A 70,994-nucleotide genomic window follows, 5' to 3' on the forward strand; every position below is an offset into this window, starting at 1 on the left:
GCCATGGCAGGTAAGCACAGACCTGAAGCTCTCCCCTTCCAGGGCAGAAGATGTCTTGCTCACAAGGGTCATAACTCCTGCAAAGCCCTTTTGCCATGGCCACTGACCCCATGGAGCATGGCAGCTGAAGAGGTACCCACCTGGCCTGTTCCCCTCCTTGGAGACTTCTGTGTCCCCTGTGGATAGAGCCAGGCCTGCCCTCGCTGTCCCCATGCAGACCCTGTGCAGCACAAGCAGTATGCTGACCTCTCCTTGCACAAGGCTGGGCGCAGCCTGTGCTCTGGGACCTGCTGACTCATGTATCTGACTCACTCCAAGGCTGAATTTCCATTGCCATGAGTTAGGCTGTTCTGCCAACTCAAAAGACCCCCACCCATGGGGATCCTCTCCGTGGGGCAAGGACACTCAACCCTGCACAGGTGATCAGCAGGTGCACCAAGGATCACAAAAGTGTCTGACAAACTACAAATGGGTTCATGGTTTGGCTGCTGTGTGCTCTGCACACAGGTATAGCCTCTACTACCTGTTCCCTGGGCAGGGCAGGGGAGCTCAAGAATCCCACTTCAGCCTCCAATGATATCTTCCAGGAGGAAGCTGCCTGGGACAGGTGCTGTCTGACTGTTCCCACTTGCAGCTGCCCAGCCTCAGCCCAGGGCTCCAGTCTGAGGTGTGCTCTGCTCCAGGCTGGCCACACACATCACCAGTGGAGCACCTGGCTGGTTCTGCCTGGTGCTGCAGACCAGCCTTTCTGCTCTCCCCTCTGGAATGGGACATGTGGGGACACACAGAGCAACTTGCCTTCCTCCTCAGAGCCTTGCCCAGGTGGCAAAAGGAGCTCAGGAATAAAGGAGTGACCAGGATAGGTGTGTGCCAGCCCGGAACTTGCTCTGGCTGCCTGGTAAGTGCGGCTCACCTTGCCTTAGGATTTCCAGTGCACCCTGTGCTCCAAAGTGCATCTCTCGAGAGATCTCTCACCACTTAAGAAATGCACAGTTATCCAGGAAGGTGTCCTTCCAACAGATCCCTGTGCTTGTTGTGAGAAACAGTTCTTCCTTTGGGATGAAAGAAAAGGATCCACTCCAAGTCAAGAGAATGCAGGATTGGCCTTTCATTTGTCCCTACTGGTCTCAGGAATAGGGTCTCTTCAGCCTATCTGTGTTCCCAGCATTGTTGGAGCAGTAAACCCACTATGCTGAGGAGGGAGGACAGGCTGGCTCATACCGAGCTGATATGAGTTCAGCAGTGGAATCTCTGGGATGCATGTAGTCCCCTGAGCCCCTTGTGCTGTCCTGGCACCAGCCAGCCCATACTGCCTGTCCTGGATTGCCAAGCAAATTGTATTCTATTTGCCATCTGTATAGCAGTTGTCTTCTGTTCAGTGGACAAATTTCCTTATCTCTTCCACAACCACTCCTCTCTCAGGGGAGACATCTGCTGATAACAGGCTATTGAATGTCACTGCGTGACTGATAAGAACTACAGTATCCCATTGGGTGCTCCACCCAGAAGGAGGAGCCAAGCATTCTTACCCAGATATAATCTTGAGGTTCTGAAACACTAACAGGGCTTTCTCCACTGGATTTCCCAGAGGAACAGCTGCCTCTTCCCCTGGATCTTCAGAGGAAGATGACACCTTTCTCCAGGATCCCTGCTCCAGCAGAACCACACCTGACACTGCAGGAGGGCTGCAGCCACAATTCCAATGGGACTGCTACCAACACCCTGACCCACAGGGTGTCAGGTTGTATTCTGACTCTGTCACTGTTGTTTTGGTTTACTGTATTGTTCATTTTATCTTTTTATTTTCTTCCCTAATAAAGAACTGTTATTTTCTGCTCCCATATTTTTGCCTGAGAGCCCCTTAATTTCAAATTTATAACAATTCAGAGGGGGGGGGGTTTACATTTTTCCATTTCAGGGGAGGCTCCTGCCTTCCTTAGCAGACACCTGTCTTTCCAAACCAAGACACTGCCTGACACTTTACTGCTCAAAATCCTCACCAGACTGCAGTAACATTGAGAAACTTGGCACTGCTCCTGGGACCTGGCTAGGCTGGAGGCTCTCCTGGGAGGGTGATCAAATGCTCACCATCCATCTGGTCTGTTGTCCCTATGCCTGTCCTCTCCTATAGGTCAGTCCCAGGAAGAAATATCCTCAGCTGCTAGGTCAGGGCAAACATCAAAACGTCTCTGAACATCTGTAGAGAGGATGACCTCTGGTTCACAGCACCCTCCCAAGCTGGCAAGATAAATGAGCACAGGTTTGGTTTCTTCTTCTGACCCATTATGGTTATCTCTCTGATCTCTACTGTATCCCCAGAAAGAGGAGTATTACCCACATATTTAAGCAATCGATGCTAGAGAGATGTCCACCACTGCTTGCTGAGGGATTACATTAATCTGAAATCTTGAAATTGAGTTGAATTTGAAACCATTTTTCCATGACTGAACCACTTTCTCTTTCTGGAGGTTCCCATCCCAGGAGATCAAGCTAAATCTAGGTCTCTGCTTTTCACCTGTCACATCCAAGAGCAGTATTCCAGCCCACCAAAACATGTGTCATTCTTCATTCTGGAGTAAAAGACCTGCAGAGGTTGATCCACAGGCTTTATAAGAAATGCTTAATCCACATAACCTGAAGCCTTGCAAGCTTGCTGGAAACCTTTCACCGCCCTATTTCTGAGTCTCCCCTCCATTTTTCCTGGTGCAGGTGCCTGTGAGGTACAGAGGAGGTGCCAATGGAATTTTTCCCAGAGGATGACTGTTGCTGGGTCTCACATATTAGAAGACAGCACAGCATACAGCTGGCACATTGTTAGCACTGCCCTGGGCCAGATGTGCGGGGGTGGGTGGTCATGCACAACCCATCCCCAGTGCATGGGGACAGAGCTAAAACAGCCAGAGGCCTATAAAACTTCCCTTGCAAAGAGCTCTGTGACAGACAGACCTTTTCCACGTCTGCCCTGCTGGGAGAGATCCCAAAATAAATAACTCCGAGGCCTGAAGGCCCAAGGGAGACAAGCAGGAGTAGGGAGTGGGCCCAGGCCAGAGCACTAAGCCCCACACACAGGGCAGCCATACAAATCTATGCTGTTGACAGAGCCAAGAATAATTCCAGCATCTCTATTTAATGCTATTTAGAAAAACCTCCCGCTCCAAAATGGTGAACCTCCCCAAAGACAGGATCAATATTTATAAATGTTGCAACTTCCATACCCTGGTGATCTATCTCGGACCCAGCTTGGGTAGGGTTGCTGCAGCCCTGACTGGGCCTGTGGGCAGGGACAGTGTCCATCATTTTGGCTGTTCCCAGGGCAGCAGGATGCACTGGGGCAGCCTGAGGAGGAGGTCTGGACTGTTGAGAGGTAGCTGGGCAGTGGTAGCTCACAGAATTTCCCACATGAAAACATAATGAACTTTTGAGGGAATTCGGTGCCAACCCAGTCAGGATAAAGTTGCCCTGTGAGACTGGCTGGTTTCCCACATCAGAAGGAGCTGGGGGTCCTCTGTGATAGCAGAAGGAGTGGGTGGTAACCGTGGACACAAGGGACTGACTTCATCCTCCCACGTCCAGATTTCAGGTCAGCTTTCCCCTTAACAGGAGCATGTTTTCTTGGGGGACAAAGATGATTTTACTAATTTCTCTCTTCTCTCTCATGCCTTGCCATCCCTGGCACTGCTCCAATCCAGCTGACAGTGACTGCTGTAGAAAGCAGACGGGGGTTATATTTACTCCTTCCGTGCCCTTAAGTCATCTCTAGGACTCAATCTTTAGCCCAAACAAAGGAGTCATTAGATGGCAGGGACAGCACACTGTGGTTGAGGATGGAGAGATGATCATCAGCAACCCCATAAACTGATTTTTAAATAAAGCTTCCTCTGCAACACCACTTCCCAAAATGTCCAGCCTGGCATTCGGACTGGGATAGGCAAGGGACCATATATGGGGTGCATGTTGCTCTCCCTGCGTCAGTTAGGGATGGATCTCACTTTGCTAGATGCCACCCATCAGGACCTCTCCCCCTTGGCCTCCATTCATCCTATAACAGGACAGTTCCTGGTCCACAAGAAAGGACCCTTGTGAAGTGTTTGAGGCACTACTCCTCTGTGAGGGAGACCTGGAGGCTTAATCTCTCCAGGCAGGTGCACAGGGCACAGATTCACCTGTGTGGCTGAGTGATGGAGAACATCCCCCTTGACAGAACAAGAGGCAATGACTTTAAGCTGAAGGAGCCTAGATTGAGGTTGGATAATAGGAAGAGATTCTTCACTGTGAGGGTGGTGAGGCCCTGGCACTGGGTGCCCAGAGAAGCTGTGGCTGTCCCATCCCTAGAAGTGCCCAAGGCAAGGCTAGACAGAGCCTGGAGCAATGTGGGATAGTTCCTACCCATGGAAAGAGGGTGGAACAGAATGAGCTTTAAGGTCCCTTCCAACCCAAACCATTCTGTGATTCCATGATCAAGCCCTTCTGTGTTCTGCAGCTCAACACTGCTGCCCAGAGAGGAGCTTCTGATCCAAATCACGGCACTATCTTGGAACCATCAGGAGACTGCAGATGATTCCATCCTCTGCTCCTCCAGCAGAAAAAGCAAAGCATGGTCACAGGCAAGCTGAGCATGCTCTCCACTCCCAGCCAGCAGCCGGCACTGGTGTGCAGTTGCCTCCCTATGCTGAGGGCCAAAAAGGGGTTGGCAGTGCTCTGTCCCAGTAGGAATATGGTCCATGCAACAACTAGGTTGGGACGTGCAGAGGGACATGTGCCATGGGGGGTAGTTTGGAGGGAGAGCAACTAAATCAGCAAGGGAATGCATGGCTGGAGCCCTGCCAGCACCTGCCACCTCTGGAAATAGCTCTTACAGAGTCCCAGGGTGCAGGCATGAAGTCCCCTTCCCTTGGGTTATTACGCAGGCACAGGATACATGAAATATGTTGGCAGTAGTCAGTCTAGGGAGAGCTAAGCAAGGGAGGGAGGGAGATTAATAGGAAAACAAATCAGCACCTAGAAACAAAGCAAATGAACAACACACAGGGACCCAGACCACCAGGGATGCTGGATCACAGACAAACCCAGGCACATGCATGGAAGGAAACACAGGCTGCGAGAAGAGCTGGCCACCCAGAGCAAAGGCAGGAAAATGAAAACACTTTATTATCTAAATGGGGATATGATTTCTGGAAGAACAGACTCTTCAGTCCAGGAATGGTGTTTGAAGCACTAGAACAGCTGAGAGAGGTGTTGATGGGGGCTGTCACCAGAAAAAATGAGTGCACGGAGATACTGTTTTTTACCTAAAGCCAAGGCACGGGAGAAGAAATAGATACTTGGTTCTGAAGCAGGGAGTTCTGCAGCAGCAAGGGCCTGCAAAGGGAATAAAGCAGTGGAAGAAGTGCACATGCTCAATGCCCAGGGCAGTCTGCAGCTTGCAGATCTTGGAGCAGGGATCCTGCCAAGCTAGGAGTCTGCTGCTCTACTAACAGCAGCGACAGAGAGGAGGGAGGTTGTGCTCACATAGAACAGGAGCTGTTGACTGCAGCCTCTGGCAGGGGAGAACTGCCTAGCTCATTGTAGCACAGATGCTGAGCCATCCCTGCTCACCATGAAGCCCCTTGTGAGGAGTCTTGGAAAGAGGAAAGAGTTCAAGTTGAGCTGGGCATCCCTTTCACCACACACAGATGGATCTTCAGTCTGTTAGCTTGTGATAGTACTGGTGTGGCTGGCAGGAGAGGCCCAAGGGATGTTTCAAATATCCCAACAGACACGGGTACTGAGGCAGGACAATAATTTGTACAGCAAGGTTGGGAAGATCACAAAAAAATCCATGTGACAGGTATCAACAGCTGCCAGTAGCAGGTAAGAGGTGAACTCAGTGCCACATTTAAGGTGGGATTTTGCTTAAAAGAGGCCAGGCACTAATAGCAGGGAACTAGAGAGCTGACATCATGGACGGATGTCTAAGCATGCTGAGTGGAGGATGAAGGCATGCCTGGAGTGGTGCCAGGGCTGGATATTGATGCTTAGCTGAAGACAAGTGCTGTGCCCTATCCTGAAAGAAATCTCTGCAACCTCCTGAAACTCCAACCTGTCTGTGGAAAGACTGGAAGAAACCTGATCACATTTAGTAATGGACCACTGATATGTGCTGGCTGCAATAGCAACCACAGAGCTTGGGAACTAGACTTTCTAGAGGCCACAGAAGTCAGAATCTGGTGGAGAAGCAGATGATGGCCTTTAGAAAGCCTGATCTCAACATGTTCTGCTTAAACTGGACCACCACACTCAGCAACAGAGTGAACACAGTTCAGCCTCCTGTGGGAAGCTGGACATAAGACTTCTTTCCCCACAGAAAGAAGCAGGAATGGCAAATGCCATGGAGATGGTCTCTCCTGGGAAGCACTGCAATAAAAAGTAATCAAATCAAAAGCCAAGGTAGTTGATGGACCAGGAACAAGAAGGCATTACAAAGTCAGTCTGGGTGCCAGCAGTCCATCTCTTCAGGGAAACTTCACTTTGGCTGGAGAAACACTGAAGTGAAATATTTCAAACCCATTTACAGTCTCTGCTTCTTAATGGGAGCAGGGACTTGCCTTCCCTAAGACACCATCCGACTCAGTTTTGAGGGCAATTTAGATAGAATAACAGGGCAACTTACAGTCTCTGAGTGCAAACCTGGAATGTGCTGGCAAAGGCAAGAGGATGCTGCAAAGGGGGGCAGAAACTCCTCTGCCGTGAACCAGCTGCTCCAGTGGCAGGAAGGAGGAGGACTGTGGTGGAAGGAAATCTGGTTTGGTACTTGGAGAGTGTGCTTTGCTTGGTAACTCCAAGTGTGTCCTCTGGGACAACTCGAAGGGGTCGAGCATGGTGTTCCGCTCCATTAGCAATTCCTTTATGCCAGCACATGTAAATAATTATTCTGGCACAGGCTCCCAGCAGAGAGCTGTATGAAACCCTTCAGAGCCAGTGCAGCCCTGACCCCCAGCACAGCCTGTGCTGCTGCCTTTCATGGAGACTGGCACCAGGAGAGAGGAGATTTGTGTTCACACATGGACAGGCGGCATGTCCTTGTATCAACAGTGCTTTTGAAAATCAAACCTTCTGTGCAGGTGAAGTATAATTCCATGTGATCAAACTCTCTGCTTCCCCTCAAGAACTCATTGTGCAGCCCAGCCTTTTCCCTGAGATCTGACCCTCATGAGAGAAAGCTTAGGGTTAAAAAGATGGGAGAAATATGTACAGAAAAAAAAAAGAAGATAAAAGAAGTCCACATGACTTGATATTTTCTGTGAAAGGTTTTGCTACAAATCCCTGAGAACAGAAGTCACAAAACTGATGTGCCTCTGCATGGTACATCACGAAACAAATCTTTCACCCCAGGAATCTGCCTCTTTCCAAACTCCAACAGTGCCCTCAAGTGCTCAAAGGAGAAGCCGCAAGCCAGGGATGGAGCTTGCTACCACCGACGCAGAGGAGACTAATGAACGTGGAGGGGAGAGATGTGGTTGCATGACCTCAAGTGTGGCTCACTGCTGTCCCTGCCTGAGCTACGGTGAAATGTCTGTGTCTTTTCCTACTTCTTTTCCTCAAATGGGTAGATCTGTGCTGATAGCCCATCTGTCACCAAGAGATGCTCCAAGAGCATGAGAAACAGATTTAATGTCTGTGTTGCCTGGAAAAGATGCACATATCACAAGCTTGTGGAAATAGCAGAGTTTGAATTTGGCCACTGGAGTGATCCCACCCAGCCAGACCTTCTGGACCAATTCCTTCAGAAGACACGACCTCTACAGAGGAGAGGAAGGCATCTCAGTGTCCCAGCTCCAGAGGGGAGGTTTGGTTTCACCCCATCTGACTCCCTGCCGTGAGCTTTCCAAGCTGTGTGGAGGGTGTTTTGGCAGAGCTATGCAGGGCTGTTCTCACTTTTTCAGTGAGTTGGGTGTCTCAGCAAGAGGGGCTCTTTCAAGGAACAGGAGATAAGGTCTGTTTGGATCTGTGGGACTTCTGCCTTTGAGAATGGTAGCTGGAGACATGGTACATGGTCACCTGCATTCCTTTGTGGGACACACATGTGATTCCTGGCAGGATGCTGAACTCAAAACCAGCTCACCTTGCTCAGGTCTTTCCCTGCGGGTTCCTTGGAGAGTTACCTGGTAGAGCGTTATCCTGCAGCCCTACACTTTGGGGAAAGGAAGCACTCAATGGTACAGGTCCACTCACCAGGACTTGCTGCACAAGAACTAAGATGTTTTCAAGGGACAACTGAATGTTACTGTGCTGGGAATTGACAAAGCTACACTGGGAACCTCTTCAGGTCCCCTGCTTCCTCACCCTTTTTCATATTTGGGGAGACTTCTGGATCATGGCATAAGTTTGATTTACATGGCATGGACACAAATCCCATTGAGTTAAGCAGTAGAGGGCACAGAAACAGGGAGATGCGGACAGGAACTTCGGAGTCTGTTTCTGTCCCTGTAGCCAGAGTGTCATGGTGCCTCTGACCACCTTACCCCAGTCTTTGGAGAAAAGTCTGTGTGGCTTCTGAGAAGGCATGTGTGTTCTCTTCCATTGCTGCTCATCATGCCACTGTCCTGTCACCCTCACACATCACCATCCATCCCCTCCAAGGTAGAAGACCACAGGTGCTCTTCCAGCAGACTACTGTCATCCCATTAGGCCCCTGTGAATCACAGACATCAACCAACAAACACCAATTTCAGTTCCAGAGCTGGTTTGAGCAAAGAGCCACCTCTTTATGACCTTTTGCTGCATTGCCTTGATCTGAGCAGGGACTCTCATCTTTTCTCTAATTTGAGCAACAAGCTGTTCCCACACATGCCTGCTCCAGGTGCTTGTAGGAAGTAGTATCACAATGCCAGACAGGCAGGCTCACAAACCTCTAGTGAAAACCTCACCCATTTCAGTGCCAGAGCTGCAAGTTGCTAGCATAAGAAACAATTCTCAAGGTATCAGAGACATCTGACATCAAGGATGGCCTTGCAGGAAAAGTTTTGCTTCTGCAGAGAAAGCACCTACTGCAACACAGAGTTCCTGATCTGCTGTGGCTCAGTGTGCCTCAGACAGCATGAGATGGCCCTGCAGCAAGTGTAGATCTGACAGTGATGCGGATGCTGCTTCTAGTGTAGCAGCCACTGCTCTTCATCTCATCAATACTCTTTGGCAAATGCCAGCCTCTCCCCCAGCAGCCTGGAGCAAGTCATTCTCACAGCTGGGGTGTCATCTCCATGTCAGCTGCTTTCAGCAGCCATAGAACAAGAGCCACTGGTGACTTCTCAAGCTATCACCTTGCTGGTGATATCACTGGTGACTTCAAGGTATCACCTTGCTTTGATCACCAGCCTGGGGATAAAAAAAAAACAGATCTGGGTCCAGATCTCTCACAGGGATCTCTTCAATACATAGAATAGGAGCACTCAGGAGAAAACTCGTGGAGCAGCAATTGACAGCTGTAGTAAAGACAACTCAGTGCAGGAGACTGGCAAAGGACCATAATCTGAGCAGGTCCCCATGAACCTCTCTCCACACCTCCACAAGAAAACAGCCTGCCCTGCTTTTGTTGCATTCACCAAAAGTGACCTTGAAACCTGCTGCTGTGATGTCATTTCTATTGTAACAGCAGAATAGCTGCCATGCCACTCTCGGCTGACAGGCTCACCAAGAGGCATTTCCCTGGAAGAGCATATGGGCCCCAGAGCAGAACAGGTTTCATCATGAAATTGTGGGTTTCTAATTAATACCCATTTGTCTGCAAGCTGGCCTGCTTCACTACATGCCAGCCTCGGGATTTCATCTTCTTCCCTGAGGACAGGGCTTGGCAATTGCCAGGACCCAGAGTCCTAGGCCCTACTGCCTGCCTGCTGCTGGTCACAAGGTCACACACAGACCAGGATATCACTCTTCACACCTCTGCACACTTATCTTGCAATTAACTCTTATTTATGCAAATGAGTCCATTCATTTGCTCTCCTCTGCAATCTATCAATAGATAGAGCAGATAACGCCCTTTCAGGCCTGGGAATGTGAATGGAAACTACCTTGCTTCTCCATGGACTGCCTGGTGAGATAGCATGGGTTGTTTTTTTTTTTTATTTTTCACATAAATTTCAGCCAAAATCTTTCTGCTTCTCCAATGACACGAGTCAGATAAAACTTCCCCAGAGCTCTGTTAGAGCTGAGCAGACAGGGACCAGCGGCTTTCAGGTGTGCAACCATACAGAGAGCAGAGAATGCCTGCTCGACTTTAGCACGTGGGAGAGGGAGTCTCTCTGAGCCGGCCAGGGCACGGTCCCCATGCAGTTGTGGCTTAGTAAGGCCACCGAGGACACTCGGCGACCTTTGCTGCACTGGCTGCTGGTAGCAAAGCCAGTCCCACTCACTGGGGCCATCTGGAAGCTCTCAGAGCTGCTGAAAAAAATGCCGTCGGAGGCCCTTTGTGAGTCACGGGCTGGGTCAGGTTACCGACAGAGGGACAGGGAACAGAAACACAGCAGGTCTCCGGGAGGAGCAAGAAGCTCTCCTGCAACGGCAGAAATACAGATAGGGGTCTCAGAGAGGAACAAGGAGTACCTCTGTCATGGCAGAAATACAGATAGGGGTCTCGGGGAGGAACAAGGAGCACCCCTGCTATGGCAGAAATATAGACTGGGGTCTTGGGAAGGAAAAAGGAGGATCCCTGCTATGACAGAAATATGGATCAGGGTCTTGTCACTCCTGCCCCAAGAGCAGGATGCCGGCACATGGGCTATGAGAACAGCCTGGTCCTACCCTGCATCCTGTTGCACACAGACTGACACATGGCTGACATGCACAAAACATGGGCAAGCATTCAACATCGGGGAGCTTCTTAGCTATCTGCATATCCTAGGGGCAGCCACACATGCCAGGGTCCCTGCCTGTGACACACACACCCTTCAGCACCCCAATTCTAGACCTGCTGCCCCCGGTGACCCTGGTGCCTCAGGTATCCTCCCCAGCACACCATGGTGAGATGCTGCCAGGAAGGTACAGGGAGCTGTGCCTGCAACATGCAGAGGGAGCCAAAGGCTGGAAACTGGGCAAGCAGGTAATAAAGCAGCAGATCAGGACCAACAGCCAGGGCTGTGTCCACCTTCCCGATGTCCTACAGCCAGCACCCCAAAGTACACCCAGAGTATGGGCTGGAAGGTCCAGCACTGCCCAAGCATTCCCTTGGCCCAGGCCAAGGGCAGGTGACCCTGAGGTAGACATGTCTCCTGCCACCTCAGCCCCACACGCCCCTCACTGCTGGCTGCTTGCCCACAGCCTGCACCCGGCCACGACTACCACCTCCCTCAGGGAATGAACCTCCACTCTAACACAGGAAGGTGATGTTTTATTACAGAATCACATGCTTTAGAGAACGAGTCCAACCTATGATCTAACACTGCCTTGTCAACTAGACCATGATACTAAACACGATGTCCAGTGTTTCCTTAAATAGCTCCAGAAACAGAGACTCCACCACCTCCTTGGGCAGCCCCTTCCAGAGTCCGACAGCGGCAGAGTCGTGCGGGCACGAGGTGGGGGTGGACAGCAGTCACCTTAGCCAGTGGGTCCCTCAGGGCTGCCCGGGGACGGGGGGTAGTGTTACCGGGTTAAAGAGCTCCCAAAACACAGACACCACGTCTAGTTCAGAAAGGAGACATCGTTTAATCTGCACATGGTGTAAGGTAGAGTTTCCACAAATCACGTACACCAAGGGGTGAAAAGCCGTATCTTTTATGCAGTAACATTCAGACGAAACTGCCTAACATATATTCTCCGCCTACCTAATGCATATTTAATTTCGGTGATGTGACCTTGCGCAGTGCTCGAAACAAAGAGTTATATTCTTCATTAAGCAACTTCTGTTGTAGAAGCTATCTGACTACATCAGTTACGTTTACAAAAGATGAGAAAATTCAGCCAGGGGACATAAAATTCGACTGGAAGACAGCAGGACGGAGGCGGCGAGAGGCGCTGCCGCGGCCCTAAGATGGCGGCGCCGTGAGGGGGGAGCGGGCTGGACAGGGACGGCTGTTGAAGCTTTATTGTTCCCGCTGCCGCCGCCGCCCGCCGTGTCCGCCGCGCCGTGCCCGCCGCGCCGTACCCAGTAAAGGTAAAACCATGGCGGAGCCGGCCAGGCCCGCTCGGCACCGGGGGGTCGGGGCGGCTTGGCTCCCCCCTGACGCCGCCTGGCTGTCCCGGCTCCAGCCACCCCTCGCTACCCCGCCTCGGAGGGGATGGGGCGCTTCGCCTCGTGCCGGGGAGCCGGGGGACGGGACGGGTGGTGGCTCCCCCACCCAGCAGAGAGGGACCAGCCCCTGCGAAGCCTCTCAGGAGGTTGAGGGGAGCCGAAGGATGCCTCTGTCTTCAACCTGGCCGGGTGCGGGGACCCCCACACTCTACCCATGTTAAATCGAAGTCAGTCTTGTAGGAGCTCCTCGAGTGCCCATGAAACGCCGTCCTTCTCATTTTAAACACTGCCCATGTCCCGTCTGCCATCGTTGCCTTGTGGCAGGGGCCTTTCCTTTTGAAACCTACACATAAAAGATGTTTCCTCTGAAATTTTGTCTCTACCAGTGAGCCAAAGCCTGTCTGCTGGGTTCCATTACCCTCCAAACCTGTTATATTACCTGTGCATTAGGGTTGTGCCCCTGCTTAGGCAGGTGTGACCCTCCAGGAAGTTTTTTAAAGGTGTGCATGGAAGGAGTTTTATTTTGTCCTTTGGTCACAGTAGATTCCTCTCCTTGCTTTGGACCACTGATCACATCTGTTTTTTGAGATTATCCATCAAGACTGACCTGTCAAGAGACAAAGGAACATTTTTTTTTTCACTAGACCAAAAAAATGAGGAGTCTCATTTGGTTTCCTCTGTGATCTCCAGCTCAATTGAGCTGCTGCAGGGGAGCAGGGAGAAGAGAGCCTCGGGGCTGTCCCTGTCCCCAGGGCAAGTGAGATATGTTACAGAGAGGTGCTGTGGGGGGTCCTGACCAGGACCCACGTCCTCCATGCAGAGGGAGAAGCTGCAGTGAGGTGAGGCTTGGGGGCAGTTTCCTCTACTGTGCTGGTCAGGAAGGCTGACACACCTGATTTATGGGCTATACATAGCATAAGGCAGAAGGGTTCTGCAGGGTTCTGGTTAAGATATGCCAAGTGCCTTGTGTTGGAAGAGGAATTTGAGTTTACATCCTGGTTCAAAGGCAGAATGGTGCAGGAACAACCTGTTGAAATATGGACCAGAACAGAGAGGTCCTTTCCCAGCCTCCGTGCCCTACTTATTCACTCTTGTTTTCTCTCTTTCCACTGTATTGTAACTTCCTGGACATACCACTTAAAGAAGGTGCCCAAAGTGTCCATGTTGTCCCTCAAAAATCAGCTCAGCAGTTATAAAATTATTCCAGGAGATGGAGGAGGCATGTTGGCTTTGTGGGCAAACCCTACTTGGCTTTCACAATCTTCCTCTGCTGTTTTGGAGCATCTGCACTCATGTTCGAAGAGTTGTTGAAAGTCCTTTTGTCTTAGTGGAGTTTTGGGGCTGAGGAGGTGCCTCTCTTGACAGCCTGATGCAGGAGGTGGCAGTGGTGGAAGTCCAGATATCTTGATAGACTCAGCTCCCAGTAATCCTGTGTACTTAAAAAGAAGTCTGGGGGAATCAGATCCATTTTAGGGTAACCATGCCTGAGAAGTATAATTTTAAAGGCCTTTGCATCATGGCACCTTAGGGGTGGCAAAGAGCCATGTCAGCCCTTGGCTGTGGGAACAAATGGCTCCTGTACTTCTGCTGATGCAAAATGGGTCACAAAAAACTGGTCAAAAACTTTGTTTTTCTTAATAAGTCACTAAGCAATTGCAACACACCATCATCTGTGATGTAAACCTACCTTACAAAAAGCAGTTCAGATGCCCAGCTTTTGTTTTTTGAGGATGTTAAGGGAACCTGCAAAATATAATTAGGACTTTTGGTGTTCTTGGGCACGGTGATCCATGGCTGAGCAGTGACTGGAGCAAACTGGCTGTTTCTTTGGGTTTGTGCAGGTTTCCCACTGCATGATTTTGCTTGCTTTTTGGGGCAGTGCTTGGTTTGAAGAAAATTTGCCTTTAAGAGTTGTAGAAGAGCTGTTTGTTTTTTGATCTATTGTATTTCTATTCAGAGCATCAGTGCAGACAGCCAAAATGTGTGGGGTTTGAGTGGTATATTCTGCTGCCTTTAGAGACTGTGGAGTGCTGAATTTAGTCAAAGTGTTGCTTATTTTCCTCTGTTACTAGTCTGCACTGATGCTCTGAACTGCATCAAAATAGATTGAAAAACAAATTGGTGTGTCCTGGTTCCTTGTGCTGGATTTCACATTATCCTCTGGGTGAGCTGCCTGCTCTGCCCCTTTGGAGCACCCCAGAGACAATTAATGACCCCTCAGCCTCTTTCAGCACTTCAAAGGCTGAATTACTTTTTGTGGGAGAGGTAAGAAAATTGAATTGCAGTCCTTGATTTTCTGGCTTTCTAATAACCCTCAGTGTAAGATCATCATCTTGGTAACAAGAAAACAGGAAACTGGTAAACAGCCGCAGAAAGTATTCAGATCGTGATTTAAGGCTGTCTCTGCTCTTAACTCCCCAGAGCTAAAAATAGAACATTGCCCCCTCACTCCGAGGCCACTGTCATGCCCAAGGGACTGCAGGCCTGAGCAACACAAGAGATGTATCCCAGCTTTCTATCCTACTTCGTTCACTGATTTCCGTGAGGATTGTGAAATGAGCCTTTGATTGAGTGCAAATGGGCTGGGATATGGTGAGCTCTTCTCATCGGGCAGGGAGCCTTCCTGGGCTGGCAACCACTCTCCTGCAATGACCACTTCGGATTTTAGCTCCCCAAGCAGAGAGCTGAGTGTGGGGAACAGGAGGGTTGTGGGAGTGCTCCTGTGAGCCCCTCTGATCAGCTCCAACAGAAGTGGCATTAAGTGGGGACAGAAAAGCTGGATACTTCCATTTTGCTTATCTCTTTCTGTCCACTTTTTTTCCCTGCCTTCTTAGTTTTAGCTTTTTAGATCTTGCATAGGACTCCCTGTCTTATAGTTTTGCACTGGGTGTGCAGGATGATTTTATATAGCTCTATTATCCATGTGAGCACTGCAGGTTCCCTGTCTCTGCATGGCTGCAGCAGAGCAGTAGGCTGTGGGTCTGTGCCACACAGAACTAGTATGCTTGGACAGCTTCATCATTTGGCAGTGAGGCAATAGGTGTTGGATTTTTAACTTTTTTTTTTTTTTTTTTTCTTTTTTTTTAAAGGTACAAAAAGCCTACTCCATGTGCATCTCTGGTGAGAATTTCAGGCATGGAATACATCCCCAAGCTAGTCACTGAGATGGATACAGGAAGAGCTTTTGTTATATTACTAATGACAGCAGCTGTGTTGACCACACCTTGTAAAAGTCCTTAATTATATAGCAAGGGATATACAGAATCCTTTTGCTTAAACTTTAGAGGCATTACAATTCTTTCTGTGCCTTGTGATGGATGTTCTGAAGGTGCGGGTAAAGTGGCAGCAGAAACTGTGAGGGTGGGATGGTGTCGTCCGTGCACCTTTGGAGCCCCTGTCTCTGTAGAGTCTGATTGCTAAAGTGCTTGGTCCTAAATTTCAGTTATCTTTTGATGAACCTGGTGATGTGCATGGCTTTTGAGTCTGTTGGATCTAGATGCAAGTAATTATATGAATAATGAAGAGAAGTGATTTAATTTGGGCACACTTTTCAGTTGTGGATAGAATTTCCTCTTTCATTCTTCCTTCAACTTCCCCCAAAAAAGAAAGGTCATTGCTATTGAGAGATCTTTTTCCTGTTCTAATGTAGTTTAAAGAAAACAACATGATAGCCTCAAACTGTGGAGGTGTGGGAGGACAGAAATAAGTGGAAAAAAAGCATAAAGAGCTGAAACTGCACAGTAGAGGGTGATGTTTTCTGCAGACACGTTCTGGACCTCCAGTACTTCTGCGGTTCAGAAGGAAAAGTCATCTTTGCTGAAGTGGGCATCCTGAGAGCAGTCGCAGATGACAACTGTTGCTTAAGGGTGACAAAGAGATATTTATCAAAAAGTTGTCAAGTAGAGCCTTAGAAATTGTAGGCACTGTTGAAATTTTGGCTTAAATGGATTGATCTTGCAGTTTCATTGGAAGTCAGTGGAAGGAAAACTCCTAAGCCACCTTGGTGCTTCCCCTGGAAAACTGACAGGAATGAGGCTTAAGATGTCCCCTCAAAGGATTAATTTTGCAAGGCCTGTTGTGCAGCTCTATTGGGCAAATGCCCTGTCTCCTTTGTCCCCTTTCTGACTCCAGTGAGTGGTATTTTGGAAGAGGGCAGTTCTCATGTGGCTAATGTGTGAGACAACCCAGGAACAGTCTGCTTAAGCCATGTTTTACCTTAAGTTTGAAGTCCCCATTGGGGCTGACTCCCAAGGGGAGTCAGAGAAGCCGCTTTAAGCTGAAGAAGTGACAATTGGCTTTTTCCTACCAGTGGTGTTGGCAGAGGAAGACAGTGCAGGTTCTGTCAGCACTCATTGCTGCTGAAGTACCAGTTACCTGCTCTCAGAGAGAGATTCCCAGTTCTGCCCAGTTCCCCAGCCAAATCTCCCAAAAGTAATCTAGTGGATGGCTAGGAGACATAGTCACACAAAATTTAACTGTGTGATGGTGGAGGATACTCCACTTAAAAACCAGTTATCATGACTGAGCTTCTTACTAGAAGAGAGACATTAGTCAAACCCAAGTTACTGAGCCTGGAAATCTGTGAGGCAATGATGGATGAGCAATCAGATTGCTGATGGTGGTCCCCTCTGGCTCTTGGGTCCTCTGAATAGGGTGCAAATGCCTTAGGGCTGGTCTTGGCCAACACCCCTTGTTATAAATGCCTGTTCTCTTTGACGGTACTGGATGGTTTGGGTTCCTATAAATAAAGAAATAAAATGTATTTAAACAAATATGTCTGTGCTAATTACTCAGGACACATTTTCCAATACTCCGAGTTGCTGTAATGAAGAAGGGGACATGCTGGTAGGCTGCTTAGAGCTTCACTGTTTTGAGCTCTCATGAGCAAATATGTCTTCTATATTCCTGCCAGGAATAGAGGGAGCAGACAGTGCTGCTGCTTCCTCCAGCTTGCCACGGTGCAAGCAATAAGTTTCATGCAGGAGGCTGTTCATAGCAAAGTGAGCAGACGTCTCTTCCAGGACATCGATTTCTCCTGCTTATCATTTTGTAGGAAGAGCCGTAGCTATTATTATTTAACCAGCAGACTCAGTTTCAACTCAGCTGAAGGACTTCCAGTTGAAATCCTCTGAGGAAGGAGTGGGTGGACTAAAACCGCTATTACATGGAGTCTGGCAAAAGAATCGGGTTTGTCTCTTCTCCCACGACCAGCAGCAACTCTGCTGATGGCAGCTTGGTTCCTTGTGGTTTAAAATGGTGTGGGAGGAGAGCAGAGCCTGCATGTTGGATCGACTGGAAGTACAGGTGGTTGGCCCTGTACATGGGGGAGGGGGTGGATCTGGTACTTGGAAAGATGAGCTGCAGATCAGCCAGACTTTGATAGTGATGTGCCTGAAGAAGCTCTGGCTTGTTGGGGCCGGGGCAGGAGGGTGGGCTATCAACCCACACGTTTTTTTCTGCCTTACAGAGAAGGACTCACCAGCCCTGTGCTCTTGCTTCAGAAGTACTGAGGAGCATAACACCTCTGCATTGAGGTGATGTCAAAACCATCTATGATCTTCTCCCAGTGCTGGAAAAACAAGTTTCATAGCACTTCATCTTTAAAGCCTGAGGGAGCTCTTGGCTGCACAGGAGAGCCCTCCTGCATTTCTGGTATCTACCAACATTGTTGTTCAGCCTTCTGTAGGTCTGGGATGAGGTGATGTCTCTACTCTCTTCTATTCTTCTATTCTCTGTCTTTCTACAGCCACCAAAAGCAGTGCCATGCAGAAGGACAGCTGGGGTCCTGCCTGCCTGTGGACAGGAAGTCCTGCTTCCCACAAAAGCTGAGCTCCAGAGGAGTTGGTGCCTTCAAGAAGTGAGATGTCAGCTCAGCCTGCACCCAGCATCTGCTTATGATGTGATTTGGTACAAGGTGGGAGATCCTCTGAGCCTGATTTCATGCGAGGCAGAGCTTTGAGATTGGTGTATGTACAGTGGCTGTTAAAGCTCGTACCCTGGTGATAGACTATACTAGTCCTGTTACCTACAAGAAAGCAGGAAGCTGAGTGCAAAGATGTTAAACGTTGAAGATCATGTCATTCGTGTCCATCCACGGGCTCTTTCTCTAATGCTTATACTGTTCCCTTTTGCCTAACATGCCACTGTTAGGCATCCTAGTGTGTGGACAAGGCAGTAAGGCAGTAATAACTTTATCTTGTCTATCTTAGATAAAAACTCCAGATGACCCAATGATAAAAATTCTATTAGCAGATGTCCTATCTCTCCTCCCTCCTGCAGTGGGTTGGGGAGGCATAGAGGTTAAAGAGGGGCTCTGGTAGATGGGATTAGGTTTATGGACTTCTCCCAGAAATTACATTTTAGGGGAAACAACTCATAAATCAATGAGCTGAGACCATGGTGTGCTGAAGGCCCTGGGATGCAAGCAGAGTCCTGTCTCTAATGTTCACATGGCCCTGCTCATCTTACCAGTGATTTGGGGGAGAAAATGAACTGGTCCCAAATCACTTAGTGCTTTGCAGCTTCAAACTAACACCTCAGATTCTCCTCTGTAGTCTGAACAGGTCTTCATGCCCTACTTCCTATTGCGGCACGTGTCCGACTGCCAGTGATCTCTCTGACCCGGCTAGCAGTGGAGTGGCTGGAGATGGGCTGCAACACCTGGTGGAGGATGCGGGCACCCGACATGGGGCACTGAAGAGTGCTGCCCCCCAGTGAACATGGGGTATTGAGGACAGCTCAGAGAGACTCCCAATGTGAGGCCCTAGAACACCGCGGGCTTTGGTACTCGGGAGCGAGGTTTCGTGAGGATCAGCAGAGGAGAGAGGGGATGTAACCTTTCAATTTTAAGTCTTGCTTTCCTTTTAAAAGCTGCCAAAGAAGACCCTAAAACCATTACATCAACACTTTAAGATCAAAATAATCAACCCCACTCCCCTCTAGAATTTTTCTTAAATTTAATTGATTTCTTTTGAGATGCATTTATTGTGTTGTTGTTTTGTTACATGGTCGGGATGCTAAGAGATTATTTTTCATTTCAATAAGGTAATAATTTAAATTTTAGTTTTGATTTTGCAATATTTAACAGACTTCCTTTCCCAGTTTTTGCATTATGCCCCCCATGTCCCTGAACCCACTGACCCTGAGAATGGAATGGGAGATAGAATCTGCCATCCCTAATCTGCCATTAGGGAAGATTGGCCATTCTTCCCTAACTGCTTTCTGTCAGCCCTCAACCCTACCCCCACTTTCCTATTATATTTAATTGGCAGTTCCTGATTTTTGTTATAATTCAGGAATATAATAATAATTATATATATATATATATATGTATATTTATACTTATAATTTTGTTATAATTATATATATATAAAATTATAATTTGTTGCCGAGATTGCTGTTATTTCCTGTTTAGTTATGTGGGTGACCCTCGGAGTTAGGCCAGTTGACCCATTTGTTTATTTATTTAACTTTGCAGCATGAACCCAGCTGTTTAGTTGTAAACTTTATTTACAGTATTCAATGTATTTTTGTTCTCAAGTTTAGTTAAATGGATTATAAAGTCCATTAAGTAGAGTGTCATTTTAGTTAAAATAAGACTGTTATACTTTTTATTTTAAATGAAAGAAGAGGGAGGAGTTGTGCAAGTTTGTCCTGGAAGGGATGGGCTAGGGACTGGCCACACAGCCACACCCCACCATCAGGCCTCAAGAAAGAAGAAGCCACAACTGATGACATCCAAGCAGCTTATGGTGAGGAGAAAAGGACTTGCAAAGGACTCTGGGACCAGTTGGGAGTGGCCATGCAGATCAACAGCCCATGATTAGCCAGAAGGCTTCTAGAACATTCTGAGAGTCTACATTCTATGAGAGACTATATATATGCATGTTGGCCTCACTTCGATGTCTTCTGAAGTAGCCTTTTTATGTTTTGTTTTGCACCCATGTTTACGCCCTTTTATTTATTTAATAAATATCTTCCGTTTTGGCATTTCAGGTGTACCTGTCCCTTCTTTGTTGCTGTGCCACTTGACCACACCATCGTCGAGCTCCCGAGACCAGAGGGTTTCCCCATGTGCCCCACAGATCCCTGGCGGTGTTGTTGCTGACCCGTCTCCAGACGCTCCACTGCTAGCTGGGTCAGAAAACACTGGCAGTCTGACACGCACCGCAACAGCTTCCCTGCCTGCCCTTTCAGAAACCAGCTGCTGAATTCAGCATCAGCTCCAGCCCCTGGCTGCAGGCACAGCCTGGCACTGCGGTGCCTGATCTGATGGGCACTCACACCTCCAGGAGACGTATGGCACATCAGGGAGGCTCTACTCCTTTTTTATAGCTCCTGGGACTCAGTACCCAGTCCATATCTGCTCATTTAGGTTTGAACACTATCTAGACTCTTCAGGTGTCAGAGTAAGTTGCTGAATTTGAGGAGTGTGAGTTCAGAATGAGGATCTTGCTGTTACCAAAGAATTGAAGCATCGTAAACAACTAAAACGTGTAAACTGAAAAGTCATTTTCTTACTCTTTCTTTCTGTCTTGTAGAGAGAAGTGCTACCGGGATCCATTTCCTTTTCATTATTTGAGCTTTGTAAAAGCAGTGTGAGACCAAGGCAAAAGGAGGCCAGTAGGAGCTTCCCAGTTATGGCTGGAGTTGCTGCCCTGGTTGTACACTCTCTGCAAGGAGCAGTCCTTCTGTGACTGCACCATCTTCATTGGGAATGTGCATTTTAGAATGCACAAGGTGGTTTTGGCTCCTGCCAGCCTGCTGTTTAAATCCGTGTTGGACAGCACAGACACCATCTCCAATTGTTGCTTCTGTGGTAACACCTTAGGAGTTTCCACTCTTACTTGAGATTACGTACAATGGCAAACTCCCACTGAGGAAACACAATTTCACCAAAGTAATCTCTGTGGCAGATAGTCTGCAGATGTTTGATGTGGCTGTTAGTTGCAAAAACCTCCTCAGGGATCTCATAAGTTATTCTGCTCAGGACCAGGTAGTAAAAGGAATCTTCAGCCAGGAAGCAGATTCATCTGGAAACCAAGCTGAAGCTAATTACCTGCCCCAGTCTGGAAGACCTGATGAAGAAAGAACATTTATTATCCTCATTCAGAGAGTTTCTTCTTTACCCTGTAGAAGCAGAAATGGAAGCAGGTGTTTCTCCTCCTGGCTAGGAACTTACCGTGAATCATACCTGGGTTCATCAGGACACAATGTCAAGTGAGTGCAGGTCCCTCCGGAAGGATTCAGGCTCTGGCCCTGACCAGCCTGCCCATGCTGAGTGGAGTGGCTGTATGGAAGAGGAGCTTGCTGAGCTGCCAGAGGGGAAAAGGCGATCAAGGGATTTAGGTGAGATGTCATGGGTCTGGACACACCATTACCTCTTATTTGCAACACGTTGGCTCACATTTGCCTGTTTTGGGGTAATTTTTACTCTCTGTTTAATCTTTTTAGTTTGTCCTGGGTTGGGAGAAACCGCAACGTATCCTCCTGTTCTGCAGAGATTTTCTTCCTTTGGCTTTTGTAGTTGCTTCATGCTCATTGCTTTGCCAGAGCTGTAGTGAGCAAAACTTTTATTGGCCGGGCATGTGATTGCCACGCAGTGGGATCTGTGTTACTGCAGGACATAGGGCTGATTAGACAATCTGTCTAAAAGCAAGTGAACAGAGTTGCTTGCTAATGCTACCTTATCCTTTAAACTCCTATTCAGGATGGGAGGAAAACAGAGACTGTACTGGGTTTAAAATAAATGTTCCATTTATAACTGGTGTTAAATAAACTGTTGGTTTTCCCTCCAGGCTGTGTCATGTCTTCAGAAGGGATTTATAAGTCACAGTTTTCCTTTTATAGCCAATGTGCTGGTTACAAACTGATGCCTTTCAATCACATCATGCTTTCTGCGAATCCATTCAATTAGCAAATAACTAACCTTGTTTCTCTCGCACAGCAGCAGAGAGCAAAAGCTATAAAATGGATTTCTTTGTTTGATCTGAAAATGTTTTCTCTGAGACTCTTTCTGATGCCCAGGCTGTGCTGAAAAGACTCAAAGAGTGCAGAGAAATTGATGCCTCTCAAAAGGAGGTAGGTGTGTTTACGTCCATAAATCATGAAAGTTTTTTCTTCACCCTGTGAAGGGCTGTAATATTTTGTGCCTTGTTTAGGAAATTGTTTCATGGGAAACTGCTGCCTGGTTGTTTGAAGGGCAACATGTGCTCACCTGAGAGAAGCGTCTGTAAATGCAGGTTGCTCAGGCATGCAGGTAAAGAAGTATGTCCTGCCCTGAAGACATCCTTGTGTTGTAGGAGAGCTCCAGCACAGATTTCTCTTCTCCTGTTTTTGGCATTTGCTTCAGGAATTGTATCGACTTGTAGATGGCTGACATATGAGATCCTAAAATAGATATCCTGAGCCCTCGACACTGTCTTGCTGTGAAGCATCTGCTGCTCTCTGTACGGCAGAGCTGCTGAGGGAGGAGTGGGACAGGGTGTGACAGGGGGAGCTGGGAGCTGCCCCCTGGTGCTTCTCCTGCCAGTGTGCTGATTTAAGAGCAGTCAGAGTTGGTAAACTATGCTTGATTCCTGTTGGAGGGGTTAACTGAGCTGGACGTATGCTGAGTGGTTCTCTGGGCTCTGAGCTGTGGTAGCCAGATGCCACTCATTGTCCCAGCTCGAGGGCAACACAGAAGCCGAATGTGATGTCTGATGTCTGTACTGGTGTGACAGTGGAGCAGGAGGACACAGAGCTTGTGAATGATTGTGGTGAGTCTAGGTGGGCACTCGTGCTGGCTGCACACTGCTGTGCAGTGGCAGGGTCTGCAGAAAAGCTGTAGCCAGTGTAGAGCAAGGATGGGACTGTGCTTGCTGTTCTCAGCCCAGCCATTTCTGGTAGAGCATTTTTCTACCAAGCTGCATGAACTGTCCTGCATGCCTTTCTGAAGGGGAAAAAGTATTACTGTTTCACTTTACCATGGTTCCCTGGTTATTCAACCTTTGGAGCAGTGCTGTTCTGTAGGCTGGGGGTTGCCATGCTCTCTAAGTTCCCATGTGGTTGCTGGCTGGAAGCTGTCTGGATTAAAGTCCCTCCAGTAGCAGTGTGTGATCACAGGACATGATATGCTTTTACGATTGTGGCATTCTGCTTATAAAAGCCCAAGACCACATCTTTATTAGAAAAAAAAACCCAAACTTGTGACAGCAGAGAGGAGAATTCCCTTAAGTTGGGGAGTGCAGGATTGTTTTCTGCTGAGCCCTTAAATGTTCATGAAGGGAAGCTCGTGTTCCTTAAGCAGCTGGTTCTCCTGATGTTGTGGAATATAACATATTAGGTGTTTTAGGAGGGAGGTGTGGGTCCTAATCCATATTTGTAGTAGCAAGCACAAGCCCAGCTGGGCAGACAAGCACCTCCGAGTGCCTTCTCAGAGAAGGATTAGATTTTTGTATGTTTGTTTTTCACCGTGATCAGATAAGTGTGTCAGGTTTAGGGTTTTACCTGTTGTGCACTTTGACGAATGGAGCCGCACTGGGGTGGGTGCTGTGCAGTGTGGATCGGTGCTGCCAGAAGGGATCTGGCAGCTTCATGCCCCCATGCCAGCCGGCCCTGTCCCTGTTCCTGCCTCCCCTTACTGCTGGTGGCTGGGCAGAGCTGTGCTGGCGGAGTGCCCAGGCAGGTGTGCTGCAGCATCAGCACTGCACAACAGCCCTGTTTGCTATTGCTTTGCTGTCGCTGCCGTTTCGTGTTCCTTCGACACTTCAGACCCATTAGGGAAGGTTTACAGATTCATTCCTGGCCTTTTGTGCTCCCAAATGAGCTGTTACAGCAGGAGCCAAGGGAGAAGTTGTGGAGCTCAGAGCCAGTTTGGGTGTCTGACCGCAGAGTGGTAGCTGGACAATTTTTCTGCAGCTATAAATAAGTGCTGAATAAATGAAAAATGGATTTTCTTTAAGGCTTCCTGAAAAATCACTTTTCAACTGTGACAAGCATGAAGTGTCAGCCCCAGGGCAGTGGAAGAACAGGCTGCAGCCTGTTATAAGCAAGGGCTCAGACAGACCTGTCCCTCTCCAAGCTCCCCTCTGGGACCAGCAGGACCTGTGGACCTTAGCACTGAGTCTGTTTTCAGCACACAGAGCAGCTTTTCCCCACAAGAGCCTGGTGTTTCCTTTAGGGGGAACCACAGCAGTGTATTTTTAAAGTCATGCTTGAAGTGCAAGTTCAGCTCCAAAGAGCTGAACTGGGATGTGTAACTCAGGCTGAGGTTGTGCCAGTGGTAGATGTCAGTGGATTTTTCTTCTCTCATTTTTTCCCCCCTCCCTTTCTTTGTGTTCTTTTGCTAGTCATTTGTTTGAAGTCTGAGTGCCTTGGGGCAAGTAAAAGCATGTCTTCTGTTTAAAAGTCATTCTTGCTGGGTGTGCTTGCCCTCCTGCAGGGGAGATCTCCCATTCAGCGGGAGTATTCTCTCGGGAGCCTTTTGGAAGCAGCTGATCTCTAGGAAAGCACCAGTCATTTTGGGAGGTAAAGCCTGGGCAGCATAGAAGTTTAGGGGAGTTTTGTCAGACTGCCTATTGGCACCAAGGCTGTCCTGGTGTTCAGGCTCCTGTGGTTTTAGTGGAATTTGGCCTTGGATGCCTCTCTATTTATTTTCCTTTGCTGGTGAACTCATCCCTGCATGGTATCTTGTTCTGTGCAGCACTCTGTTCCTGCCTATTTCCTCCTACCTCCAGTGGAGACTCATTTGGTTGTGAGGTTTTTCCCCAACAAAGTTTGTGGTGCGGGGCTGGCTTTTGTGAGAACTGTTGCTTCTCTCTGAGTTTGATATTCTGTTCTGCTCCCCAGACTGAAAAATGCAGATGAATTGCTTTTCACTTTAAGGAGATGTGATTTTTGGGGTTGATTCTGTTTTTTACTTTCTCTGTATATTTCACATAAACTATTCCTATCTAATTTGGTTTTGGCTTGGATGAAACCTGCTTGGAAACGAGAACAAGACTGAAATTGCAGTAATTTAGGGAAGCGTAGAAGAGCTTTGCTGATGTCAAGTCTTATCTTCCTGTGCTCTCTTAGAGAAACTCAATTCAAATTATTGCACAGCTCATTTGTTCCCTCTACTACCAGGTTTAGATGAAGAGGGGGAGCGTTGATTCTCCCAGGTAGAATAAATGTCACTGTGTTTGTGGTTCATTTCCATTGCCTGTGGGCCTGTCCAGTCATTGTCGCCCTTCATTTGCAGATGCAGAGATTTCTGGATGAGGCAGAAGAAAGAAGTTTCCTGTTACCTTCTGCATCCTGATTAGGGGAGAGAGCTTGTGAGGATTTGGTGGTTTTTTTCATGGTGGCAGAGCTAGAGAACTTTTTTTTCCTCTGTTCTGGTATATTTTTGTAGAAGTTTGGGCTGAGTTTTTGTTCTTGTTGTGTGGATCAAGCAGGGGGTCAGTGTTTTCCACAGAGCCTTCCTGGGATCTCCCGCATGAGTCATTTACAGATGCAGGCTTGAAAAAAAATCCCTTTAGGTTTCTGAAGGAAAAACATGAACATAGTTTTTCTCTGATTATTGTATGCACAATACAATAGTTGATTGATGGTTGACTGACTTAATGGTGGAGTCACAGCCAGGGGGCCTCTCTGAGGGTGAGATGTGTGGAGCCAGTCCTGAGGTTGTCCATGCTACTGACCCTGTGAGCAGCAGCAGCCTATGGAACAGTGCTGCTCAACTTCCAAAGGTTGGATAACCATGGAGCCACAGAAGAGCCAGCAGTGAAACAGTCCCTAACCCTGCAGATTTCCAATCACTTTTTTATATTTTCATCACCACCTGTACATCAAAACCGAAAGCAGTGTGCATTTACAGAGGACTGATGATTATGGCTATGGAAGTTTCCTCACAGTGCCTGACGTCCTGCAGTGTACCTGAGTGTCCCTCAGGTCTGAAGGGAGTCAGCTTTTTCTGCCACCCTGAGCTGGTGCTTCCCAGTCTGTCTCTGATCTAGGCAGATCCCTACCCACCATCCTCTGGATGCTTGCATTCACTCTAAAGCTGATGTTTGAAGGAGATCACTCAGAAATAGTCAATAAAGTGGCTTTTTGCTGGGATGTGCTCTCATGGTGGGAGCAGGAGCATGGATAAGGCATGAAAAGCCATAACCGTGCTCACCCACCTGCAGAGAAGAGTTAATGGCCACCTGGGCTAATGACTGTGCTGCATGCCCTCCCTCTCTCCTCACATCCCTCTTTAGTCTCAGTTATGGGCCACTGCACATTGCTCAGGGGAGGTGTACTTTATTTGCACATGTGGTTGAGATCTCTGGAAAAACATGGAAGATGTGGAGATGCTATGGAGACAGGAGACCTATCTCCTAGATCCTTAACCTGCAGAGGTTAACCTGTTCAGAGCTTGCCATGGGGCTGCTGTGGACATGGGCATGTTTGAGATAAGCTGGGAAGGCTGTTCCATGGTGTGTGATGTGTTCCATGGTGCTGAGGTGGGAGTGTTTTGGCCACCAGAACTGATATTCTCAATGGGGACCAAACCTCTGGAGTGCCATGGAATCTGTTTGGTGGCTCAGCTCTGACCACGCTTAAGCCAGGTCTTGGTGATGCATTTTCCTGGTGCAGAAGGCAGTCTCTTCCTCCCAAGTGGAAGCTGGGTGTTTGCTAATTTGTGCCAACTTGGCCATGAAGAGTTTTGCAGTGTCCCAGGCAGTGAAAGCCTGGTGGATCAGGCTGTAATGTGGAAGCACATTACAGACTAAGTGGAAGCTGGGATTCCTGCTGGTATCAGTATTTCTCCATTTTTTCCCAGGATCTTTGGGAATTGTTAGTGCTTCGATGTAAGTCTGAAGTATACTGTGTGCTCTTTCACAACAATGCTAAAAGGCTGTTGTTCCCACTGAGCAACTTGTCTAAGGAAATGTCTTCTGGAAAGAGCCTATAAACAGCAGAATATTTCAGTTACTGAAAACTTATTTCTATTAACCAAATCCATGTGCTGAGGAAGGGATGTTACCTGGGGCAGGTAACAATGCTGAGGTAGCAATGCTGTGCTGATTTTAATTAAAAATCCCTAAAATTGAAAAATATATTGCAACAATGCAAGTTACTTTTCATCCATATTAGTGCAAACATGGATTTGGCAGGATATGAACACCTTTAAGGTGGTGAGAGTGGAGATACTTTGTGTTTTACATGCTCATTTTGATCTGGAAGGGGCCAGGCACGCAAACCTGGAGAACAAACATGATCTGGTTATCAAGTCTCATTACAAATTAATGTTGCATTTAAAAAATACCTTTACGTTTGTTCTTCAGCACATGTGTGTTTTCTTTACACCAGAGCCCTTCACGTCCACACTCTCTGTTTGGCAGGCAGGCAAGCTGCTGTGAGTGGGAAGACCTGGGACTGCTGCAGTTTCCCCTCTGTGGAGTCGTTGCAATAGGTCATTGCACTGCCACACTGCCCTAATGTGTGACCATTTACACCTGCTAGGAAAAGCCAGCCCACCGGCCCTGGTGCAGCCACAAGCAGTTGCATACAGGCTTTTTATCATCAGAATAAAAATGACAATGACAGCAGAAAATGGCCATTCTCCCTGGAGCTGAGCTGAACTTCCCATTTCAAAGGTACCTTTATCGAATCCCTGGAGTCTCCAATAAAGGCTGCCTGCTCTGAAAGGCTGGCATCTCTCCTGGAGAGTTGGGGAGCATGAGTCTTCAGGGGCAATATTTACAGCATTAAAGGACTCTGGGGAAATGAGAGTAAGAGTTCCAGCTTATTTCTTTGCCTTTTATTTCCATAGCTGTACAAGCATGTCTGCCTCTGATTGCTGTTTCAGGTCACTGAAGTAGATTTTGGAGCTCTGGGTTTGATTGCCAGGTATGCTGAGAGCCCACAGCACTCAGAGTTTATGTGCCTCCTCTCCAGAGTTTTCTCTAGGAGACAGAATTCCATTGTGGTTGAGAATGGAGATTCCTGAAAGTTCTGCTTGAAATGGTCTCTGCTTTCTGTGCAAGTGATCCCTTCTTGTTCTGCAGTGAGATCCAGTATCTCTTGTCCTAGCTTTGCCTTCCAAAGTAGCAGTGTTAAATTCACGCTTTATCAGGTCTTTTTCACTTAGTGGTCTTTGGCTAGTTGGACATGAAGAAATGTTTGGTGCTGGAACCAGCTCCAGTTCATGGGATTTCCTATATGGATAAGGGCTGGCAGCAGGGCTTGTTGCCCTGCTTCCAAGGGCGAGTGGCCACAGGCCAGAGTTTGCATTCAGTGGTATGTGTGTGTGGTTATTTTTTTGTTCTGTTTAATTTTTTGTCCCCTGACCTAAACGCCAGGGTTCAGCCTGTTGTGTCTGTCTGTATAGGGCAGTTGACTGCTCTCTAAATCTTCCTGCATTTCTGTTCTGCTGTAGGGTCTGGCTGCTCTGGCCAAGGCAGAGGATCATTCAGTGTTCAGGAAGCTGCTGGGCAAAGTTAAGGATGCTCACACCCAGGATAGTGACACTTGGGATGCTCAGCCCCTGGACACTCAGACCCTTGTGTCTTTTCTGAAGCTGTTTCAAGACACAAATCCTGAGCTGAGGGTGGCTTTGCTGGAGAGGGAACAGGGCAGTGGAGAAGCCCCACAGTAAGCAGGTAGGAAATTGGGTGCAGGTAACACCCAAGCAGGTAGGAAATTGTGAAAGTGTGGAGGTAACATTACAGAGAAACCCTGTATCTGGATGTGGGAGGTTTATTATGTGCTGGCCAAGATCCTGGAGCATTTCTGCCTGTAGCAGGAGGTGTAGCTGCGCAGGGCTCCCCCCACTGCTGCCTGGAGGGCTGGATTAATGGCTGGCAGCCAGTGTGAGTACAGCTGAGGCTTGGGGTTGAAAACTTCTTTTTACTCGAGTTTGACACAAAACAGTGGCCTTGCAAACCTGGTGTTAACTTCCAGCTTGCTTTATGGCTTTGTGCTCTGTTAGATAAATGAGACATTTTCCTTTCACAGAGTTTAAAGAGAATAGTAAAGTGATTTTCCTCTGCTGCTTGTGCTTGGGATGAGCTTTGCTATTCACTTAGATCTTTCAGAAAGTCTCCCTTGCTTCAGGAACCTGTCAGTTTCTTCAGACAGACTTATTTCTTCTCTTGTGTTTCTGAATCATTTTCCCCCCAGAGAGCATAGCTGATGAAGAGATGCTGACCGCTCGCTTGCTGTGCTGCAGGGAGGAGCTGATCTGGAGCATGATGCAGCTGAGCCCCATCAGAGAGTTTTGGAGACAGTAGAAGAGGGATTCCTGACTGCCTCAGAGAAGTGGGTAAAAAAATCTGAAATAGGCAAACTGTGTGGACAGGGTGGGCTGTGTGTGTCTTCAAGGTAGCATCATACACATAGTTTACCAGATGATGGGCAAGCCTCACCTGGCCCTTCTCCCTGCCTTCTGCACAGCATCGACTGCACGTGTGTGGTCTCAGGTCCTTCTGTGCTGGACTGTGGGAATAGTGAAAACTGAGCAGTGAAGGAAACCTGGAGACCAGGATCAGTGTCAGACTACCCCTGCAAGGGGAGCCTGGACCAGAGGAGGTACCTAGTTCTCCTCATACCCTGAAAAAGCCTTTTTGGGAGCAAGGACAAGGTTCTATAGGGGAGTTTGAACAGAACCACTAACCACCTCTCTGCTACCTGCTTGTCAGTTCCTGGTCATCAGCTTCCCTTTCGGCTGTCTCCCACTTTTCTGTCATTTTTGCAACTCTTACCACACAGTTGCCTGTAACATCTACTAGAGCATCTACTAAATAATTTGGTTTTATTTCTTATGTGTTGCAGGCAGCAGTTGGTGGGGAGGACTGTTGCTTTCCTTTTCTGTAAGCAACTGCACTCTGTATGCTGATTTGCAGAAGTCATAAAGGACAAAACGCTGTTTATAACCTGCTTTCCTTTGTCTTTGAGGGGAGCTAGCTGTACCCTATGCAGCTGGAAATTACAGGGTGACCTCACAAGCTGTGATCAGGATGCAGCTTGACCTCCTGTCCTAGTTTGTCACATCACTGAGCTCCCCTGACACAGGATTATAGTAAGTGGAAAGTTTTGCTCAGTGGCACGAATGATCTCTGCTTTCTGTCTGAGTAAGCCTGACCAGAGCCACAACAGGTGGGCCTGAGAACTTCGGCCCAGCTCATAAGCCCCTCAATTAAGGTCTCATGGTCCCTCACCACATCCAGCATGGAGAATCCCTGAGAACAGGCACAGATTGGAATAGGGTACCTAAAGAGGTACTGCCAACAGAGGCATCTGTCCTATCTTTGTGGGCTGGGGTATGACTGGTGTGACTGGGGTGTGACTGGTGTCTGATGAAGTTTTGCCTCTGAAAGCACACAGCTGAGTCTGGAATGGAGATGTTAGAAGAGAGAGCAGGGTGTAAGTATAGCAAAGGAGTTGGCATCTGCTGGGGGCATTGTGGCTGTCAGCAGAGACCCATGTTGGGGGCCTGGAGCTGAAGCTTCATCGGCAGTGGGGAGATTAGGATCTTCATATATGCCTGTTCCTGTTGCAGTGCAGCCTTTCTTTTAAAGGCTTCACTTTTTCCCTGCTCACTTCTCTTTGTCTTCATAGAATTAGATGGTTAAAATTCAGCAATTCTTTTTCTCCCTTCACATTGAAAAAACCAAACACAACACCCCAATAGTAAACCAAAACCATTCTGCAATCATAATTCTGCTTCTTGGGAACAGGATACAGCCTGTAACTGCATCATCATGTACTGCCGAGCTCCTGCTTCGTTTGGTGGAGGAGCAGTGTTTCTTTTCATTCTCACCAGTCACTGTCTGCTCCGTTTGCTACAAAGCCCCCAAACCCTGCTCCGAATATGAAATCCTGCTCCTCTCTATGGGATCCCTTCATGCTCTTGTTTCAGCCCACAGTTTCCATCAAATGACAGATCTGTTTGGGGAGCACTCCAGTGAGGCTGTGGGCAGAGCTCTGTCCTGCTGCAGCACAAGAAAACAAGACAGAAATTGCCAAGCGTAGACTGACCTTGGGGGGTTTATTTGTTTAATTGCACTCCTTCTTCCCCAGACAAGTGGGAAAGCGTTTAATTATTCCAGAAGTTAAACTGATAAAAATAATGGGTCCATGGCATGTATGTGGGTGGAATCCCCAGTGTCTCAGGTGTAGGACTGGGAAAGCAAACCTGGAACTAACAGCCATCTCTGAAGGTTTTGTCTTACCTGGTTCATCCAGTGTTGCACTGGAGATCTGGGCTGGCAGGGATGGGGTCTAGTTCTCCAGAGGTTCATAAAGATGAGGCTTTCCTTTTTCTTCTCACTATCACTGTGTCATTAGCTACACACTTATTCAGCAAGACAAGTAGAGTTTCTCACAGAACAGCCTTTTTTCATGGCAACAGGGTTCTTTCTGTACCTGGTCCGAGCTGTGCAATGGAGCAAGTTTGAATTTCTTTGCTAGAAAACCAGTACATGATATTTTGTAAATAGCATCTTTGTAAATCTCTGTTTTTTCTGGATAACTTTTGAATATAGCCTTTCTCTTTTTTGAGTGCTTAATTTCTGTGGCTTTTTTGGTGTTTCTGTAATTGGGAAGGGACAGAGGATTTGGATACAAGTTATCACTTAAGAGAAATGAAGGGGATACAGAGTGGGTAACTTCTGCATGGTGCACCACACCACTTAGTTTGTTTCAGAGCTCCGTGATCATTCCACAATACAGCATTGAACCCAGAAAATCAGAGTAGGTAGTAGAAACATCAGCCTTTTCCTTCTGTTTAGGCTCTCTTTTAGAAGGCACCTGGGTATTCTGAGCTATGTGGTTTCTCTCCCTTTTGACTCCAGTGCCTGCAGACCTTGATGCTCAAACCAAGCTGCTTCAGAGCTCAGACAGATATTAGGGATAGTGCAAGCAGGTTGTTGGCCACTGCAGGAATTTTAACTAGTTACACTGGTGATGGAAAAATCCTACTGCAAGCAGAATTGGGGGATGTTTTCTAATTGTCTCACCTGGTGGTGTCAAAATAAGTCTTAAAATGTCACTGCTGCATCGCCCACTGCCAGGGACATTTCTTCTGCTTGGGAGCAGTGGTAGGTTACTGCAGGAGCTCCCTGAAGAATGCTGCTCTTGTATATCTTCTTGTGTTTTCTCAGAAGAGGACTTCAGACTAAGGGATCTAGAGGCAGGTCAGTGTGAATTAAAGAGGAAAATACATCAGCAGGTTCACTAGCAGAGTTTGGTCTATAAAAGGACAGATCTTTAGAAATGAGAGAAACTAATTAAGGAGTTCAGGTGCTCATTAGAGCGCAGGAGGAGCTGTTGGATTAGTTTCTTTTATGTTTAAGGTAGGGGAACTGTCTGAAGTTTGCGTCCTGAATGAGAGAGAAGATCTTATATGAGCGGTTATATACCTGAGTGAGTGAATAACTTGAGGAAGAGCTTTAGGAAGTTCAGGGAATGGCTGAAATGTCTGACAGGCAAACAAATGTACTGTGGAACTATGGAGAGGCTTGTGGCACATCAGGCTACTGGACATCACAGCAGATATTGTCTGACCAAGAAAAAAATAGAAGAGAGGAGATGACCTTGGAAATTCATGGTTTAGCTTGGAGCCTGATCTAGGAGAAACACAGAAACACAAATTTCCTGCAGGTAAAGGAAAATCACAACTCAAATGACATCCCTCAACAATCCATTAGGACCAATCTGAAAGCCTTCTATGATGGCAAGGCAGGATGGGTTGACGAGGGGAGAGCAGTGGATGGTGTCTACCTCAGCTTCATCAAGGCTTTTGATACGGTCTCCTGCAACATGCTCATAGGTATGCTCTGACAATGTGGGTTAGATAAAGGGACTGTGAGATGGATCAAGAACTGGCTGAATGGCAGAGAGTTGTGAACAGTGGAATAGAATCCAGCTGGGGGTCTGTAGTGAGTGGCATTCCCCAGGGATCAATACTTATTCAACTTATTTATCAATGCCCTGGATGGAGGGATAGCCTGAGCAGGTTTGGTGATGATACAGAACTGGAGGGAGTGACTGATATACCTGTAGGCTGAGCTGCCATTCGGCAGGACCTTGATAGGCTGGAGAACTGGGTGGAGAGAAACTGAATGAGGTTCAGTAAGGGCAAGTGTAGGGTCCTGCACCTGGGGAGGGATAATCCCTAGCACCAGAACAGCCTGAGGGCTGAATAACTGGAGAGCATCTCTGCTGAAAAGGCCCTGGGAATCTTGGTGCGTGACAAGCTGTCCATGAGCTGGTAGTGTGTTCTCTCAGCCAGGAGGGTCAGTTGGATCCTGGGGGGGCATTGGGAAGACTGTGACCAGGTCAAGGGAGGTCATCCTCCCCTTCCACTTGTCCCTGGTGAGGAGCACCTGGAGTGCTGTGTCTGGTTCTGCCCAAGAAGGACAAGGGGCTACTGGAGAGGGTCCAGCAGAAGCTACAAAGGTGATGAGTGGCCTGCAGCATTTCTCTTTTGAGGAGAGACTGTAGGAGCTGGACCTGGATAGTCTGGAGAAGACTGAGAATGGATCATTAATGCATACAAATATCTCAAGGAAGATGCCAAGAGGATGGTGCCAGACTGTTCGGTGCTGCTAGGTGACAGAACAAGTAGCTGTGGCCAGAAAATAAAACATAAGAAGCTCCACCTCAACATGAGGAAGAACTTATTTTCATTGAGGGTGGCAGACAATTCTAACTGGCTGCCCAGGGAGGGTCTGGAGTCTCCCTCTCTCTGGAGACAGTCCAAATCCCCCTGGACGAGTTCCTGTGTCACCTGCTCTGGGTTGAACATGGGGAGTTGAACTAAATGATCTCCAGAGGTTGCTTCCAACAATAACTATTCTGTGATTCTGTGAACAGATGGGAAGAACTGAGACCTGTGCTATGCAAGTGACAGAAGGCTTCTTATTGTTCTCCAAGCTCAGAGTGGTCCCAACAGTTGATGAGCAGGACATTTTGGAGAGAAAGGCAGTGATCTGAGCTCTTTGGGACAGGCAGGAGAGCACATATAGGTGAAACTTGTAAGGAAAAAAAAAAAAAAAGGGGGGGGAGAAAATGCAGTAAAGGATATCGTCCTGTTCTGCTATAAAAGGGGGAGGATTCTTCTGATAGATTTCTTGGACTAAAATAAAGTACAAATGCAACAGTATATCTGAGAACTGTTTATTGATAAAAAAAGGTTAAGTGTTACTCCTAAGGGGGATAGGAAAAGGAGCAGAGAGAGGAAAAGAGAGAAGGAGAAAGAAACAGAAGACAGGGACAGCATTACCTCAAGAACCCAGGTGGTCTGTCGGCATCAGCTTAGCAGGCAGAGCGTGTGTGCTGTGAACCGCGTTGCGTCTCCGTAGCTCCTCTGGTGGGCCAGGCACGATTTCCAAACAGTAGCAGACTGCGTGTTCCTTCCTATCTCGGGGAGAGCGGGCTGCCGTGGCCACGGGCGCGTCCCTGGAGCAGCCGCGGGTTTTGGGGGTCGGGGCGCGGCGGCTGTGGGCGATGGTTGCGGCTGGGTGCAGGCGGCGGCGACAGGCCGGGCACCGGGCACTAGCACAGCCGGGCTAGCGCTGCGGCAGGTCCGTGCGGCGGCAGCGCCCCAAACACAGCGGCAAGCAGGCTGGGGCTGCGGGCGCGGCTGGGTCAGGCTGGCGGCGGCCGTGCCTGGGACGCATGAGGGCCAGCTGGCTGCAGCAGCGCCTGCTTCACTGGGGAGGCAGCAGAGCACCAGGTCGTCGCGATGGCGAGCTGGTTTTTCGGGAACGGTGAAGCAGGGAAGCAGGACCACAGGGAAGAAAAGGCGAGAAGGAGGGAGGAGGGCTGAGCGGACCCTACAGGCAAACCCCCCTCTCTCCAAGGTACCCAAAGCAAATGGGGGCTGAATAACTGGAGAGCATTTCCAGTTGTGTCTGGGGGAGGTCCTGTTGTGTTGCATTTAGCTGCTTTTGTGTGCTAACGTTGCTCCCATAGTCTCATTTCCTGGGCATTGGTCGCCGGCACCCGGGCATTTGCCCCACTGTCAAAATGGCGGAGTGTGTGTGTGCGTGTGTGGGTGTGAGTGTGCATGTGTGCATGTGTGGTTGTGGGTGTGGGTGTGCATGTGTGTGTGTGCATGTGTGTGTCTGTGGGTGTGTGCAGGCGTGCATGTGAGTGTGTCTGTGTGGGTCTGTGTGTCTGTGTATGGGTGTGTGTGGGTGTGTATGTGTGCGTGCGTGTGTGTGGGTGTGTGGTTGTCTGTGGGTGTGGGTGTGCGTGTGTGTCTGTGTGCGCATGTGTCTGTGTGTCTGTTGTGTGTGTGTGCACGTGTATGTGTATGTGTGCATGTGTGTGTCTGTGTGTGCATGTGTCTGTGTGTGGGTGTGTGTGGTTGTGGGTGTGTCTGTGGGTGTGTCTGTGTGCGTGTGCGTGTGCGTGTGTGTGGTTATGGGTGTGTCTGTGTGCGTGTGCATGTGGGTGTGTGTGTGTGTGCGTGTGGGTGTGTGTGTGTGTGTGTGACTCACAGTCCTATCGTGGAGGCCTTCTCTGCCTTGATTGGCTGCCAGGCGAAGCCTTCCTGGGGACAGGGTTGCTAGCACATGTACAGCGCCTATAAGAACAAAATATATGTTGCAGCATAAATAAAAATCAGATTGGTCCCTCTCAGGTGTTAACTAAATTGCTTCTGCTTGACCTGGGTTCTTTATTTCATGAGATGAAAATGGGGTTTTTTTTCCTGCCTTGGTCTAGATCTAGAGCAAAGCATTTGAATTTCACGTAAGGAAGTTGTTAAACTAGGAGAAACTGTGATATTGAAAAGGATGCATTTCTTTGGGAGACAACCACAGATTGTGCTGAAGGCAGGACTCACAACTTGTAGCAGGCACTAGTGGGATTCTTGGTACTTACTTAATATTAATTAATATTTATTACTTACTTCATATTAACATTATGATGTTATGGACACAAAAATACCAAGGCATGTTTATCAAATCTTGATGATGAGCACAATCAAAATCTTTTGTCCACACAGAGGAGGATCTGCAAGAGAGAGAAGAATGAATGGTGTTCAGTTTTGAGCCCCTTATGACAAAAAAGTCACTGAAGAGCTGAAGTGTCCAGAGAAAGAGCACAAGGAGTGGCTGAGGGAGCTGGGACAGCTCAGCCTGGAGAAAAGGAGGCTCAGGAGGGACCTTCTCACTCTCTATAACTCCCTGAAACAAGGTCCAAGCCAGGTGCAAGTTGGTTTTTTCTCCTATGTAACAACTAACAGGATAAGATGAAATATCCTCAAGTTGTGCCAGGAGAGGTTTACATTGGATATTAGGAAAAATTTCTTCACTGTGAAGGTTACTAAGTGCTGGCATAGGCTGCCCAAGGCAGGGATGGTGGAGTCACCATCCCTGGAGAAGTTTAAAAGATATGTGGATGTGGTACTTGAGGACATGGGTTAGTGGTGAACATGGTGGTGGTGCTAGTTGATGGGTGATCTTGATGATCCTAGAGGGCTTTTCCAGCCTAAATGATTCTCTGATTCTGTATTCCATGAATTCAGTTCTCCAGTTCCATGGCGGGAGAACTGAGTACTGAGAACTGACTGATGTGGCAGTATGAAGTGAAGGGTGGGCGTTGGGTGTGGTAATGAGAACTAAGAGTTAAGACCTCATCCAAAATTTCTCTTCCAGTCTGGTTCAACAAAGGTGAATTCATACTGGAACTTGACAGATATGCAGTGGGAAGTCTAGGGGAGTGTAGAAGCTGTTTTATAAGAGGACTTGCCTTATTTAGACAAGGGGAATGAAGACTGAGAGGGAATATGATCATGCTCTTATAATGAAATCAAAGAGGAAGGGTAGGGTAAACGCCTCAGAGAGTTTAAAAGGCTTTTAAAACTAAAAGATAGTATTGGCACATGAACAAACAGGCATACACTGGCCATGAATAAATTTCAGCTGAAAATTAGAAAAATCAGTGGGGGAATGAGGCTGTGGAAGATCTTACCAACCAGGAAAAAGGGAGCAAAAATGTTTTAGGACAGATATTAATAATTTTATAATTTAATTGATAGGACTCTATAGTGCTTATTGACATCAGGGAACTGGGCTGGTGCCCTGCAAAGGTTCTGCTCAGGAGCACAGTGCTGGTGGAAAGGAGGTCACTTGTATTTGCCAAGTGCCTCTCCCTTGTAGGAGCCTTAGAGGTATTTTACTGGCATCCTAGAGCTTTTCCAAACTACTGCGGTTGCATCTCACATAAGAGATGTTTCACATGGCCTTGTCAGAGAAATAATAATTCAGTTAATAGCTAGCTACTTATTTAAATAATAAGAGTATTTTCTTCAGACCATCAATTTTTTGATGGCAAGCAGAACAATTGCGGAGACAAGCGAAATGAGACTGACAGTTTTAAAAAGTATTCACTAAAAATATTACATGAAATGTTGCTTTTAACACTCTCTTTAAGTCTACTTTTGTTTTTTTTAAAAAGTGGTTTTTTTGCTCATCAGCCACTTCCAAGAGCTGGACTTGGTGGAAGAACCCACCAGGTTTGTTTTCAAGGTGACATGTCTATTACACCTCGGCCATGTTTGGGTGTTCCTGTAACTGCCACCCTATAACCCCTTTCAGTTAAATTGTGTAAGCAGTGGGTAGGGATCTAGAGCAGTATTGTGGTACTATTGCTGTTTTTCTGATCTCTGTTCAGATGCAGGAGGTTGTAGGAAGTTGTCACAGTTTTGTGGCTGTTTCTTTGTTACAGGTAGCTTTGGATTGCTGTGAAGGCAGCTCTCAGAGGGAAGCCATGGACAATCTGATCAGGAAGGTGGATGAAGAGAAAACCCTGAAAGTGGAAACTTCTGGAGGCTGTGAAAGCATCCTTCCCTGGACTCCAGCCTCTGCCAGACAACTTGGTGGCAAGAGCAAACATCTCTGATGGTAAAGGTATGAGTAAACTAAACTTCCCTTGGTGACTTTACTCTATGGTAGTGACTGCCTTTGAAAACAAATACCTAAAACTTCCCCTAAGCTGGAGTTGTCTTTACATTAAATACAGTGTCTTATTTGGAATTCCTTGTGATTGGGGAAGATGGGGGGGGGGGGGGGGGGGAATTTATTTGGGCTGTGCTTCTTTCCTTGATCCAGGTAGCATTTCTGCTTATATTGGTCACTGACTCGTGGTCTCCTGTGTGGAGCAGAGTGTGCTGATGGGAATCCTACACTTAGTGTCCCCATTACACATCATTCTGTTGGATGGCCAGGCCACTCCTCTTACTCGTTTTGGTGGGATTTTATTGTTTGCTGCCTGCCTGTGATGGTTCAGGGATTCAGGAGCCCCCATCTTTTGCCTGGTGGGACAACCTTCCAAGTTTAGATGGGTTTAGGCACACTCTGAACAATTCAAATCAAGAGACTCTGAAGTCATATAAAATTTAAATCTAAATTAACATGCAGTGAAATGTAAATGAAGATTTAATAGAAAGCAAAACTGCACTCATAATGCTGATAATTTCCTCTGTAGCAAACATTCCCAACAGGCACTTGGCTTTGTCATTTGTTAAGCACGATTGCTTTCTCAAAACACCAGATTCCCAGCATAGTTAATTATCTTGTGGTAATACCCATTCCAAGGAGGGGCATTACTTAATTACACAGAACTGAATTTCATCAAATTGCAGCTTGAACAAACAGAAGCACAGATATTTCTTATGATGAAAATGAAGAGGGAGGGGATGATTTGAGTCTGCTGGCAAGTGATGAATTAACTGGTGGTATCTTTGGTGTCCCATGCTGTACAGCTAATAGGGAGCAGGAGGTCCTGCACTGTGGCACATGGCATGTGCTGGTTGTCGAGATCACCTTGGCATGGTGGCAGAGCAGTGAGTGCATTCATAACAACTCAATTTTATGTCATAAAATCAGAAACATTCTGATGGGAGCAGAAGGAAAATATTGCATCTGTGAATTTCCCTTGTCTTTCCTGGGGATCAGATTGATGTGTCCAAGAAGTCTTTTTCAGGGAGCTGTTCATAGTAGCTCAGAATCTTCCACTGCATATCCCCCCAGCCTGCTATTGCTTCCTTCTTATCCCAGAGAGTTTTCTCTTCTTACACGGCACTGTGTATTTTCTGGGTCCCAGAGATTTTACCTTTTTTTCCCAAGCTATTTCTGCTTTTCTCCCAGGTAGTGCTGTGGGAATGATGGATTGTTCTTATTGATACTGAACCAGAATGATTAAAAGACACAAGCACAAAAATCATGCATGGATGTCTGGGATGAACTACAGGTTTTGGGTTTGATTTCTCCCACTGAGGTACAACTGTGCCTCTTCTTCAACATAGTAACTGCAATGGTGGTGAAAAAATCCTTTCCAGATTAATATATTTGCCAATTTCCAGTTTTATTTATCAAGTGACAAGTACAATCCTAGATTACTTTTGGGACACAGTAGATTTTGCCCAAGTCTCTTCATTATCCTGAATAAACACTGTTCCTCTTCCTGACTTAGTCTATCATGTCCTGATGCTGGGGTGTCTTTAAAGGGTTGGGGTTTTACTCTGGAGTCATCATTTTTCTGATTCATCAAGGCAAACTCAGCAGATCCAGCTTAGAATTAGACAGGAGAAAGGAATGAGGTTAAAGTTACATTTCTTTTGATGTAAGAGGGAGAAGAAGGTGCTGCAGCTGCTCTGCAATTGCAAGTCTGGTTTGTGTGCCTTTAACATTTTCACCAAGGGCAACTCAGTCCACTGGGTTCTTGATTACCTTGGACCACCTGAATGTGAAATGTTGGTGTGTTTGATAGTCAAACAAGGGCATGAGAGGGACATGAACCAGGGTATTTCCAAGCTCCTTCTTGGTGGAGTGGATCAAACACTGACTTACAGACCTCTTACAACAAAGCTCTAGTTAAGAGTCAGTAATGGGGTCTTTGTGATTCCACGGTATCAGAAGAGGCTTGAAAACATCTTGAGGTGTTGGCGGTGTTGCCTTCACAGACAAGGCCATGTGTTCATCTGCTGAACACTGAGATTTTCTTCCTCTGGGCTCAGACTGGGACTGATACTCAGGAGACATTTGGGTGTCAAAGACGCATTTCTTTGCACCCAAATTTCTGTTTGCACATGGGGGTAGAAGATAGTCTATATTGTCTCCGCATTGGAGAAGTTCTGATTTGTCATGTCCATCCTCTGCTGGAATGTGAATCCGAGTGTGCTGAGCATAAGGCCCTGAGCATTAGTGACCTAGGGAGGACTGGGTGCCTGGGCCTTTCCTGTCTCCCCTACCTTTGAAGCCCTTTGGGAAAATGCTGCAAGCTGAGCTGTTTGTTTTTCCATTCATTGAATTCAGGCAAATGGGGCCCAGAGGATTATAGGGCCCAACTGTTGAGACAATACCGAGAGAACACTGTGGAGCTCCTGACAGACACCCAGGTGCTGCTGCAGGACATCTCTGCTGCTTGGAGCCTGGCTCCTGCAGAGAAAGATATGAACAGGCTCCTACACTTGTGCAAGCAGATACAGAGTTTTCATCCCCATCTAGGGGGAAATACTGGAATTCCTAAGGACTTGATTTACTACCTGCCATTCTGGGTTTCAGGCAGTCTTCCAGCAGGACTTGGTTTAATGATTCCTTAGTATTCTGTAGTGAGAGTGAGGCAGGCTAATGTATATGAAGCTGAAGATTAGCAACTAAGAGTGGCTGATTTGGGCTCTGAGGAGAGATGCTTGTTCACAGCAAGCTGAGGGAATGGCTGATGTGTTTAGGTTCTAAGTGGTCCCCACTTCAGTTGCACTGTGAGCCAGGTTGGCAGCAGGTAGGACCAAGGACAGGCTGGGTCTGGGTGAGCTTCAGTCATGCCCATGTTCCTTTCAAGTCAGAATATTCTCTTCTAGGGGATTCTGTGTCTGAGTGTGATGCAGGAGGCAGGTGGAAGGGGTCCCTGTTAATGCCTCCCTAAGGGTCTCTCCAAGGTGATGGAGCAGGTTGTGAGTAGGAGGCGGTGGTTTCACCTGCCTTGTGTTGGCAGTGCTGGAGCAGCAGTCCTTGTCTGTCTCTGCTGTTTGGCAACTGCTGATGACTGTGCAGGAATCTGCATCCCCGAAACTGTTCATGAAGGATATCTAGAAACAACCCAGCTCAGAATTTTTCTTCCTCACAAGTGTCCTCCTACTCTTTCCCTGAGTTTCTCCTGCTGCTGGCAGCAGCCGCTTTCTAATTCCTCATCCCTCCCTGGCCAGTAACCTCTTTTCTTCTAGTGGCTCTCAACACCCATGTCCCTGGTGAAACAGTTATAGCTGGAAAAGCACTTTGGAAAACACAGCTGCTTTGCTTGTGGCTCTGTGCATGCAGGTTTTATAATGAGCAAACCTTTGAGAGCTGGCCACCATTCTGTGGTAATGGTCAGCTGGAGGCACATCAGTCTGAGAGCCCAGGGCTCATTGGAGGTCTCTGTGCAGCCACCATCCTGTCCTCCCCATAGCCTTGGCTTTCAGTTTTCCTGCTTTAAAACCTAAACCGTACTTGTACCTCTAAATTGTTGTCAAACTCTTACACAAGTGTGAGGAGTCCTCAGTTTTGTGGTGTCAGCAGCAGAGCCTGACTCTGTGTGCTGGCCCTGTGGGCACAGAGATGGGGCTCACCTGCAGCCAGGTGCCTCCATCTGATCTCCCCCATCCCCTCTGTGTTCTGAATGGCAAAACCAGTGCCTCTGATCCCTGGTGCATCCAGCCAATTTTCATGTGGCTGTCCTGAGATGAGTCAAATTGTGCCTAGGAATGCCTGTTCTCTGCAGAAGTTAGAATCCCTGTAACTAGGGAGAGAAGAAATCCTGACTCTTGGGAGAACCATGCCTTGCCTTTTGAAGTTGTCACTGTCTCTTTCAGCAACATACCTTAGAAAATCTGATCTTTTTGCCCGAAGTTGCACACGCAGTGAGAAGGGAGGTCTGCAAGGACCTCATGCTGGATGTCAGTGCTGCGATTAGTACAACCAAAGCTTGAATGTGGTAGTTTGGTGTTTTCTGTGCCATGAAGAAGTCACTTCTGTTAACAGCTCAGGTTCAGGTTCTTCTTGGGTTTGTGTTCTTAATACCTTTGCTTTTTATTTTCACCTTCAGTGGCTATCAGTGAGAACACAGCCTTGAGATCATCCTGTGGCATGGCAAGCTGATTTTCAAGCCATCCAGCAAAGAGAAGACCTGAAGGGCTTGGCTTTGGGGTAGGCAGGGCTCAGGGAAGCAGTGAAAGAGGTATGATGGGATGTTCTCATAGCAGGCATGATTTGAGGCTCAAAGCGTGGGCAGGTCCCAATGTGCCCACAATGTGCCCTTGAGATCAAGGGTCATTGCTTAAGTTGGGAAGCCATCCAAAGTTGGAAGTGCCTCTTTGCGGAAGTGAGAGTGTGCCGGATATTTTATTGGGTGTTTTATAAAAATGAGGGCCTACAGGAAGGCTGGAGAGGGACTTTTTGTAGGGGCAAGCAGTGACAAGACCAGGCCAAATGGCCTTAAGCTGACGGAAGGCAGATTCAGATTAGATATGTGGAGGAAAGGTCATGACAGAGCACACTTGTCTAGTGCAAAGATGACCATAACAATGCAGTTTGTAGTCCCAGGCTATTTTCTGAGTTAATTTTCTTAGAATGTTTTAATTTAGTCTTGCTCTGTATGCACTTTACAGATAAATACCTCCCTGTGAGGGTCTGACAGCAGTAGGACAATGTTACCTGCTATACTAGTTTGGCAAAGTTGTGGACAATACACATGCAGATAGCAATTTGTTAACTCCAGAACAAATGCAGAGCAATAACCACATGTGAGTCCTGCCCTGAGCTGTGGGAGGCTTTCCAGCTGAACCCAATTGTAACTTTGCATCCATCATTTGAAAGAAAAATGCTTAACTGAATTTGGTGCTTTAATGACAAGGATACCAGAGGGTCATGAAGATAATTGCAGGTGTGTATTCTCCTGGAAAGGATGCAAATGTGACTTGCTTATTCTGTTTGCTTACATATATTTTCATCTGTTTCCCAGCATATCGAGATTATTTGGACTGCAAAGTCCTCTGGGATGTGCACAGTGTGGGTTTTAGCCAAGTACAGGCCCAGTCCATTCCTATTTTCTTACAGTGCCAGAGCTGCTTAGCTGACAAGCAGTGTGGAAATACCATCAGATTGCTGAGGAGTTAGAGGAAAAGCAGTTTGCTGTTAATATGTCGGGGTTTTTTAGGGATAGAAGGTTTGATTACTTCATATGCAAATTTGGGTCAAGGCTGTCGGTCTTTATGAATGAACACAAGCCTCATGGCTTTGACACTTGCCATCGTTTCATGTGTGGCAGGGACAGGCAAAGCCTGTCCCCCATGTGCTGGGGGCAGGTCAGCCTCTGAACCCTGGGCTTGTTGGCCTGCCTATGGTCTTGAGCAGTGAGGAAATGCTGCTGGGTTGGAAGGTGGGAGTGGGTGACTGGGAGCAGGGCACAGGCAGAAGAAACCAAGGATCTCGATTATACAAGCAACATGATGCACAGTCCCCAGGCAGGTGCAAAGGAGAGCTGCTTCATTGCAAAAAGCAAGCCTTTTTAAGCAGTTAGGACATTATCAGTTACATTCCATTGAAGTATAACAAATATAATTCAACCAACCACCATAAACCACAATGTTGGCACATAATGGTTATATGCTTGTTTTTCTACCTCCAATTCAGCTGAGTCACTTTCCCATAGCCCCCTTCTGCTTAGCCAAAGTAGCAGGCCTGAGCCATGATTCTACAAGGGTAACAAAACCCTTATTTTATAAGGTTTTACCTATATTCAACACATGATGACTGCTATAGTTGTAGGGTTTGGAGGATGACAGCACATGCTCCACTCCCATTCCTTGCCTCAGTGGTCTCCTGAGAGAGGTCCTATGCTGCAAATCCAATATTCATTCCCGGTTCAGATCTACATTATCTCTTATAGCTGTAGCAAGAGCTGCCACCAATCCAGCTGGCATTTTTACCTGGTCATGGCTTTGATTTCTAGAGAAAGGGTGATTCTTTCTTATCTGCCATTGATTCTGTCACCTTCTGATGCTGCCGGCACTTGTCCCACTCCCCCTGACTCTGTGTGTCCGTGGGATGGGCCAGGGCTGATGCCTTGATGACTCTGGAGCAGATGAGCCAAAAATTCGTGTGTCTGTGAATGTGGAGCCTGAGTGAACTCCTGGACACCTCGGCGTGTGTAGCAGAGGGGCCTGGGGAGTCAGTGTGACTGCTCTGGCAGCTGCTGCCTCTCTGGCAGCAATATCAAAGAGAGCAGACTGCTGCCACTGAGTGGCTTTTCAGGGCTTCAAGCCAAGGTTGAGATGAAATCAAGCAAAAAGCATCATCAAAAGCAAAAGCCTTGGAAAATGTTATTTACTTGGCAAAAACATCTATTCTAGATGAAGTGTCCAGAGGAGGATTGCCAGATAGCAGCTTCTTTCTGGCATCCTACAGATCTTTGCGCTGAATTTCCATATCTTAATTTTGAGGCCAGGCCAGTCTACTCAGCTCTGACATCACTGCTTACCAGGCCCATATATTGCAAGTGACTTTATGGACCTTGTAGCTTTTGGCATGAGATATGAGTGATAACTTCAGGCCTCATGTCAGGGAGGTGTGAGCTTCCTGTTATAAAACTGAGGAGACCTTACATTTCTGGGAATGTATGTGCTGCATGGAGAGCCATTCCATTTGCACATCCACAGGAAAACAACAGTTTTTGCATCTCTACTGCAAAAAAACTCAAAAAATTCTAGTGATTAAGTTAGGTGAACCAAAGCACTTGGAAGGCACAGAGCATCCCTGTGGAAGAAACTGCATCCATCTCCAACCACGCTCAGCACTGCAAGTAATGGATTGGTTTCTTTGGTGGAGGTACAACATGGAATCTCTTGGCTTCTCCTTTGAACCCTGCTGTAGTCAGAGCACTGTCATTCTTGGCAGCTGGTGCATGCAAGGGCAGGGTTTGGCTCTTTCAGCCAACTCCATAACCTCCTCCCTAGCCTTCTGCTTTCCAGGGCTCTCTACAGTCATTTAGGAGATCATATTTGTCAAGATTGGTCTTACTCTCAAATATCAGAAATGTGTCAAGAGCTCTATAAAAAAGGCTTTTGCTCTTGTGGTCTTGTTTAAATAAAAAGACATTTGCCATCTCACTGGTAGATTGAAAAATCATTTTTCACTTAGGTCAGAAAAACTGACAGGATTGGTTGAAGGGATGTGGAAAGAAATCTTAGAGGTCACAAGTCAAAGTGACTTTGATAGAACAGGACAGACTGGAAACCAGTTTTCCAGTCTGCTGTTCTCCCTTTATGTGTTTGCAGATTATGGATCACCACTTGGTGTCTTAAGATTTCCAGGTCCATTGAAATATGTCGTCTGGTCTTTAGTTGGTTGGAAATCTGGGGCAGTGGTGCTGTGCGAGGGGACACTGTGCTGAGCTCTTCCCATAGTGAGGAAGGCAAAGATGAAGTTTTTCTAGCACAGGCTGAGTTTTCCTGTACAGTGGCAAAAGGAGAAGTCTGTGCCAGTTTCCACGGCGACACAGTTCCGGGTTCTCATTATAGTAAAGAAGACAAATGTATCTGTTTGTATTTTGATTTCTCCCATACATAGATTTCCTGTGGGTCTTTTCAGTAGATTGAGATCCTGGGTGAATTTTCCAGCTTGTGCTTTTTGAGGTGATGGTGTTAGAGGGACTCGGGAAGGCATTTGTGCTTTCTAAGAAATGAACATAATGAGTGGTTTAAAATACCTCAGAGCCCTGAGCAGAGGACTCAAAAGGGTCATAGCAAGATTATCTGTTCCTTTTCAAAGGGATTGTGTTTGTGAAGTGTTTCTGAGATTTCTTGTAATTAAGGGCTGGATATCCACTCTTAGTGGCAGATTTTGACAGTATCATACCTGAGGCTCAGGTCTGCAAACGTGACTGTAACTTCATGTGTCTGAGCAGAAGGCAAATGCTTGGAAGCAAGAGTTTGAGAAACAAGCTTTTAGGAGAATCTGGCCCTGGTTCTTGGCATCTCATGCAGACCCTTGCATGTGTAGTGGAGAAATTCAAGGATCAGTCTTTATGTTTCTAACCATGCATTGCCAGAACCACTTCTAGGCAGAGCTGTGTGTCACCATTGTGATGGGACAACATGTCTGATGTGTGTCTGCTGCGTCTGAGCGGGGAAAACTATGTAGGAGCATTCAGGAGATGGGAGACTGAGGGGCAGATACTCAGTCCTACTGGTCACCACCAAAACAGTAATTGCATAGGTCTCTTGATTGAGGGAAGAGGGCAGAAACCTGGGATCAGGAGGTGGAAAGTGAACAGTGAATCCCAATTTGAAGTTCTGGACAAAGATAAGGACAAGGCAGGAGGTGCCAGTGCCAAAGAAGCACAGGAATCCCAGGACAAAGCTTCTTCCAAGAAGAGTTTTGTCTGCAAAACCTGTTGCAAAGCCTGTGATAAGGTCTTTCACTTCTACTGCCGCCTGAAGGTGCACATGAAATGCTGTCAGGTTGCCAGAGGAAAGCAGATCCAGCATAAAGAGTGTGGCGAGGTCAAGTCGACAAAGAATGAGCTGGAGAAGCATCAGCTGGAGGTCTATGGGATGGTGGGGATGGCCAAGAAGAAAAAGAAGAAGAGGCTCCCCATGGCATGTGACATCTGGAAGAGAGTTTGCTCTTGCCTCAGGTAGGGTTGCTGGGAGCAGGGGTGTTTAGATGGAAGTTTGGACAATATAGTAAAGTAATAGTCTGAAATCTTGTCCTCTTCTTCCCTTCAGCTCTTAGTGACTGAAACGTGTGAGAAACATGTGCTCCATATGTGAGAAACACAGCTCAGCTCATTTTTCCTGCCCCACTGAGCACAACCACTTTCTGATTAGTTCTTCCCTAATTGGTTTTCCACATAGCTCATCAAGGAAAAGTAGGGCTACTGGCAAATTTGAAAGTCTCCAAAAATAACCAAGCTGTTCTAGTTCCTGGCTGCTTTAGCAGGATGTGTGTGAGGAACCAAATCTCTTTGCCCTTTCTGGTGCAGTTCACAATGTTGTGGCAGACCTCCGCATTGCTGCAAGGGAACAAGAATTCACACCAAAAGGAGATCTGCAGTGAATGAGACAAGGATCAGGGATTCAGCTGTATTCAGCTCATCAGGGACAATGGAGAAACAGAGTGAGGTGTTAGTACTTGTCCAGTGGGAAGACAAGCAGGTCTTGTACCTGCTGAGCACAATTCCCCTGTTCTGTTGCTTTCCACATGGCTTCTGGCTGTCATTCTGTCCCTGCAACAGAATCATAGAATGTCAGAGGGGATTGGGTTGGAAAGGACCTTAAAGCTCACCTTGTTCCACTCCCTGCCATGGGCAGGGACACAGTCCACTAGCCCAGGTTCCTCCAAGCCCCATCCAGCCTGGTCTTGGACACTTCCAGGGGTGGGGCAGTCACAGGTTCTCTGGGCACCCTGTGCCAGGGCCTCACCAGCCTCCCAGGGAAGAATTCCTTCCCAATATCCCATCCCATCTAAACCTGCTTTCTTTTGGTTTAAAGCCAACAGCTTTGGATGGCAACCATGATTTGATCCTTGTCATTGCAGCAGTTGTCAGGGCTATGTTATCACAATAGGACCCACCACTCTGATGTCTCTGCAGCTCAGAATCACTGCTCCTCCAAGTTCTCCTCCCTGCGGTACAGGTGCTGTGACAAAACCTTCACCAGCACTGCTGCTCACCAAAAGCACGTCAAGGCAGAGCACACAGGTAAGAACCCTTTGTAAGTGATATAGTGACTGCTTGGAGAGAGAGAATCACGGAATCATTTAGGTTGAAAAAGCTCTCCAGGATCTAGTCCAACCATTAACCCAACACTGCCATGTTCACCAGCAAACCCTGTCCCCAAGTGCCACATCCACACATTTTTGAATGCTTCCAGGGATGGTGACTCCACCATTGCCCTGGGCAGTTTGTTCCAATGCCAGACCATGCTTTTAATGAAGAAATTTTCCCTGATCACAGAATATGCTGAGTTGGAAGGGACCCACAAGGATCATTGAGTCCTGTTTCCTAGCCTTGCACAGCACCATCTCCAAGAGTGTCCAAGGGTATTTTCCAAATGCTTCTTGATCACTGCCAGGTTTGGTGCTGGAACCACTTCTTTGGGGAGCCTGTTCCAGTGCCCGACTACTTTCTGGGTGAAAAGCCTGTTTCCTGATATCCAACCTAAATCTCCCCCGACACAGCTTCAGGCCATTCCCTCAAGTCCTGTCACTGGTCACCACAGAGAAGAGATCAGTATCTGCCCCTCCTCTTCCATTCATGAGGAAGTGGTAGATGTGATGAGGTCTGACCTCAGTCTCCTCCAAGCTGAACAGACAAAGTGCCCTCAGCAGCTCCTTACACAGCTTCTGCTCAAGGTGCTCCACCATTGCCATGGCCCTCCTTTGGACACACTCTAATAGTTATCTTTCTTACTTTGTGGTGCCCAAATCTGCTCCAGCACTCAAGGTGAGGCTGCCCCACTGCAGAGCACAGCAGGACAATCCCCTCCCTTGCCTGGCTGGCCATGCTCTCCCTGATGTCCCCCAGGACACGGGTGGCCCTCCTGGCTGCCAGGGCACTGCTGACTCAGATCCAGCTGGCCACTGACCAGGATCCCAGGTCCCTTCCTGCAGCTGCTCTCCAGCCTCTTGTTGCCTGGTCCACCCACACATCCAGGGTTGCCCCATCCCCAGTAAGGAATCTGGCACTTTCTCTTGTTGAACTTCACATGGTTGGTGATGGCCCAGTCCTCTGTTTTGTTGAGGTCTCTCTGCAGGCCCCCCCTGCCTTTGAGGGAGGCAACAGCTCTTCCCAGTTTTGTATCTTCTGTGAACTTGCCTCATATTCCTTCCAGTCCTATCTCCAAGTCATTTATAAAAATGTGGAAGAGCACAGAGCCTAATTCTCCCCTGGTGCTATTTGTGATCTCTTGTCCCATCACTTGTTATGTGGGAGAAGAGACCGATGCAGTTGTAACTCTGATAGCACAAGGCTGCACCTCCTGTTTTCCTGCAAGTCACAGTAGATTCTTGTGGACTGTAGTAGTCTCTTCTGGCTCTTGCATCTTGCTCAGCATCACATCTCAGCATCTCAGCATCTTGCAGCTCGCTTGCTCCTGGCTGCTCCTCTGAGGATGCTCCTCATGCCTGTGTGCAGGTGTGGTGGTGATGAAATACTAGAGAGCTGTGGTCTAGAAGGTCTCTTGTAGAAGACCCTGAGAGCATGTTTTTGTGTTCTTGGCTTTGTTTGGAGATGTGAAGTTCCATGAGTGTGAGTCATGCATGGAGCTGTTCCCCATGCTGGCTCTCCTGCAGGTTCCGTGAAGTGCAGGCACTCAAGTCTGTCACCTTTGCTGCTGTTCAGGTTACCTGTTGAACAGTGATGGTTCCTCTTGGTGATGTCTGAAATGTAAAGAGGAGGGTGAAGAGGGACATGGTAAGGAAAAAGTGTGAAGAAACAGAAAGTAAGGATGAAATGGAAAAACACTGGGTGAGGCTGGGACATGTTAAGCTTTTGGACCTACCAGAATCATGGAAAGTTATGGATTTGATTGTTACAGTAGAGAAGAGAGCTAAGTGTAGGTGAGGACACAACAGCATGAGGAGATGATGGATGGAACCCCACGCACTACGTTTGTCTACACAGCTAGTGGGAGACTGAAGAAAAAGTGAGTGTAGCACTAGAAAGATGAGAGACAAACCTGGGCTTGGGGACACCATGTCAAGGACCCTTTGAATCATAGAATTGTAGAATGGTTTGGGTGTGAAGGGACTTCAAAAATCATCTAGTTCCATGCTTTGGCAAGTTTGCAAGCTGTAAGGGCAGAGTGAACTGGCAGACCAGGCTACGACAAATGGTGGGTCCCCACGGCAGAGCATGGGATAGCAGGAGAGAATATAAATCAGGAAACATTGGAGGAGACAGCCAACAGCAGCCTAGAGAATAAGGAAGAAGACCTAGAAAAAGCTGTCTCTGAAAGTGGAGAACCACTGAGTTGGGTAACGATTTTGGAATAGCTGGATCAGGAGATATGCAAGCTAGGCCAGCAAGGAACAGTGCTGGATGGTATAAGGGAACAGGAAGAAGGGATTCCTGTGAGCAGGGTCAGCTACAGTTGCTGGTAAACCAGCTGGGCTTCTTAATGCAGGTGCTGCAGGGAGCCAAAATGAACCCAAGCAGCCGTAAACTGACGGCCAGTGGTGCAGCCAGGAGGAGGGACACTAGCACATGCCAGTTCCTCCTGGGTTTCAGCCCTGTGTGCCCTGCCCATTGCAGCTCCCTGTGCTCTCAGGCTGGCCCTTGTTGTCCAGGCCAGACTTGGACAGTGCTTCTCCCATAGCTTCCCAACCATTGTGCTGCTTGTACTGCTTCATGGCCTTCCGCTCCCTGGGGCCCTGCAGAGCCACGTCACCAGCCAGCACTTCACACAGAAGATAGCACCTTCATGGGTGAGCTCTTCCCCTCCCAGGGCAAGCTGGAGGGGCACCTCAGCACTGAGCATCATCATCCAAGGTGACCTTCTCCCAAGCCACCACTGCCCAGATTGTGCATATAAGGACTGCTCCGTGTCACATTGTTCACCCATCCTTCTCTCCTACGCTTTTATTCTTCCCAAATCCACTCTTTGGGCCCTGTTGCCCCTTCTGCTCCATGATTTCCCATTCTTGGAGGGATCTATGATCAAACCCCAGCCCACAGTACTCTGGAATTTCTGTGCTGGCACGAAGCGGGTTTGCTGGAGGGAAAGCTGCTCAGTCATGACTTTAAGGAGCTGAGGAGGAGGATTGGCAGTATGTGTGGAGGTGCCTGGTTACTCAGAGGTTTTTAACACCTTGATGATGCCCTGTGACACTGCAGCTGTTTTGTTGGAGGCCCAGTGCTAGGTTTGAACCCAGCCTCATCCTCTTCCATATTTCATCCATCAGTCAAGAAGAGTTCCTTGGATGAGGGAGTCCAGTGTGCAAGATTCCCTGGGATGGCATTCCTCCAGTGGATAATCATAGAATGTTTACTGTCTACGATTGCTTGTGGAGCTAAATTATAGCAACTTGTGGAGAGAAATAGTTAAATTACTGTCCTGTCTTCTTTTGCATCATTGGTGTGTGTAGTTTGATGTTCCCTATTAGTCTCATGCCTGTTGTAATTGCAGAAGCCGTAGTGTGAAGCTAAATGTTATTACCTGAGCTGAGGCTGGGAAAGGTGTGAGCAGCAAAGGGATCCAGGGGAAAGTGGTGCTGTACATGTCTGACTCTTGGGTCATCTTCTTTCCACACAGGTGACTCAGACATCAGAGCAAGGAGCAGCAGAGCACATAACCTCTTGCGATGATGCCAAACTTGTGACGTTGCCCAAATCCCAAATGAGACAAACTGGCTCCGAGGTGGTAACTGTGGAGTGTTTGTTTGATAACAGTCGCTCTGATGTGTGAAGAAATCAAGTGAGGGACACGGGAGGTTGCCTGTGCCTGGCACCTGGTATCCACTAGGCTTGTTCAGGAGCTCAGTGTGCTGCTTCACCTGGGAGATTTGGGGCTTCTTTGGGAAAACAATCTCAGGCATGCAGCAAGCACAGCATAACCACGGACAGGGGAGGTTCATAGACGTTTACTGCCTGAGAAGTCTCCCTGCAGTCAGCCACTGGTAGAACACTCGTCTCCACCAACACATGTGAAATAAAGCAGCAGAGGAAAAGATGGGAATCAAGTGTGATCCTCCACTGCTGTGAACAGAGAGCAGAGGACTGGTACAGGACAAAGCTGGGGCTTATGGATAAGGGAAACAAAAAAAACTGTCCTGAGAATTTAGGTTGGAGATTTTTATGGCTGAATCAGTGATGTGCTCACAGGTATTTTCTGCAAGGTGTAAGGGCTGCTTTGTTCCTTCTGCTCTCACCTGTATTGCTGTGCAGCTGGAGAACTTCCCCAGAGAAAACACAGCACAGAGCTGAAGAGCTGACCTTTGGGCCTCTCCTCCAGTAGAGACTTCCTGGGAGTTGTGCTAAATTACTGCAGCACTGTTTGGATGGCACCTTGTGCCACACAGGTCTAATCCCATCCATGTTTTTGCTGTGGTCTATTAGGAAGGAGGCTCCCAGGCATGTCTGGGCATATCCATCCTTTCTGTGAGCAAACGGCCCTGAGATCTGCCTCTAATTCACCAGGGACATTCTGAAAAAAGGGAAGGAGCTGTGCCTGTGTGCCAGCGTCCTTTGTGGCATGGCACTAATGAAGGTGTTGGAGTGTGGGATAGGTGCTATGACTGCACATGAACCTTCCCCTGGCACATGGGGCACTGCTTTGTAAAATGCACTCAGTACCTGCTGTAAAGTTTGCTTCTCTGGTGCTGGCATAATGCAACAGCTTCATTGGGCACACCAGTTCCTTTGAGACTAAATTTCATAAAGCTTTTTTATCTGCAGCTTCCTAAAATATAATCTGATAATTAATGGCTTGCTGAATCCATTATGAAGTGCAATTAGATGCAGGGTTCCTGTGGCTCCGAGGGGACTGGTAGCATTTATATTCTTTTTCCTCATGCCAAAAGGTTGAGCCTGCCACTGCAATATTTACACACAGAGGGGTGATCCTGCTGGATCCTGGAGCCTGGGAGCACACTGTGAGCAGTGCCTTTTGTATCCTGCTGCCCAGAGTCACAGCAGCATGGGAGGGGGACACATTGGAGCTTTCCAGAAGCATCTTGCACCGGCTGCTCAGGGCCACCAGGCAGAGATGGTGGCGCAGGAGCGCGCCAATGTGGCTGTGCCAGTGTGAGAGTTTGTTCCTGTTAAAACTTGGAAGGAAGAAGAGAGCAGCAGAGCTCTCAGGAGGGGGGCTGGGGGAGCTCATGGCATTTTGTGTGTGTGGCAGTAAGCTTATAAGTAACCCTGCTGAAGTGTTGTACGTCTTGAAGGGCTCCCATGTATGGTCCCCCCAAGCTTTGTGGGGATGGTGACATGGAGGAAGCAAGGAGGTTAAGTTGCTACTAAATCCATGAATGACCAGGAGATGGTGCTCAAGGGCCTTGAGGATTAGTGCTAGTGCCCAGGTGCACCTTTGTGGAAGCTCCTCTGAGCCTTCCCAGGCCTTCCCCAGCTCTTGGGCTGCCACCTGTGCAGAAATCTTGAGCTACTGCAAGGCTGAAGGAAAACTCCAAGCCCTTGACAGGCCACCTCCAAACCCTGAATATATCACTGCTTAAAGAGCCTGAAACTGGGCCTTGGCCACCTCTGGAGAGAGTGAAATGCACCTGTTACTGAGGTGAAGAGGTGAAAAACCTGGGATGCCCCTTGGCCAGGAGGAGAGGGGCCAGAGGGTGAACTGCTGGAGCCCATCTCTTGCCTGCCTGGGCACTGTGCATAGCACTTTGGATGAGCAACGGGGATAATGACAGAACACACAACTATGTCTTGGTGGTTTCAGAACAGATGTGTTGGGAGGAAAGCAGTGGATTTTGTCCCACAGGCTGGTGAAGTTGGAAGCTGTTCCCCATTTTCTGGCTTTGTGGGGGCTGGGAGTTGTGGAAACCGTGCACAAGCTGTGGGAGTGCTCTGGCATGGGAAATGGGTTTAACAGTGCTTTACAGGTGTCCTGGCCTTTATGTGTGAGCAGGGAGCACTACAGTGAATATCTGCAGGGAGCACTACAGTGAATATGATCTCTCTTTGTTCCTGGAAAACTGTGGGGGGAGGAAAAAGGTTCAGCAGGGCTTGAGGAGAAGTTGCTTTATTTCTAGTCCTGTCCTAGGGCAGAGGCAGCTCAGACAGGGCAGAACATGAGCATGGGGCCTGTTGGCTGTGCCCTTTGGGCCTTGTTGCTGGAGTGTTATCACAGCCAAAAGAGGACAATGTAGGTGTTACATCAGGAGTGGTTCAGGCTCACCTGTCCTGTTTGGGGCCATCTCTCCTGCCTTCCTGCCCAGCAAGATCCTGTGTGGATGTATCCTCAGCAGAGTCCTGACAGCAGCACACACCCAGCAAGAGCTCTGCAGCTTTACAGAGTCCATTGAGCATCTCCCATATTATTATGAGGAGATAATAACTCACATCCCCCCATTCCAGTTCCTTCTTGATGGATGAGATGTGCACAGCAGAGCAAATTGCAGTGTTAGCAACACCTATGTTTTACCTGGGAAGGAGATGAATTTCCCAGGACATGTCCTGGTCTGGTGTGTACCACACTGGAAGTACTGATTGCTGGTGATTTCTTGTTACACTATGATTTTTTTTTTCCTCTGTAAAAATAAAATATGGAGAAAGAGAGATGCGGCTGTGGAGTTTCATGTGAAGCAATTCTCTGGAAGGAAAAATCCTTCATTTTTGAAAACATGATTTTTTCAAGTCTTATCCTGGGTGCTGGGTGGCCTGTTGAGTTTTGGGGGGGTCCTGTGCCCCTCTTGACCTTGGTGCCATCCTCTAAGGAAGCACAGAATCTGTTTTAAGGTCAGGCTAGATCATGAGACCATCCTGCCCTTCACTGTGTCCTGTTGCAGCTGCCAGATGCATTTGGGGAAATGGCAGAGTGCCTGAAACAAACTGGGAAGTGACATCCCATAGAGGATGTTAGATCAGGTAATGGTGGAGTGACTGGACAAAGGGGAATGGCTTTAAGCTGAAAGAAGGTAGATTTAGAATGGAAATTAGGAAGGACTTCTTCCCTCTGAGGGTGCTGAGCCCTGGCACAGGCTGCCCAGAGAAGCTGTGGCTGCCCCTGGATCCCTGGAAGTGTCCAAGGCCAGGTTGGATGGGGATTGCAGCAACGTGGGATAGTGGAAGGTGTCGCTGCCCAAGGCAGGGGCTGGGACTGGATGAGGTTTAAGGTCCTTTCCAGCCCAAACCATCCTATGATTCTATGATTTATACATCTCTGTCCTGGTTTAACCCCAGCCAGCAGCCAAACCCCTTGCAGCCACTCGCTCACTCCCCCACCAGTGGTATCGGAGAGAGAATTTGAAGGGCAAAAGCTGGAGAACTTGTGGGTTGAGATAAAGACAGCTCAACAGGGAAACCAAAACCTACACACACAAGCAGAGAAAAACAGAATTAATTCCCTGCTTCCCATGGGCAGGCAGGTATTCAACACATCCAGGAGAGCAAGGCCCCATCCCATGGAAGAGCAACTTGGGAAGACAAACGCCGTAACTCCAAATGTCCCCTCCCTCCTCCTTCTTCCCTCCAGCTTTATATACCGAGCATGATGTCATGTGGTCTGAAATACCCCTTTGGTCAGTTTGAGTCACCTGTCCTGGCTGTGCCTCCTCCCAACCTCCCCTGCATCCCCAACTTCTTCCCCAGCATGGCCTTAGGAAAAACAGAAAAGGCCCTGGCCTTGTGTAAACCCCACTCAGCAATAACAAAAGCACCTCTATATTATCAACCTTGTGTTCAGCACAAATTCAAAACACAGCCCCACATCAGCCACTATGGTGGCAGTTAACTCCACCCCAGCCAAAACCAGCACAATTTCCTTGCATTTAGGGTGCAGGACTAAGCCTGTGACCATTATTAAATGTCTGTTTTCACACAACTCCCATTTGTGACCTGGTGTCTGTCCTGTTGCTGTGGGATCCTTTGGAAGAAGGCAGAGTACCCTGGGTACACTAATGGCCCTGAGCAACCCTCACTTGACATTTCCCATGTAAAGTGTCATTTCACAGCCCCCAGGTGTTATTTTAACACAGTATATGCAAATTTGGTGCTCTAGGCTTTGTTTTGGGGTTAAGGTTTTATTATTTTGAAACCCAACCTGTCCATAATTAGGTGCAAAGATCTGCTGCTTGCTCAGAAGTGAGGGATGGCAGTGGTGGGAGCACAGAGGCAGTTTGGATGTTTCTTGAAGCCTCTTGTGAGGGAGAGCAGGAGAAAAATGGTACCAGTGGTCTGAAAACCCTCCTTGTGATTTGGACAAGCCCCGGCAGCCCCAGCTGATGCTGATGTCTTGGCAAATTCTATTATTGATCTGGCAGACTGCCAGCATGTCCCCAGTTAATTTGAGCACTGGAAAAGGAAAGTGATATCTCCAGTGGCCTCCATCCAGCTCAGCAAACCTGATTGCCCTTTCACAACACAGACATGAGCTGCTTCAGCAGCCAGAGGCGCTTTCCCAAATTTTGGTGGTTTGCTGCAGACAGTGAGATCTGAGGCATGTGCCCAGGAGATGGGCTCGGTGACCTTCTGTCCTGGGGAGGAGCAGGCTGGCTGGTGGGTGTTCAGCTGCCTCTCCAATTTATGTGCCTGAACCCCCAGTACTGTCAGCTGCATGGGGCCCCCTTCACTAAGTCACCACAATTCCTGATTTCCTGTGTTAACACAGTAATTCCTTTTATTGGGAGCAGAAACTCTTGCTTTTCTTACCCTGCACTGTTTATGATCACTCAAGGTAGGAAATCTACCCAGACTTCTAATCACGTTAAGCAAATTTGATAAAGTGTAGTTCTTAGTCCATGTAATAGCAGACACATGGATGCTCTGTAAGTCGTGGCACAGAGCTCTCATCTACAATGGGAGACACCCGTGGATTGGACCATAGCACTGGTTTCTGTGACCTGCAAGGAAACAGAAAGCCCTTGCTGAGACAGAGGCTGAAGGAGCAGTAAGGAGCAGTAGGATCTGAATTGCCCAGCACATGGGCATAGTTGAGCACCTCAGCACTGCTAAATGTCAGACCATGTGCCTGGGAAGAAGCAATGCTGGCTGCATGGGGACAGGAGGGAACTGGTCAGACATGTAACCGCATCCTGAAGGCTGCTGGTCAGAGCTAGAGGCATGCAGAGTCCTGAGTGATGATTGTGGGCTTTAGGAGCTGCTTTTGGCACATCACAAGGCATTCTCTGCTGCCCCTGCTCTGGGTGTTGCTGCAATGACATGTCATTGCCTACAGCTGCTCACCCATAGCAGCACATGACATGTAAATGACAAACTGGAGATTGCGGGAAACGACTACCAGCACGAGTCAAGAGGTGGGAAATCTGCCAAAGAGTACAAGACTGAAGGAGCTCAAGCTGCTTGGCATGTCTGGGGAGTGAACTGGTGGCAGCCTTTGCCCCTGTGCTGGTGCTCACTGCCATCTCTGCTCTCTGGCAAGTGCTGAAGAGCATCAACACTAGCCAGGGTTGATCTGTGCAGAGCACAAATGCTTAGATTGGCCTTATTTCCTTTGTCTTGGACACCCTGGAGATGCCCAGCATTGCAGGTAGTCCGGACAGTGACCTTTCCACCTCTAATGGGAGTAGTCAGTCCGTGTCTTGCTCCCAGGGAGCTCAGGGTCAAGTTTGTTGGCCTGTGTTCCTTCATCCCATGGATCAGGGATGCTTAGAAGCCTGTAGCATATGGAAAGCTCTTTTGTGTGCCTCTTTCCTGCTGGCCCCAGAACCTCCTGCTAATGGGGAGGGTTGGCCAGGATGGGTCTGGTGTGCATATCCTCACTAGCAGCACAAAGGAGCTGCCAGCAAATGGGTCTGTCTGGATATATTAGATCTAGTTTGGGACTGTGCAAAATTGTCTCCGCTCATAGGTTTTCCATCCACTGGAGGCTTCCTGCTGGAGATGGAGTTTGCCCTTCTCCTCTTGGCTGAAATAAGGTAAGTAGAGCCCTGCCTTGGGTTTCAGGCTGTCTGGGGAGATAATCTGTGCCCCTCCAGCTGTGCTGAGCCTGCTGACGGGTATGATGTGAAGCTGTCTTTCTCTGCCCAAGGAGGCCAAGGCCATAAGTCACCTACTTGATGGCCTTGGCCTTCTGGCCACCACTTTGAAAGGGAAAAGTTAAACTTCAGCCCTTGCCAGCCACCCTTGTCCCTCCACTTTGCTGTCCTTCACCTGGACTAGGTCCTCAGCCACTCACCCCAGCCCTCCACCCACATTCCCCTGGTCTGCCATCACCCAGACCTTCTTCACAAAGCTCATGCTGCAGAGGTGGCACCTCTCAACATGTGTCTGCCCATGCTCTGCTCTGTAGAGATGTGTAGAGGCACATCTGGACAGCCTACAGCTGCAGGTAGATAGTTCCCATTCTGGCCTTCTGCAGGAGTCACAAGGAGGGCTCTGTGCTGGGTAGAAGATGGGTGGGATGACTGGTAAAAAAAACCTTGGCAATTACAAGTGAGGGGGTTGTTCCCTTTATCCAACTTGTGTTCTTTTCATTTTTTCCAGCTCAGAAGGTCCAGTGAGACATTGCTTAGAGTGGAGCTGCCCCATCTGTTGATCCTTAATGCTGTGCTAACATCACCTTGGTTTAGTACATTGCACTTCAGACCTGAAGTTGTTTCTTTTGTCTCTGAGCATGTAAAGCTGTTATTATTGAGCTGTCTGGTAGACATGGGGCTTTCTCCAGCGGGATTATAGATGATGGTGAGTTTGGTGGCACTCAGGAGCAAGCCAGATGATCCCCATGGTGAGTGTGAACTCCTGTTTATCACCACTGCGTTCCCCTTGCCACATGACCGGTCTCTGTGAACAGAGAATTCCCTCCCCAGCTCCCTCCAACCTCTCACAGACTAACCCAGATAATCCTTTGCTATCTGCCACATCTCAGTAGATCTATTAAATACACATGAGTTCTTGTGTCCTTGTGTGTAACCAGGATATGCTCAAAGATTTCAAATCCCCCAGTGTAGGATTCTTATCAAAGTTTCTGTCAAAGTCTAAATAAATACACCGCTTTTACTCATCCATTTCTCTGTGGCTCTGAGGGTTTTTCTGTTTTAAAGGCAAGGCATTGCTGTTCCCCCCGATGAGCTGGTTCACATCATTGGTGGTACAGCAGGCCAAGAGCTGATGGGAATCCGTGGTAGGGGATTGGATTTGGGGTTCCAGGAGCTTTGCACAAGTGAGGTTGTTTCTCCCTGCAGCTCTAGTGGAGAATGAGGACAGAGTGGACTTGCTTTGGGGGTTGACAGTGATTCATTTAATGGTGATGAAACTAAACCCTCAGGCTTGCCATGCATCAAGACTCAGCCTGTGTCCCTCTGGGATGTGCCCAGCTGTTTGCCAAGTGTTGGCACTTAGAAGGGCCAGCAGAGCAGGTAGCACAGAGAGCACATTCCGGCTGATACTCTCTTTGCTGGGTGCCAGTACCTGTCCCCGCCTCCCTGGCTCTCTGCAAAGGGCTCTACCACTCCTGCATTCCTAATGCAAACATTGCAGGAAGATGATTCAGCACTTAGCAAAGAATTGCAGATGCTCCAGAGATTATTTTGAGCATATTGGAGCAGCTCTGGGAAGTGACGGGGTGCTCAGGTCCCTGCACTTCTCCTTGTGTCAGCCACAGCCCACACAGGCATGTGGGACACAGCCCTGGGACAGTCCCACACACTGTTGATGCTGTGTTCCTGTCGCTGAGCCTGCCTGGCTCCTCTCCCCCTTCCAAAACCCTGCAACACTGGCAGGGATCCTGCGCTCCCCTTTCCCCTCAGGGAGCAGGCAGCTCATCTTGCCAGAGTGATCGAACACAATTTCCTTTTTCTGTGTCACAAGCTCATTCCTGGGGTTGTGCTCAGGCCAGGTGCTTGCAGGGAGAGGTCTCCTGTTGGGAACAATCCCTTCCCCTGGGCTGGAGGGATTCCCCTGGCTGTATTTTGAGTGGGGACTAACTGGTGTTGGTTTAAATATGGAAACTGATGTCTGCCATGATGGGAAGCAAAAAGAATCCAAAAGCAGCTGGAATCAATGGCTGCAGGTGAGGGGGATGAATGGAGGCCTAAGCTGGTGATAGGCTTCAGCAGGAGTTGTAGGATCTTCTCATCCCTTGGGGACACTGGCTGGGTTCTGAGGGTTCTCAGTGGCATCTCCAGTGACCTCTCATCCTCAGAGCACCTCTGCTGGCTTGGCCCTGTGCCCCACTGAGCCCCAGCACTGATGGTAGTGCCCTGGATGAAACCACACTGCTGGAGCTCTGAGGATCCTGAACAAGCTGTTTAATTTGGGGTAGTGATGAGGGCTGGCGCAGTCTTCCTCCCTGCCCTGAGGGGAGCTATGTCCACCCTCTGGTCTTGTGTGTTTGGGGCAGGTCTCTGCTCATTGAGGGGTTGCTCCATTTTCTTCTGGCCCTTCTCACCGTGCCATGTCACTCCCTGACTTCAGTGAGCTCTCCTGCTGAGTCTTCCTCCATGCTCTTTACTGCATGTCCTGGACAGGCCGGATGAGGTTTCCCCTCACAACCCTGTGGAATCATGGCCTGCATGATTCCCCCGTCTGCTGAGCCTCTTTGCTTCCTGCCTTGTCCTGGCATTGCTGATGGCCCTGTTGGCACTGAGAACGGGGACTCAGCGTGGTCACTCTGCCCTGGAGGCAGTAGGGAGCTGATGGGGGGTCAAGAGTTTCCCAGCTGCCTGTCCAAGGGAAGATCTAGGAGGGCATCTTATATGCATGCACAGGTGGATCAGGGCACTGGATGGTTCCAATGGGAAAGGGGGGAGCAGGAAGGTGCACACACAAGCCTTATCTCAGAGGAGGGGCAGGGGCAGACCCAGGCAGCTGTTGCTGGGCAGGATGATGGAAGAAGAGGATTAGAGGATTATGACAAAAAACAGTATTAACAGGGTGTGCTTCCCCCCTTCCCCACCTCACTTTTTTTTTTTTTTTTTTTTTTTTTTTTTAATGTGAGCTCAGGCAATGCAGAACACAGCCACAGAGATTTTGGCTCAGATTTCCCCAAAAAAACCTTTAATCTGTGATGAAGCTTGAGACATCTCCAGCACAAAGAGCTGGGTTTTTTTAAAGTTGTTAACGCCTTAAAAGAGGGGTTTAGGAGAGAACAACATTTGGTGTTGGCTATAATCTCAAGGCATGAGTCTCTAATATCCCTTGTTCACACAAATAGATATACCCAGCTACCTCCAAAGCATCCTTCAAGAAAATCGATGAGGAAATGGGATTTGCCATGTTGGTCCAGCTCACTCAGGGTCCCCTCTTCAGAGGTGACTGGACTCATGCACTAAAGGTGAAAATCCTCTACCACCCACATGAACACTTCTGCAGCAGCCTGAGAGGGAAAGAAATCCCTTTGGAGCACTATATCCCCTCAGATTTTAAGTAAATATTTTGGCTATCACTGTTGGAGGGCCAAACCCTGTTACGCTGCTGCAAAGCCTATGGTGTTGTCCAGGTTGGAATTAATTTAGGGATTGGTTGGCAGGACTTGCTCCAGGCCCCCCTTATCTAGGGGGGCAGTTCCAGGAAGCTCCAACAGTTAAATCATTACTTCAAAAAGAGCAAAACAGAAGTGAAATCTGATGGGCACTGTTGATGTTGATGTCACCCACAGAAGGATGCCAGCTGCATGTCCTGCTGTGCCTCTCTGCTGTTACACCCTGAGATGTGATCAGCACCACCAGTGTGCCATCTCTGAGGGCTTAGTGAAGTTGGGGGAAAAAGGCACAGCAATGATTTGAGCAAGGTGTTGTGGTGAAGTAGGTGATTTTCAGAGCTTCTGTCCAACCTCCATTTACTCTGTGATTCTGTGATTGCAAATTTTTGACATATCTCTTCAATTTTTCCCCTGAGGATTGAATCCATGGCTTTAGCTGTGTTTCTCTAACTGGAACAGAGAACTATCATAGAAGCTTACAATGTTTTGGATTGGACAGGACCTAAAAGCCCACCCAGTTCCACAGTGGCAGTTCCACCACCTGCCATGGGCAGGGACACCTTCCACTATCCCACGTTGCTCCAATCCCCATCCAACCTGGCCTTGGACACTTCCAGGGATCCAGGGGCAGCCACAGCTTCTCAGGGTAACCTGTGCCAGGGCTCAGCACCCTCAGAGGGAAGAAGTCCTTCCTAATTTCCATTCTAAATCTACCCTCATTCACCTTAAGGCCATTTCCTCTTGTCCTGTCACTACAATGCCCCTGAAAATGTCCTTCTCCAGTCTAAGCAAATCCTGAACTCAAGCGTGCTGCATCCATTCTTCAGCTAGAGAAGATATGGAGCAAACCCAAAAGACTTTTAAGTGTGGGCGTCAGTGCAATCCTCGTGCCAAGACAGGTTGGAGCAGGACAACTCAAGGTGGACAGTTTGTCTCACCAGGTTCTTGAGGAAGGAATATCTGACTCAAAGTTATGCCACTTATCCAGGGTGTGTGGTACTTCAGCCTACTCTGTACAGAGCCACAGGGAGGTTTCCTGCGGTTCAGGTGACCATTTGACAGCTCTGTACCCACTGCAACAACCCTGTGAGAGCACTGTTATGACTGTTCCTCCTTTTATGATAAAACAAAGAGGCAGTTTCTCACCTATTCCACTTCCCACAGGTCCTAGCAGCTCTGTCTTAATGTGATTTGGACCCAGCTCTGGAAGTATCAAGCGATAGGTCCCTCTGTCCTGTTCCTCTGTCCCTCTGTCCCTCTGTCCCTCTGTCCCTCTTGTCCTGGTAATGTTCTGACCATGCAGGTACCATGAGTATTCAGACATCCAGGTGGATAGCAGCCCTGTTGCAATGCTGGGGCCTCAGGCTTGTTATCACACCACAAGGTATGTCCTAGAAGTGGTGGGACCACACACCTGAGCAGTGCATCACTGTGAACATCCTAGCTGGGGCAGGCAGAAACATCAGCACTTCCCTCTGTGTTCAGCCTCTGTGCTGGCTGTGGCTGTTTGCCATCCTGATGAGGTACTTCCAGAGGTTTCCTTTCTTTGAGGAAGCTGGTGTTACTCAGTAGTGCCTAATGCCTGTTCCTCTTTTCCCTGGCAGGGCCAACCCTCCTCCCACCCACACAGTTGCTGCAGCTCCAAGCCACATGCTCCATCTGTGCCAGGGACACAGTGGTTCTTGCTGCCTGCAGGCGTGTCCCAGCATTCACAGAACTGTTCTAACTTTGCCCTTCTGCCTTCTGTTCGCCACCTTCCAGATCTTCCCTTTCTGGTTCTCTCCACACCATTGTTTCCAGGACTTTTCCAGCTCCAGGATGGTGTCTGGTCCTGGATGCAGGACATTCCCATTCTGGACTGTCCTCAATGGGAGTGGACAAAACTCTCCTGGTACCAAGGTGAGCAGTACAGTAGTGTTCACTTCAAAACCCCAGTGCTCATCCAAGCTGTAAATGCTCCAGCCACTGTTATTTCTACCAGGAACCACATCAGGGGTTAGCTTGAGTTTCTTTGTTTTAGCAATCACAGAATCTCAAAGAGATTTGGGTTGGAAAGACCTTGAAGCTTATCCTATTCTACCCCCTGTGTTCACCTTCCACTCTCCCATGTTGTTCTAAGCCCTGTCCAGCCTGGCCTTGGACACTTCCAGGGATGGGGCAGCGACAGCTGCTCTGGCAACCTGTGCCAGGGCCTCACTAGCCTCCCAGGGAAGAATTTCTTCCTAATAATATAAATTTTCTGTCTCAGTTTAAAGCTATTCCCTTTTGTCCTATCACTACATGCCCTTGTAATAAGTCCATCGTGCTGCTCAGAGCAGCCTGCTGACTCACTGCTGGTCACAAAACTGAGCTGCAAAACCCACCCACTTGTGTCCCACTGCTGCTGCGGTGCTTCTGCCTGCACTTCCTCTGGGTAAATCCAGTCCACTTGCAAAATTTCCTCTCCAGCAGGGTGCACAGAGGCATGTGAATTTCTAATGACAGCTGAGATTTGTGAGTATTGACTTCAATATTCAGTGATTAAAATATTCCAGCTTCATTGCAACACAGGGGTGCATTAATGATTTATAGTATTGCATGTTGATTTGACACCTTAGCAACCTTTAAAAGTGGATTGTGCCATGGATTCTTCTGAAATCTGGAAATTAGATCTTAAAATTTAGCAGCTCATTGACTTGAAAGGTAGGGCAGTGGACTGGACACAGCAGAGGGGTATGGTGGCACCAACTGCCTGAGGGAGTGGCTGGTGCCTGGCGTGGCTGTGCTGATTCTCTGTCATTCTTGAGGGACCTTTTTCAGAATTTTATGTCTTTTATAAAGTGATGGGGTCCTGGGAGCACACAGGCTTCCAGGAGTATTTCTGGGCCATGACACTTCCTCCATGCCTCTGTCCCACCTTTCCATGGGACAGAGCCCTGTGACCATCTGTCCCAGCAGAACACCCCAGCCCTTCTTGCTCCTCTAGTGAAGAAGGCTGAGAATGAGATACAGCCACTTGTGTCTTTGCTGTCCCTGCAGGGAGTCTATCACTGAGTGTCCATGTCCATCTTCTGCCTTACCTGTTATTATCAGCAAATGCTTTGAGACCTGCTTGTACAGTCTCTTGTACACAGTGGGGGTCCCCATCGATCACTTCATCTCTTACCACTGCTCTTAGCAGACTCCTGGGGCTGTGTCTTTTCCTCTTGCCTGTGTCCTGAGAAGAGCAGGAGGGACAATTTCAGAGGTACAGATGGGAGGAGGGATGTTTCATTCCAGATATCCCCATCGCAGAATTTCCCCCTTGAACTGATGCCTGCAGCAGCCTCAGCCCCTGGGGACCTCCAGGCCCCTTTTGGGAGTTTCATCCTATCTCCTTTTATCTCCATTCCTTCCTATCCCAATTAGCTGCTTGTTTAAGGTGCTGCAAACTTCACTTGATAAGTTTACCTAATTGCTTCACTTAAGTTAATTACTTCTTGGCTGAACAAAAAAGCAACATAATTGATGTCAAAGCATATTTGTCACTTTCATTAATGTCCCTGTCCATGGGAGTGGGAGAACTTGGGCCTCTACCACCACAGCACCCTTCCTTGACAGGCAGCAGCTTTGAGGCACTCTCGGTAAATCCCATTATCCAGCACTGCCTGTCTGATGCATAGGCAGGGCAGGTGAGGGCAGGGAGGCTGCCCAGAGCTCAGGTAATGAGCCCCATTCCAGGCAGCAAACACCTCTGGCATTAACCTATTGTGGGTAAAGGGATGATCCTCATGGAACCAGCCTGCCTGACATGGGGAGCAGCATCATGGGGACACCCTTGGCCAGATCCAGAGCAGACCCTGCACAAGGCTAAATCCAGTCCCTACTCTGCATGCAGGCTGGATTTGGGCCAGGATACTGTCTCAAGTGACTTGCCTGAGTCCTAGCTGTTCACTGGGAGTTAGGAGAGCTGGCAGGATGCTGAGCTGAGGTCTTTGCTGCTAAATGAGGCTGGCAGTGATTGTCAGGGAGTTTGCGTCTACTTCTTTCTTTTGGAGGGTTCTTATTTTTGTTCCCTTTGCATGTGAAAGGATTTGAGGCAGTAGGTTAGCTCATAAAAAGGTTTCCCTGGGAGCAGCTGCCTGCTGGACTTGAGGTGAATGCCCTGGAGAAAACGCCTCCCACTCCAGTGAAATCTTCCTCCCGTGACCTGCACTGGGAGGTGAACTTTTGTGCGAAAGAAAGATAATCCCCTTTGCTCACCGGGACTGAAGGCGCTGTGATAAAAGCTTTATTCAAGATCAAAGACATATGCTTTTTTTTTTTTTTTTTTTCAAACTACTACCTCAAACAAAAAGTTTGGTTTATGCTGGATTGAAGCTCAGAGTGGTGACAGCTCCACAGCTCATCTTCCTGGCTGGTCAGTGCCAGTGGGGATGGAGACAGTGTGGGGATGGAGGGCACCATGACCATTATCCCAGCACAAAGAGGGTTTAGGGGCTCAGCTCCATTTCCCAGTGCACAAAACCACTCAGGGTTCAGGTTCCCTTTCAGTCAGAGGGATTATCAGGCAGCTGGAGCAGTCGGGGGGGGGGGGGAAGCCTGGGGAATGGTTTGTGTTTGATCTTGCTCAGCAGTTTCATCTGTGCGAGTGTCCAGCGGGAGCTGTGCTTGGGGGTCCAGGAAACCTTCTGTGCTGGAGGTGACATAAAGGGCTGGGGCTGCTCCCAGGGTGAGCTGGGTAATGGGGGGTGTTGTGCTGGTTTGCACTTCAAAAGTCAGACCATGGGCTTCCAAAACTCTGTGCTCAGATACAAATTGCAGGGTTGTTTCTTCATTATCAGAGCCCCAGTGCTGGGACCTTTTTTGAGGCTTTCTGCCCAGCTGCAGATATTTCCCTGCAGCCAGCCAGGCTGGTATCCAGTAAAAGTCCACCCAAAGTGTCTCTTCTCAGGGTGCTTAATGTCTTGTATCAATATCTGTGTTGTCAGGACTTTCCATTCTCTGGGATACCCTGCAACTGAGGATAACTTGTGTGGTAGGGTGTATCACAGGATACCCAACTGCAGGACTTCCATGTCATGGGACACCCCCAACACACATACTCCATGTCCCCAGACACCCTTTGGTATAAGACACCCCATGCCCCATCCTGCAGAACAGAAGAGCAGCTACAGCATGAGAAGCTTGATTACCAGGATCACGTGTTTCAGTCAGTGAAATAAGTCCTACATAACCCCACTTTCACCCCAGCGCTGATTTTCACATCACAGCCGTGCAAAATGGCAGAGGTTCTCTCTCTTCCACTGCTATATCCTCTCCATGTTTAGCCCTTTGTAAAATGAAGGATCACAGGCCAAACTATGTGCTCAGGATAACTCCTCTGACACTAATGGACTTATTATGGTCCCTCATTTCAGACCTAAGCTCAGCAAACCTGGTCTCAGGGGGAAAAAATCTTTCCAGGGATGAAATTCATTCTGTTGTGTGCAACACGTTTTGCATGGAGATAAAGTTCCCTCTGTGTGGCTTCTGCAGGGCCTGGTCCCCTTGCTGTCCCCAGGCACTGCTGGGCATGCAGCCCACAGCCCAGATCCAGCTCTGCTGCAGTGAAGCAAAGTCTGTGTCCCAACTGTGCTGAGGCAGGGACATCAGATGATGTTTTCCAGCTTGTTCTGGTGAAAATCTAGCAATCCACAGGTCAGGGCATTGGGAAAGACCTACTTGCCTTATGCTGTTAGTATTTAGAGAATTTGCTCTCCAGCATCCTCCAGCTGGCTTAGGCACAACTGTCTCACCAGATCAGCATTAGGCTGGGAGAAGATCCTCCCTGACAGGACCAAGGAGCCAGGAAGGGTGGACCAGCAGCTGTATTGCTGATAGGATGCCACCACCTGCAGCTTGAAACCTCCTTACCTTATGCTCCTCCTGCACAACCTTCCCCTGCACCCATATACAGATGCCAGCTTGGATGTGTGAGCATGGCTACTGAGATTGAAATGAGAAAGCAGGAAGCCCAGGGGGCTGGCTGAGTTTGGGATCTCATGGCCCAAGCAGAGAGAAGGGGTTAACTCACACAGATTTGGGAAAGGGGGATGTTTTCCCCAGGGAGCTTATTGAGACTGTGGCCATGTCACAGGCTGTTGCAAACAAATATGTTTTGAGAGGCTGAGATAGAGATTGCTCCTGATTCCTGCTGGGAATCTGTCGGGTTCGGCTGTCTGTCTCTGCCCCGACACGGGCAGGGTGGTTCTTGGGTGGCACGCGATTCAAAGGACGAGTCTGGACTCTTCAGCTTTTCGATCTTCAGGTTGTTTATTATTTCTTATCTACAAAATTTTCTGTCTGCCCAACAGAGGTCTGATCTGCAAGCAGTCACAGGCACTCTCTGACCACCCACGGGGCGGTCATGTCTTTTTATACTAAAATCTACGTACACAATATTTACCTTTATTTCCCAATGCTTTTCACCCATGTTAGCAAGTGCACCTTCACCATAAACCAATCCCCAAGTGCCAACATCATCACAGGAGATGGAGGACAAGAAGAAGAAAGAAGAAGGACGAGACACGCCCTGATCCCTCCATCTTGTCTCCATAACCCCCCTGTACCAAAAACCTTAAAGTTTATATTTCACCCTCTAAATGTGTCCCTTTTACACCTTTTACTCTAAAGTGATTCTCTTGTCCTCAAACTCTTGTTACTTCTTTGGATGGATCAAAATCAAGCCACCAAACACTCTTGGCAACATTCCAGGATTTTCGAGACCCCCAAGGGTTCTCCTGGCATCTCTGGACATCGGGAACGATGTGCTGAGATCCCACAGGAATCCTCAGAACAGAGTGGAAAATCAGTACAACATCCTACATCCCTCCAGAGACAGGAGTGACATGGACACCTGGTCCCACTGAAGGGTTGCAGGGCTCTACCTTGCAGCTTTGAGGTCTGTCTTTAATTAAAGAAGAGCAGCTGAGCTGGGATAGCTCCCAAGTCTTGGGGAGGACTTCCCTTCCCTGGAAAGAAGATGCAGGAAGTTTTTGATGTGGGGAAGGGCTTTCACTGAGGCCTTGGCCAACACCAAGTTCTTCTGCTGTGCCTGTGGGGTGGAGCAATGCCACACTCCATTCTTGTGACTGCCAAGGATGTGGACACGAGCCTCACAGAACTGTCTGACAGAAGTCAAGGAACAGGTGAATAAAGGAGAGGGGCACAACCCAGACCTTCTCATAGGAAAGCTGTCCTTTTCTTTACAGTCAAAGCTGCACTGTCAAAGGGGTCATTCTGGACACAGGGGACTGGCAGCACGGTGGCTGATGGAAGCGCACTCTCACTGGGTAATCCAAGAGCTCTAATGATCTGCCTTTGATCTCCTATTCAACAGGGAGATTTATTACAGCTTTCATTTCAAGTCAGAACTGATGAATTTCAGTGGACCTGTCGAGTGGCTACAATCTGGAGACATTTATCTTTCAGAAGGAAGAAACCATCTCCTCTCTCTGTCTCTTGAAATGATGGGGGGGAGACACAGTACCCAGCCAGTGAGCCTCAAATGATGCCTGCAGCGTGACAGCCAAGTTTGCCTTGCCCAGGGCAGGCTCTCTGCTCCAGCTGTGGACCAGCAGCTGCTTCAGGGGTTTTTCTGCTCTGACACAAAGTTAATCTGCTGATTACATGTTGCTCTCCCTCTCCCCTGCTTCTGCAGACAGCCCAAAGGGACTGAGATCCAGCATCACAGGCTCCCAGGGCCATTTCCCTGCAACTGAGGATCCTCTGGATCTGAAAGATGCCTCTGCTTCTCCAGCAGAATGTGACCTGGAAACCTGGTGTCCAAAACTGTCCTTTATGTTTTAGATTGTGAAAAGGACCTCAGTTGCATTTAAACAATTTTCTGCAGTTTAATCAGAATCTACACATTTTGCTTCTGGGTGCTCATAGGTCCTGGGGGGAGCCCATTCCAGACTTTTCTTGTAGGTGCAGTTTACCTGTCCCATCTAACTCTATTTTCTCTCAACACCCCCCTGCTGATGCAGGTCTGTAGCTGCAGACCCCTTAGAGGAGTTCCAGGATGGCATGTGCCATCCTGCAGCAGGGGAAAAGCTGGGGCTCTTTTCTGAGTAATGCCAAATTTATCATTCCTAAGGGCTACAGAAGGAGGCCCTTAGGAATTTAGCAGCAAAGGCTCATTTAGCAGCAGAGACCATAGGCACTATTTGCAGCCTCTTCTCAAGCAGCTCCTGGGCAACTCTTGATGATGTTGCTGCTGGTCTCTCTCCACATCATGTGGCTGCAATGGCAGGAGTGTGTTTCTGTTACATGTTGGCACTGGTTTGGGATTTGCACTGAGAGATGCAGTTCAACTACATCTGCAGCTATTTCTCCCAGTCTCCAGAACTAGTACCATTGCTTTAGTTCATCCTCTACCGCCTCCTGTCCCCATCTATCCCTTTGGGGAAGAGGCTTTCCCCTGGACAGAGGCTGTACCTTCTTGAAGCTCTGTCTCAGTGCAGCAATGAGTGTCCCAGGAGCATCACACAGATGAACACAGCATCCATGTAGCTCCTGTCTGAGCCTACTCTTCCAACCCTGGAACTGTAACTCAGGGGCACATGGCAGAGTTACAGCCTACCGGGAATGCTGATGCTGCAGCACATCACTGTCAGAATGGCAAGAGGACACATTGAAACATGGAGATCTGTTGGTTATTACTGTGTGCCCACCTGCTTACAAGGACTTAGGCTACTCTGTTATCAGAGACCTGTGGAGAGTGGGACAGGAGACTGTCATTCAGTTAACAGGTGATGCTGCACTCTCAAACCCCAGAACACAGACATCATTACCAGAACTCTGTTAAAACTAACCTTGTTTTTTCAGTGAGTTGTGGATTTTGACAGGATTGTTTACAGGAGAGATGCAAGGCTAGGTGTGTGAAGGTAGTGTCATTCCTCATGCTGTTTGCATTATGCAATTTCTTGCTTTGAGGCTGCTTAGCAAGGTCTAAATTCTTCAACAGAAATGCTGATATAGTGCATGATTGGTAAAACTTGCCATGTGGGATGAATACTCCCTTTTCAGGAATTTCAATTTAAAAGTCTGATTGGACTGAATTAATACCAATCATTTGCTAAGTTATAATGATGTTAGCTGTTACCATGAAAATTAGAAATTTGTATACCTGGAAAAATATTTGCAAGTTGATATACTCAGAGCTACATTTATCACTATATGGCTAATGTTTTAGTTTGTGGACAAGAAGATTCATATTTGTAAGATATTGTGGCTCCTTAGAAAATTCAGTAGATCCCTCCTTGGAAATATTTCAGGTGGATATGAATGTAATACAATGTTAAGCCACAGCAATTAATGCCACTCATAAATCAGGCATTCCTGTGCTCACTTGAAGGCAAACCCTGAGTGTTATCTGCAGAAGCTATTAGAGAATTAGATATAATTAGCTCATGACTCTCCACTGTAAAGGCAGGCAGAATTGTGCTGGCTTCACCTGTTTGCTTGCTTTTTACCTCACAGCTTTGATTTTATTGTGTAAAAGTAATTTTATTGTGAATCTTTTGCCATGAAGACACATGTGACACCATTTTGGTTAAGTACAGCTATTTAGTGATTCAAACATAGTTATTCTTCCTTGCCACTTATAAATTGAAATTGTACTTGATATTAAAACAGTTTAAATTGATGGACCACAAGTACAGTAAACAGTAGCTCATTCCTTTAGAATAATCTGAAACCATGACTTTGTAGCAGTTTAGTTCCACATGT

At 48.1% G+C, this 70,994-nt stretch overlaps 1 protein-coding gene and 1 long non-coding RNA gene across 2 annotated transcripts; both read left to right on the forward strand.

Annotated features, from left to right (window-relative positions):
- Window positions 1-11,644: 11,644 nt before the first annotated feature.
- On the forward strand, window positions 11,645-20,194 carry LOC139600517 (uncharacterized). Its single transcript, XR_011682591.1, has 4 exons — window positions 11,645-12,127; window positions 17,673-17,857; window positions 17,952-18,119; window positions 18,760-20,194. It is a non-coding gene; the product is annotated as an uncharacterized lncRNA (long non-coding RNA).
- A 282-nt stretch (window positions 20,195-20,476) lies between these two features.
- On the forward strand, window positions 20,477-57,669 carry ZBTB40 (zinc finger and BTB domain containing 40). Its single transcript, XM_071448804.1, is given in 27 exon segments — window positions 20,477-20,501; window positions 20,814-21,007; window positions 21,009-21,331; window positions 21,333-21,553; window positions 22,152-22,285; window positions 28,596-28,818; window positions 29,339-29,434; window positions 29,437-29,480; window positions 37,898-37,986; window positions 37,988-38,079; window positions 40,486-40,644; window positions 41,132-41,296; window positions 42,254-42,277; window positions 42,280-42,306; window positions 42,309-42,385; window positions 46,293-46,816; window positions 46,818-46,843; window positions 47,192-47,223; window positions 47,746-47,908; window positions 49,439-49,501; window positions 49,504-49,524; window positions 50,526-50,552; window positions 50,555-50,614; window positions 50,617-50,687; window positions 50,690-50,735; window positions 51,460-51,595; window positions 51,597-57,669. Coding segments are annotated over 27 exon segments (3,093 nt in total). The 3' UTR covers window positions 51,628-57,669.
- The last annotated feature ends 13,325 nt before the right edge of the window (window positions 57,670-70,994 follow it).

The sequence above is a fragment of the Agelaius tricolor genome, unplaced genomic scaffold (assembly GCF_023055355.1).
Source record: "Agelaius tricolor isolate 1412-34295 unplaced genomic scaffold, bAgeTri1.0.p SCAF_28, whole genome shotgun sequence".
Taxonomy (NCBI): domain Eukaryota; kingdom Metazoa; phylum Chordata; class Aves; order Passeriformes; family Icteridae; genus Agelaius; species Agelaius tricolor.